General features: G+C 35.3%; 3 protein-coding genes across 4 annotated transcripts; 1 reads left to right on the top strand and 2 right to left on the bottom strand.

Moving 5' to 3' along the window:
- Nucleotides 1-2,093: 2,093 nt before the first annotated feature.
- LOC128218222 (uncharacterized) lies at nucleotides 2,094-8,131 on the top strand. Of its 2 annotated transcripts, none has more exons than XM_052925831.1 (4): nucleotides 2,094-2,455; nucleotides 3,313-3,554; nucleotides 6,082-6,198; nucleotides 6,792-8,131. In XM_052925831.1, the coding sequence occupies exons 2-4, from the start codon at nucleotides 3,354-3,356 to the stop codon at nucleotides 7,158-7,160; spliced, it is 687 nt and encodes a 228-aa protein (XP_052781791.1). In that variant the 5' UTR covers nucleotides 2,094-2,455; nucleotides 3,313-3,353; the 3' UTR covers nucleotides 7,161-8,131. The 2 variants fall into 2 exon arrangements, with proteins under 2 accessions (XP_052781791.1, XP_052781790.1); XM_052925830.1 differs by lacking the exon at nucleotides 2,094-2,455 and adding an exon at nucleotides 2,934-3,063.
- Nucleotides 8,132-28,786: 20,655 nt separating this feature from the next.
- Nucleotides 28,787-37,542, bottom strand: LOC128216430 (uncharacterized). Its single transcript, XM_052922994.1, has 6 exons — nucleotides 37,471-37,542; nucleotides 33,247-33,304; nucleotides 31,246-31,389; nucleotides 30,702-30,843; nucleotides 29,796-29,896; nucleotides 28,787-29,468 (listed from the first exon to the last, which is right to left on the bottom strand). Exons 1-6 carry the CDS (start codon nucleotides 37,471-37,473, stop codon nucleotides 29,419-29,421), a joined length of 498 nt encoding a protein of 165 aa, XP_052778954.1. The 5' UTR covers nucleotides 37,474-37,542; the 3' UTR covers nucleotides 28,787-29,418.
- A 2,446-nt stretch (nucleotides 37,543-39,988) lies between these two features.
- LOC128216687 (coiled-coil domain-containing protein 77-like) lies at nucleotides 39,989-53,022 on the bottom strand. The gene is made up of 11 exons (XM_052923332.1): nucleotides 53,002-53,022; nucleotides 51,159-51,280; nucleotides 50,281-50,402; nucleotides 49,119-49,256; nucleotides 47,619-47,778; nucleotides 46,922-47,073; nucleotides 44,827-44,921; nucleotides 44,339-44,558; nucleotides 43,522-43,647; nucleotides 42,303-42,455; nucleotides 39,989-41,675 (listed from the first exon to the last, which is right to left on the bottom strand). Exons 1-11 carry the CDS (start codon nucleotides 53,013-53,015, stop codon nucleotides 41,505-41,507), a joined length of 1,473 nt encoding a protein of 490 aa, XP_052779292.1. The 5' UTR covers nucleotides 53,016-53,022; the 3' UTR covers nucleotides 39,989-41,504.
- Between the last annotated feature and the right edge of the window lie 19,067 nt (nucleotides 53,023-72,089).

Genomic DNA, 72,089 nt, shown 5'->3' with positions numbered 1-72,089 from the left:
GCCTTTAACATGAGGTTGCCAGGTCATTCACATCACACGTAAAGGTTTTTTATTATTATTGGAAGTCATACACATTATATCAAATGTAGTTTCCACTAAATGGGACGGACAAGAGCCATGCTCCTGAGTAAGACCACGCGTGTATCATGTGTATTATGATGACCTAAAGTACTCCACAAGTACCAGCTATATCAATTATAGGTACTTAGCCTCTTAATGAGACGTATCCTGTTTTTTCTTGTTGCATTCATTCACAAGCCGTAATTTATATCAATGTGAAAGTATTTACTTAATGTTAACTATTGGATCGCGCATATTCAATTAGTTTGCGACATATACAAATTGTATGCTCATTTACATACTTACAATGTACATACATTTTGCATATATAAGATAATTTCATGTATTTAGACGATATTCTTGTTTATAAGTCTTACTAAACGACTTTACTGTTCTGTTGTGTTAATATTTTCTTGTCACAAGAATATTCTTGAACAGCATGTTAATCGTGCTACCTTCAAAATAATATATATCAGATTAAAAATACAAATTGTCATGATCATTGATAGTGAAATGAATAACAAAACAATGGAAACTGCGTGCACAAGCCCTGTAGCCAAAAAATTCAAGAATACCAAATCGTAATTTATACGGGTAAAATATTTCGTCATGGCCCACATTGAAAACGTTGTGTGTGTTTTCAACCGTCATGGGAAAAAATAAATGTTTTAGGGATGAGAGTATCCAGCTGGCCGGGGGCATATCGTCCAGTGTTTGCTGGGCTTTAACCTCGTGCTTCTAAACAGAGTCTATGTCAATCGTAACAAATCTACGACAAGCGTCGGAACAGCTAGGTACTCTCCTCCCTAAAACATATATGGTTTATCATTGCTAGTTAAACTAATCTCAATATACTATACAATAAGTATTGGACGTAATAACAATATTATGAACGAATAATACATTGTTATTATGAATGCACGCCCATTTCAAGTAAGTTATACAGGTCGGGTCGGCTCAGATGTAGAATGACCGACTCCCGATCAAAAGGTATCGGGTACGGTCAAGGGTCGGGGAAAGTTATTGTGGCCTCTCACATGGACACTCAGTACTGGTGAGTTTGACCCTGGGAGCGGACTCGAGAGGATCCAAAAATTAGGTTGTTATTTTTCATCAAAATGGAGCTAAGATAGATTGGTATAAAATAATTATCAGCCTTTGTACGTCTGCATTATTGATAATTAATTGCGCTCGGGTGCATACTCCAATAGAACTACAGAGACAAGCCAAATAGCCAGACATTTAACGGTGACCTTAAAAAGTTCAAGGCCGAACGAACACTGAACGAAGGACACACAATGTCACAATACAAAATAGACATATGGTATAGAAGTTAAACGGTGGGCAAACCAGGGATTAATGCTGGTTTCGTATTCGGAATACCTCGGCCGTGTTCCATCAAAAACAACCTCGGATGTAATTGGACGGGTTACAATGTCAGGAATCTTTATATTTAACTACGCTGCAAATATATCGCGTAGTAATTTCAATCTATGACTTACACTAAATGACTTTACTCTTGGGATTCATAATCATTTATGCACTAATAACCCCCTCTGCAATCAATTTCAATTAAGATATACAAAATGCACGTTCAATTCTACAATTTATTAATACTATTATTCAAAATTTTACGAACTACGTTTACTCATGTACTGGCATACATCTGAGGTTGTTTTCGATAAAAAAATGTCAAATTGCAGGTTATGAAGTTATATGTCGGTCAGTGAAAATAGTTCGGGTTTATAAGTGACCCAATGCAAACGCAAAACATCTATCCCTATCGTATTTACAAAACAAAATCAAAATAGTGTCAATTGAAGTATAAATTTGTCAAACAATTGCGAAACTAGATGCAAATAGTTTATCATAGCTAACATGGTGTATATTATGTCCATGCGTTTCGGATGCTTGAGCATATTAATCTGTATGTTTTAGCGAAAGTACTGCTTCACTATTAAACTTTGTATGCACTTATGGTAAACAATGTGATGTAGTTATAAGGGAAATACAGGCTTAAAACTTAACCACTTGGATATATGTAAGAGCGATTCATTTAGATGACGATGTGAGAGTATAGCTTGACTGCTAAAAGGGTGAGATTAATTTCACGTCGTTGTGAAACGTTGTGACAATGGGATTGATGGATGTCTGGGAAAATTTAGCAATGACTTGTTTTAATATTTCATTCATAAAAGTTTAAACTGAAATGCGTTCATCGGCCGAGTCGAAACCACGCCTGGTGTTCATACGTCAGAAGAGGAACACCTTAGTTTCATGGTTGAGTGACGGATGTGACAAGAAACGGTTTTTATTTGACAATCTGTGCGAAAAAACGGCGGGACTTTATGGGTTAGAGAATTTTAGGAGAGGTCTTGAACTTCATAATTGAAAGGTAGGTAAGCTAACTCATTTTCTATTTATAGATAATGAAAGATTTGAACAAGCTACCTATATATGTATGTAGCTTCATCAAATATATTCATTGTCAATTGATACAGGATATAATAAGAAGTATGCTTAAACATAACAAAATGAAAACGTTTGCTAAAATACTTGTTCAAATATTACCTAAAAGTAAGTTAACGCGGAATATGTAATATTTTTTTTTTTTTTTTATTTATGCGTAACGAAATCTGCAAAAAAATCACCTCTTGTGACTATACTTCTCATACTTTGATTACAAGTTTTAACTTTATTTATAACTGGCGGAAATATATAACCAATATGATGAAAGCCTCATTAGGACGTGTATTTATTTTGAAATATATCATAGCCAGTGAAATTGTTGAAAACCCAACGGGAATCCCAGATGTTCCATACACAATATCATATAAATAATGGGTATTAGACAAATAAATCAGAACAAATCTGTTTCATCGAGTACATATTACTCTGTTCTTCGATTCAGTTAAACATATTGGATGTTGATACAATGCATTATGTTTATTGACGTTGACTGTTTAAAGTTGATATTCACTCTACTTAGCATTTCCTCAAAAGGTATTGACATATTTTACTTAATATATATGCCTCACATTAAAAAAATAAAAACCGAAAAAGAGAAAGGATTATTTACAAATCTAAATGAATTATTACGAAGATACTTATGGAGTATTCTACATAATGAGACTGTTTCATCATTTCATCAAAACTGGATTATCATAACCCTGTATTAATTAATTAATTATTCAGCAGTAGTTCTATCGGATTTTTTTCTGTCTTTTTCTAAATTCCTTTTCTTTGTTGCAGGTTGTCTGACATTTTTCCGGTGGAAAACCTACTTTATTATCATGACAACGCTTGTGGCGTCGACAGTAGCTGCACCAATGCCTCGGAACAGGCCAGCTCGATCTACTGGCAACATTTCAAGGCCCTGCAATCTTTATGACAATGGGGAATCTCTAGTTAATGTACCTATACAAACTGCCATTGGCGACCTTGTCAGAAGAGCAGAGGGTGCCAGGCTTACGTCTGCGGAGATTAAACAATATGTAAGTGTTCCTGGGATAAACTAGCTTACATATTTCTTAGTTAACGTGTAACCAGAGGTGCAATGTAACTGCTAACGGTGTGATTAATGTGTAAGTGAAAGTGAATACTTGTGGGGTTCCACTGTCATTATCTGTGATATTTTGGCTTATTTAGATTTAATATTTTTATTAAGATGGAACTAGAGTGAACCATTTTTGATATAAATATGTGCTTACCATTGCAAGTGTATCAATTGATGCATGTTAAGATTGGCCAGGCTTTTTTATAACGGTATTTTCTCCATCTCCCTATATAAAAATAAAAGTGTCACACTGAATTTGAACTAGTTGTTTGGAAACATAATATTATCTTAAAAAAGTCAATATTTAGGTAACCACAAACGGCATTGTTCTTAGTTTATGTGATTTGACAATCAGTATGACATTCTGAATACCTCAGTCATTTTTCTTCGATTACAACTTCGGATATACACATGTATGCCGGTACATGAATAAAGTAGTTTGTAAAATTTTAAATAATAGTTTTAATTAATTGTAGTGTTTAACGTGTATTTGTATAACAAAGTTTTAATTAATTGCCAGTTAAGTGTATTACTGCATAATTAATTAAGAATCCCAAGAGTAAAGTCATTCAGTTTACTGCTCAATTGACATTACTACGCTATCTCCTTGCAGCATAGTTAAATATAAAGGTTTCTGTCATTTTAAACCGTCCATATACATCCGGGGTTGTTTTCTTGTTTTCGTTGGAAAATGGCCGAGGTGTTCCGAATGTCTTTATGAAAGTAATCTAAAGTACATGGAAAAGCCCGATGACCAGACTCAATATCACGAAAATACACAACTCAGGTCGCAAACTCAGTCTCAACTCATTTAACCACAAACCATCAAAATATATTGAAAATAATATATGTTTTGACGACTATTAAAACAGCATTCTATAAAAAATAGTGTTGATTAAAACCTGTGGTGTAGATTCCAAGGGGAAAATATTGTACATTAAGTAATGGACTTGAGTACAATTCATTGTATTTTTTACAATTTCTTAAGTATATTTTTGCTCAAGAATTCGTTTTCATTCAATTATTGACAATACATTTTTAACAACACATTCTATGGAATATATGGTTTTAAAAAGTATAAAACGTACAAGATTTTTAATCATACTTTGCTTTTAAGCGGTAAAATGAGTTGAAATCTATATTAAGATTTGGCTTGATATTGTGGCCTGAATTAAAAAAACAACACTAAACAAAGTGATGACATGAAAGTTAAATTGAAAATTGCAATAAGGAACTAAACATGAGTAAATATATTGTTCTTTGTCAGAACTTTTGCTATTAAATTAAGTCGAAGGAACCATGTCTCGCATCTCTGATGAGTAATATGTATACTCCTCAGTCACTGCTAATTACATTGGACATATGGAAAAAAAACTAGCAAAGAGAAATTGAACATGATAAATCATCCGTAGATAAATTCATTTCCATTTCAATTGATAATATATTATAAATTTTACTAGTCCATTCAAGTGTTCTTCCTCTATTAAGGCAATTATTATTATTGGTGATTTGTTACTTAATATTCAGAACAATTAATAAGACAGGTATGCATTTTTAAAACTTTATTTCCTCTTCAAATCCATCAATTAAGAAGTGATGATAAAACGATCCTGGGTGCTAGGATTTATTTTGTCTTTTAAGACAATCAGAACAAGCCGAGTTAGTAGACTTTAAACATCAAAGTTCGCGTCTTCTTTTTTCACATGTAATTTGAATGAAAAAATACAACAAAATGTTATGTGAAAAAAATGGACTATTACACATCTGTCTTAATATCAGATGTCATTTCCTGCTTCAATATTCTCAATGCTGGAATGTATGACTCTCAATCATACCGTACATACATCAAAATTAAATATGGCTTTATCTATTGTTTTACAATCTATCTTAGGGACATTAGAATTTACCTTAACTTCCTTTTGACCAAACTATTGAACCTCTACCTTTATCTCAATGACCTCGCCAATCCTAGTGCATTGATTGTCATAGCTGTCGCTGACATCGGAAAAAAAAGAGTCCGAGTGAGCATTCCGATTACACAAGGTCGTTTAATTGGAGGTTTACGTATATTACGTCTGACCTACGTTTTTCAAGCTTGTTAAATTTTTGTGGGAAAGATGGGGAGATCTTCACAAGGTTCAGGAATGTATTAAAGTGAACGATTTAGTTAAGTTAGACGTACCGTACAACCGTATGGATGGGCGTATAAAGTATACGTTGAGCGTTCTTAACACGCCTTTGACGAATATCACGTTTTCATGACTTAATGAAAATAGGAACGCACGCCATATGCTCAAATTGTAATTATTTAAATCCAAGACGTTATGATAGTATGTATTAATATTTTATGTCGAATATATACACACGCTCTGCAGCATTAACACAACATGTCTTTATACCTTACATGCACTATGCAAAACAATATATCCGAAGTATTTTATGACTTTAATTGTTTTTATTTTCAGGTCAGAAACACATACATTAGTTCTGCAGCACTGACCTCACACGTTGAAAATGATACATTTTTACCTTCGGAGGACGTGATTTTAACCGACCAGACAAAAATAGCTGCAGTTCAGAACGTAAGTTTAATCAACACTTTACACACCCTTTTAAATGATTTGTTAAAATAAACCAACGTTTAAAATTCATTCGAAAACCGTTGCAGTCTAAATCAAGTGAAGAAACTATAAATACTCGCTGTTGTTGTAAAATTGCGTATACATCAAAAACGCTCAAAGCTATTAAGTGCATGAGTATCACAAGTTTAGAATGTTGCAACATCTTCGTTTTGGAAACCGTCTTTCGTAATACTGTAATCTGGGTTTCAAGCTGAATTTTTTAGATACCGTCGTAGTAACCATATATTCTTTGACTATTTTCTTCCCTTAGGGTTGGGTTTAAAGTAATTTAAAGCTGCACTCTCACACATTGACAGTTTTGACCTTTCTAGTTGTTTTTTTTTTGTCTCAGAATCAGCTCATTATGAAAACTGCTCTCTGCCCTTTTGTCAGCAGTTTTATATCACTGGTTTCAATACATTTACGCAAAAACTGGCTCTTTTCAAGACAAAAACAATTTGCCAAAACAATCAATCTGTGAGAGTGCAGCTTTAATTTCATTTCTTGTGGTAATATTTTCGCAAGATTTTAATGTCTTTTGTCTTTTTTTTCAGCCTGCAACCGCACTGAAGGAACATTACTCATTGTTATTTAAACTCGTGACACACGTGGAATACATACGAACACATAATGAGATAAGCAAGCAAACACAAGAGGGAAGTTTGAAAATGCGGCTTGAGGAACTAGAAATTGAAATTTATAGAATTCTTTGTGATATAAAAATAGCGCTGTTGGGAATGAGGGAAGATACCTCCAATGTGACCACGGTATTTGAAGTTTCCCAAGCCTTTAAAAGCACTGGAGAAAACATTACGAACGAAACCCTGCGTGCTTATGTTGTTATAAAGGATAGTGAAGCTGTCATGAAATATCTAAAGGGGATTTATGCGGCTATTAATGATGCAATGGTTTCAACCGTTTAAATGTGCTGAAAACTGAAATTGCATGAGAAACAATCAAACAAGTTAAACATTACTGTTTTCCAACTGACATTTGATACGTGATTGAAGGTTTACTTAGTAAATGCCACAAATAATATTGATGATTGTAAAGCTCAAATGACGAATACGATCGATGAAAATTGTGGTGTAAAATTAATCATATAAAACATGCAATTTACAGTGATTTTGAGTGATTTCAATGGCGTACATGTCATATGATTCCAGCTATGTGCGTTACTTGGATGGCACTGATTTTGTGATACATATGTGCAATCTCTTTTTTATTATTTATTTATTTTATTTACTATTTACATTGGTGCATAATATATGTTATGGACAGCTACTCACACGAGGGCTTTTTGTTTTAGAAATGTACCATGGATACTGAAATTTGTTCCGTCCATTTGATGATGATTTCCACCATAATGTACATTGAACATTATTTTGCATTAACCAAAGCCATTTGGAAGCATGCCAAGAAGAATGAACAGCTCTAAATTATTTTTTTCTGCTTTGAATAATAAAAAATCGAAATAAAAATCGTGATCGATAGTATATGAATTAATTAGTTCAAAACTTTTTGTTTTTATTTAATATTGACTTCATTTTTGATAAAAATATAAATTATTTTAGTTTAGTTTGGCAATATTGTCTCATCTTTTCTTTAATTTCGCTGTAACTCGTTCAATCATTTTTTTAATATTTTTTTTAGACCAATGTGTTGTTATGTTTATAAATGTTTTTTGTTATAGTTAATATGAATGCACATCAAGCGATCATTTCATGAGAGCTTAAGCGTCAATTTGCTTAGTTTGTCTAGCAATTATTCCATGTTTGTACAAGTCGGCAAAGAAAAGGCATTTCAGTCACTTGTGTGCCATTAATTTAAAACTGCCTCTACGATTATTTATTTTTCATTCATTGTTGTTGAATATTTCCTTATTGTTTGCATGAAATTGATGTGATATATTTTACAATAAAATAGTTAAAATCTACACATTTTATGAGTTTACATTAATCAGAAAGGTAACATACTGCCAATACCTACAGGTAAAGAGCGAGATATATTTCCCCCTGCAGACGATGACCATGTGTCATAACTCATTGATGGCGAGGTGAACACCAAGGTGTTGCTTTTAACGTATATGAATGCAATATGTGAGTATTTACGTAATGTAAATGCAAGCATATGGCTAGACAGTTCTTTTTTCTGTTTGGCAGTATCTTACCTGTTCGATTGTATGTAACATACATTTGGGTTTGGCGTTACTTTTTATTGTAGTTCCGTTTCTGGTTGCGCTGAAAATCAAATTATCGCTACGAGTCTCATGCTCGGCAAACATGGTCAGGTATTAAAGGTTAAAACATACATTCAAAGAAAAAAGCGCGCCAGGTTAACACATACATTCAAAGAAAAAAGCGCATGAGGTTTAACATACATTCAAAAAAAGAGCATCAGGTTAAACCATACGTTCAAAGAAAAAAGTGCATCAGTTAAAAACATGCATCCAAAAAGAAGTCAAATAAAGCGCATCAGGTTAAAACATGCATTAAAAGACAAGTCAAATAAAGTGCACCAGGTAAGAACATGCATTTAAAGACAAGTCAAATAAAGAGCATCAGCTAAAACATGCGTTAAAAGACGAGTCAAATAAAGTGCACCAGCTAAAACATGTGTTAAAAGACGAGTCAAATAAAGTGCACCAGCTAAAACATGCGTTAAAAGACAAGTCAAATAAAGTGCACCAGCTAAAACATGCGTTAAAAGACAAGTCAAATAAAGTGCACCAGCTAAAACATGCGTTAAAAGACGAGTCAAATAAAGTGCACCAGCTAAAACATGCGTTAAAAGACAAGTCAAATAAAGTGCACCAGCTAAAACATGCGTTAAAAGACGAGTCAAATAAAGAGCATCAGCTAAAACATGTGTTAAAAAACAAGTCAAATAAAGTGCACCAGCTAAAACATGCGTTAAAAGACGAGTCAAATAAAGTGCACCAGCTAAAACATGCGTTAAAAGACGAGTCAAATAAAGTGCACCAGCTAAAACATGCGTTAAAAGACAAGTCAAATAAAGAGCATCAGCTAAAACATGCGTTAAAAGACAAGTCAAATAAAGTGAACCAGCTTAAACATGCGTTAAAAGACAAGTCAAATAAAGAGCATCAGGTTAAAACATGCGTTAAAAGACAAGTCAAATAAAGAGCATCAGGTTAAAACATGCGTTAAAAGACAAGTCAAATAAAGTGCACCAGCTAAAACATGCGTTAAAAGACAAGTCAAATAAAGTGCACCAGCTAAAACATGCGTTAAAAGACAAGTCAAATAAAGTGCACCAGCTAAAACATGCATTAAAAGACAAGTCAAATAAAGTGCACCAGCTAAAACATGCGTTAAAAGACAAGTCAAATAAAGCGCACCAGCTAAAACATGCGTTAAAAGACAAGTCAAATAAAGTGCACCAGCTAAAACATGCGTTAAAAGACGAGTCAAATAAAGTGCACCAGCTAAAACATGCGTTAAAAGACGAGTCAAATAAAGCGCATCAGGTTAAAACATGCATTAAAAGACAAGTCAAGTAAAGTGCACCAGGTAAGAACATGCATTTAAAGACAAGTCAAATAAAGAGCATCAGCTAAAACATGCGTTAAAAGACAAGTCAAATAAAGTGCACCAGCTAAAACATGCGTTAAAAGACGAGTCAAATAAAGCGCACCAGCTAAAACATGCGTTAAAAGACGAGTCAAATAAAGTGCACCAGCTAAAACATGCGTTAAAAGACGAGTCAAATAAAGTGCACCAGCTAAAACATGCGTTAAAAGACGAGTCAAATAAAGTGCACCAGCTAAAACATGCGTTAAAAGACGAGTCAAATAAAGTGCATCAGCTAAAACATGCGTTAAAACATGCGTTAAAAGACAAGTCAAATAAAGTGCACCGGCTAAAACATGCGTTAAAAGACAAGTCAAATAAAGAGCATCAGCTAAAACATGCGTTAAAAGACAAGTCAAATAAAGCGCATCAGGTTAAAACATGCGTTAAAAGACGAGTCAAATAAAGTGCACCAGCTAAAACATGCGTTAAAAGACGAGTCAAATAAAGCGCATCAGGTTAAAACATGTGTTAAAAGACGAGTCAAATAAAGTGCACCAGCTAAAACATGCGTTAAAAGACAAGTCAAATAAAGAGCATCAGCTAAAACATGTGTTAAAAGACGAGTCAAATAAAGCGCATCAGGTTAAAACATGCGTTAAAAGACAAGTCAAATAAAGAGCATCAGCTAAAACATGCGTTAAAAGACAAGTCAAATAAAGAGCATCAGCTAAAACATGCGTTAAAAGACAAGTCAAATAAAGTGCACCAGCTAAAACATGCGTTAAAAGACAAGTCAAATAAAGAGCATCAGGTTAAAACATGCGTTAAAAGACAAGTCAAATAAAGAGCATCAGCTAAAACATGTGTTAAAAGACGGGTCAAATAAAGCGCATCAGGTTAAAACATGCATTCAGAGACAAGTCAAATAAAGTGCACCAGCTAAAACATGCGTTAAAAGACAAGTCAAATAAAGAGCATCAGCTAAAACATGCGTTAAAAGACAAGTCAAATAAAGTGCACCAGCTAAAACATGCGTTAAAAGACAAGTCAAATAAAGTGCATCAGGTAAAACATGCGTTAAAAGACGAGTCAAATAAAGAGCATCAGCTAAAACATGCGTTAAAAGACAAGTCAAATAAAGCGCATCAGGTTAAAACATGCGTTAAAAGACAAGTCAAATAAAGTGCATCAGGTAAAACATGCGTTAAAAGACGAGTCAAATAAAGAGCATCAGCTAAAACATGCGTTAAAAGACAAGTCAAATAAAGCGCATCAGGCTAAAACATGCGTTAAAAGACGAGTCAAATAAAGTGCACCAGCTAAAACATGCGTTAAAAGACAAGTCAAATAAAGCGCATCAGGTTAAAACATGCGTTAAAAGACAAGTCAAATAAAGTGCACCAGCTAAAACATGCGTTAAAAGACAAGTCAAATAAGGCGCATCAGGTTAAAACATGCGTTAAAAGACGAGTCAAATAAAGTGCACCAGCTAAAACATGCGTTAAAAGACAAGTCAAATAAAGCGCATCAGGTTAAAACATGCGTTGAAAGACAAGTCAAATAAAGAGCATCAGCTAAAACATGCGTTAAAAGACAAGTCAAATAAAGAGCTCAGGTTAAAACATGCGTTAAAAGACAAGTCAAATAAAGTGCATCAGCTAAAACATGCGTTAAAAGACGAGTCAAATAAAGAGCATCAGCAGCTAAAACATGCGTTAAAAGACAAGTCAAATAAAGAGCTCAGGTTAAAACATGCGTTAAAAGACAAGTCAAATAAAGTGCATCAGCTAAAACATGCGTTAAAAGACGAGTCAAATAAAGCGCATCAGGTTAAAACATGCATTCAGAGACAAGTCAAATAAAGTGCACCAACTAAAACATGCGTTAAAAGACAAGTCAAATAAAGAGCATCAGGTTTAAACATGCATTTAAACAAGTCAAATAAGCGCATCAGGTTAAAACATGCATTAAAAGACAAGTCAAATAAAGCGCATCAGGTTTAAACATGCATTCAGAGACAAGTCAAATAAAGTACATCAGGTTAAAACATGCATTAAAAGACAAGTCAAATAAAGCGCATCAGGTTTAAACATGCATTCAGAGACAAGTCAAATAAAGTACATCAGGTTAAAACATGCATTAAAAGACAAGTCAAATAAAGTGCATCAGGTTAAAACATGCATTTAAAGACAAGTCAAATAAGCGCATCAGGTTAAAACATGCATTAAAAGACAAGTCAAATAAAGCGCATCAGGTTACAACATGCGTTAAAAGACAAGTCAAATGAAGTGCATCAGGTTAAAACTTGCATTTAAAGACAAGTCAAATAAGCGCATCAGGTTAAAACATGCATTAAAAGACAAGTCAAATAAAGTGCACCGGCTAAAACATGCGTTAAAAGACAAGTCAAATAAAGAGCATCAGCTAAAACATGCATTCAGAGACAAGTCAAATAAAGTACATCAGTTTAAAACATACATTTAAAGACAAGTCAAATAAAGTGCATCAGGTTAAAACATGCATTCAGAGACAAGTAAAAAAAGCGCCTCATGTTTAAACATGCATTCAGAGACAAGTCAAATAAAGCGCATCAGGTTAAAACATGCATTCCAAGACAAGTCAAAAACAGTGCATCAGGTTAAAACATGTATTCAAAGAAAAGTCAAATACAGTGCACCAGGTAAGAACATGCATTTAAAAAAAAATCAAATAAAGCGCATCAGGTTAAAACATGCATTCCAAGACAAGTCAAATACAGCGCATCAGGTTAAAACATGCATTCCAAGACAAGTCAAATACAGCGCATCAGGTAAAAACATGCATTCAGAGACAAGTCAAATAAGCGCATCAGGTAAAAACATGCATTCAGAGACAAGTCAAATAAGCGCATCAGGTAAAAACATGCATTCAGAGACAAGTCAAATAAGCGCATCAGGTTAAAACATGCATTCAGAGAAAGTCAAATAAGCGCATCAGGTTAAAACATGCGTTAAAAGACGAGTCAAATAAGCGCATCAGGTAAAAACATGCATTAAAAGACAAGTCAAATAAAGCGCATCATGTTAAAACATGCATTCAGAGACAAGTAAAAAAAAAGCGCCTCATGTTTAAACATGCATTCAGAGACAAGTCAAATAAAGTGCATCAGGTTAAAACATGCATTCCAAGACAAGTCAAATAAGCGCATCAGGTAAAAACATGCATTCAGAGACAAGTCAAATAAGCGCATCAGGTAAAAACATGCATTCAGAGACAAGTCAAATAAGCGCATCAGGTTAAAACATGCATTCAGAGACAAGTCAAATAAGCGCATCAGGTAAAAACATGCATTCAGAGACAAGTCAAATAAGCGCATCAGGTAAAAACATGCATTCAGAGACAAGTCAAATAAGCGCATCAGGTTAAAACATGCATTCAGAGACAAGTCAAATAAGCGCATCAGGTTAAAACATGCGTTAAAAGACGAGTCAAATAAGCGCATCAGGTAAAAACATGCATTAAAAGACAAGTCAAATAAAGCGCATCATGTTAAAACATGCATTCAGAGACAAGTAAAAAAAAGCGCCTCATGTTTAAACATGCATTCAGAGACAAGTCAAATAAAGTGCATCAGGTTAAAACATGCATTCCAAGACAAGTCAAATAAAGTGCATCAGGTTAAAACATGCATTCAGAGACAAGTCAAATAAAGTACATCAAGTTAAAACATGCATTCAGAGACAAGTCAAATAAAGTACATCAGTTTAAAACATACATTTAAAGACAAGTCAAATAAAGTACATTAGGTAAAAACATGCATTAAAAGACAAGTCAAATAAAGCGCATCAGGTTAAAACATGCATTTAGAGACAAGTAAAAAAAACCGCCTCATGTTTAAACATGCATTCAGAGACAAGTCAAATAAAGCGCATCATGTTAAAACATGCATTCAGAGACAAGTAAAAAAAAAAGCGCCTCATGTTTAAACATGCATTCAGAGACAAGTCAAATAAAGCGCATCAGGTTAAAACATGCATTCAGAGACAAGTCAAATAAAGCGCATCAGGTTAAAACATGCATTTTAAGAGAAGTCAAATACAGTGCATCAGGTTAAAACATGCATTCCAAGACAAGTCAAATACAGCGCATCAGGTTAAAACATGCATTCCAAGACAAGTCAAATACAGCGCATCAGGTTAAAACATGCATTCCAAGACAAGTCAAATACAGCGCATCAGGTTAAAACATGCATTCAGAGACAAGTCAAATAAGCGCATCAGGTTAAAACATGCATTTAAAGACAAGTCAAAAAAAGCGCATCAGGTTAAAACATGCATTCCAAGACAAGTCAAATACAGCGCATCAGGTTAAAACATGCATTCAAAGACAAGTCAAATAAAGCGCATCAAGTTAAAACATGCATTCAAATCACTCATCAGGTAAAAACATACATTCAAAGAGAAGCCAAAAGCGCACCAGGTTTAGCGAAGGAATTTAGAACGCATCATGTTAAATAATGCATTCAAATAAAGGTTAATTAAAGCGCTTCTAGTTAAGAGAAGTTTAAAAAACCGTGTCGCAGGTAATTTTGGCATGCAATGTTTTGTCTCAGGTTAATTTTCCATGACTAAATTTAAGATTTACTGGAGCAAATACACGGCCACTACATAAGAAATTTTATGAGAATGTGAGTGCGCTAGTGTCTTCAACCAACTCATAGGAAAGTTTTCGTTGATTCTATTGTTTGTTCCTCCCACTCATCTTATAACATAAAGTTCTATTGTTTATTCAAGGGACTCGCTCACTCGCTCAGCGACCTTGGTTTCATAATTAAATGTATGATAACAACGCTAAATGAAAGTCATGCTAGATTTTAAATTTAGGTTTAATCTTTGTTAGTGGGGTGTAAGTGCCGCTAGTGCCTTTAATCTAGAAAAATGTAGAGTTGCTTCCTCACGATATTATTATTTATAGTTCTGGGAATGTATATAAAAACACTTATATTATAATTATTGTACTCTTTGATACCAGAAATACAGAACAAAAAACCAATGAAGATTAAAAAAACTGTTTTAGTGTTGAACGAACACACGCCGGTACAGTCAAGGAAAACTGACAACAAAACCGGTCGCCCACAAGGGCTATTGCGTAATCTAGGGGATATTTTAACCTTATAGCACTTTGTTGAACAATAGAAAAATGTGACTATCATACGGATACTCTGTTTTTAAACAATCATGCGATATATAATATATATATACACCACTCATTCGCATGCACTTCTAGTAAGTGAACCTTTTGTTCTAAATGACCTAAAACTGAAATGAGCCGCACTTGAGTTAACTAGGGAACCTCTGATTAAAATAAGTAAACCACAAACTACTATATACACTTGACTCACAGTGTTTCACCGGGAAATAATCCATTATGTTCGTCGCGAAATCATTAATTCTATAAATATAGACATAAGAAACCCTTTAATCATAATGATTGTTATCATAAGTAAACCTCCGAGAATTTAAATGAGCCATAATACAAAGAAAATCCCTGTTTATAGGCATAAGGTTTGGGCACAAATTAAAATGAAAGGTTGACGCAACACCAGCCAAAAATGAATTTAAAGACTACAGTCGCACCCCGTTGGCTCCAACCGGCTTGGTTCGATTTCCGTGCTGGCTCGAACTGGATATAAAGGACTGATTTTATTATTAAATCTTAGCATTACCAAAAACAGAAATCCCTGATTAGAGACACAAGGCTTGGGCACAACTAAATTGAACGAGAGACACAACACTAGCCCAAAATAACTTTCTTGACTACTTTCGAACCCCGTTAGCTAGACCTAGCTTGGTTGGATTTCCATGCCGGCTCGAACTGGACATACATTGCCAACTTTGGAAAAATCTAATGTAGCGAAAGTGCCCATAGAGTTATACAGGGGAAATATCGTTAAGCAGTTCCCACGAATTAGTTTTTCAACAGATCAACTTACTTCCTACATATATGTTAAGATTATTCTTGCCCTTTAAAATGATGTTTTTGTTTTAATTCTATGATTTTTACATTTTGGTCCTTTTTTAGGGTTTTGTTGGTCACCCAAAGTTACATTGAATTAAAAAGGAGCTAAAATTGTTTTGCTTTTTGAAAGACTGATTTCATTCTATTAATTGTTAGCATTACCTTATGGCTCTAATTTCCTGAGGCTCGAGGTATTTTACCGGTCCCTGTCTGATCGGGCCCACGGGGTTCGACTGTATATTCCAGTTGTTTCACCGGAAAAGCAAAATGTCAGACTAGTTACAAAATCATACCATCGATAAATATGGACATTAGAATCCCATTTAATCCTAATGATCGGTATCCCGACGTCAAAGTTTAATAGGGATCCCTCCGAGTATTTAAAATAAGTAAATAAAATAGGACTATATATTGACTTATGTCCATTAATTACAAATAAAAATATTTTATTTGTTGCGGGAACGGCTCGGATATCATATAAAAACCTCTTTTTAAGGGCATGTTTGAAAAGACCCCTACATCCCCTGATTATTATAATGAACCTTCCAATGATAACTTTCATGTACTTAAGACGTAATACAATTTCAAAACTATAGCCTGATAATTCACGACCTCTTGACGCTAGCTCCACCACTTAACGGAGATGCAAAGAAAATGAGCTGTCGTCACTTCCGTGGTGCAGTTATCAGTGTGTGTATAGCACGTGATAAATTAAGTCATATATTCTACGTCAGAAGGCAACATTTTGCTTTAAATGTAGACTTAAATCGAAGATAACTTTTCTTTTACTACACCACAATAAAACAAAGGGCAGTCTACGCCGCTTAAAGATCCACGCATTCGTCTTATTACCGGAGTTTGATAAAGTGATAAGTTTTATCAAACACTTCGTCGAACCTGTTTCCAAAATAATGTTTAGACAAGGCTCAGTCAGACGGCTGTATTGTGAAAAGGTTTGTAGAAGTGTTTTAGAAACTAAGCTTTCAATCAAACTCTGGTAAAAGACAGAAGGTGGGGCTCCATAAGCGGCGTAGACTGCGCTATGTTTCATTTAAAATGGTGAATAAATAGGAAAGTTATCTTTGTTTAAAGTTTTCATTCGAAGCAAAAGATTGCCTTCCGACGTAGCATTTATGACGCAATTTATCACGTGGTATACACACATTGAGTTATGCCCTGTGTTTACTTCTACACACGTGAATGAGTTTATATTTATTTGATTTTATATTAAACGGACATATTTCGAAAATCGGAGAAATTTTTACAACAATTTTTATAACATTTTTCTGCAAGTTAGTTGCGATTTAGTTTCAATATTGTGCGAACTGTGGTGAGCTTTTCTCCTAAATCGGACTTGTGATTATTTTGAGATCTGCTAGCATTTCACATACACTTCGTTGCTAACACACCGTAAGAACGTTCTGACGTATGCAAATATAACTGTTATAATGCGTACTTACGCCGGAACATAACAAAACTAATAAGCTCTTCCTAAAAAGGAGATATGCACGTAATAACTAGAGCAACAGCGCCGCCACTTTTATAATAACGTGCATATTTTCTTTTTAAGAAGTGCTTACTAGTTTTGTTGTGTTCCGGCGTAAGTACTGAACATAATAGTTATATTTGCATGCGCCAGAATGATCTTACGGTGTGTGTTAGCACTGTCATGATTGATAAGACGTTGGCGTTTAGTAGCCGACTAATTGTACAACGCAAACAAAAGAAGTGAAACAAGATTTCTTTTACATATGACAAAAGCATTCGAGTTCCAATTAATTTCGTTGAAATACACACACATAAATGTACTCTAGCGGAGACAAGGAGTAAACCTGACGAGCCTCCTGGACATTTTACTAGATCGTTTTTGAAGATGAAGTATGCATTAATGACGCTAAAATGCAAAGTTTTAGAATAACTTTATCGATATTTTCCTCCCCCCCCCCCCCCTTAGACCACTCCGGAACCAATATGTTTAGGTGCCTGTTTGACGGGGTGCGCAACCTAAGTTACACCCTAAGTGCGCTCCATCTAATTATGTTCATGCCCCTGGTGTATATTTGCGAACATGTGAGCATGCGATACAAGGGACCATCCTGCTTTGATATCAGTCTGAAGTTGTTATTCAATGGACCTGTTATGATATTAAGCAGTAAAAGAAGCATATGTCCTCCTTTCGAACGAGTTGAAATGTTATATACCATAATCTGTGTGTATTGAATACAATAAAGGCTTTCAGTCGAATAAATGTTATACTGATCGATAAGACGAATAAAATCGTTAGCTCTCAGTGGCCGACTTGTTTTGTGTGCGTGTTTTTTTATCTATTGATTTGCCTGCTGAGTCTGTACCTATAATTATTGTCCTACATGATACGGAATAGGTTTTGACTGACCCTTGTAATATATTTGCAGTGTTTCATAACGAGCTGCAGATTTTTTTTTCAGCACTGTTTTCATGTTTTATGAGTCTCAGTACAATTAATACCGCCTTGAATTCTGCTATTTCCTTTAGTGTCATATGACCTGTAAATTTTACTGGCATGTGACTTTAAAGTATGCACTATTTCTATAAGGCATTACGAGATTTTCTGATATTATTTAAATGCTTTAATTCATAAAAATATCGGAGATCGTTGTTAGGAATAACATCTTAAGTAAAACTGCAGAAACAATCACGCTAGTAGATCAAATATCATTAAATGTTACAGGTCATATGGCCGTGTTTTATGCACCTTTCTTTCGAATTAAACACGGTATCCTTCAGAAGAAACATTGTGTTCGACATTTATTCATCTTTTAATGTCGGAAAATTTATAAAATTGCCTTTCTCCTGTACTGCTTATCTGGGAGTAAAGGTGCATCTTGAGTACTATCGAATGCCAAATGTCATCAGAAACGAAGATAGCTACTGAGAATACCATGATTTTCAATAAGCAAAATAATTTACGTGCGCCTTGCATTTTGTCATTTAAAAAGCGATATTTGACGTCACATTTATCGGCTATTGTTTTATACAAACGTCGTCGTTAACCTAATTCTCAGCGAGCTTACTAGAACTTGTTCGCATGATTTCCTACGTTCATAAAGTATTAACACACGAAAAAAATCGAGAAATCAATTTACCAACAAAAAATATCAGGGTGAGACTAAGGTCACAATGAGTTTCAACAAAAGACGAACCCCCGGCCCGAACCCACCACCACTTGGATGAGAGCTAGACGAACCCCCAGCTCGAACCCACGACCACTTGGATGAGAGCTGGACACATTTTGTTTACAATATTAAATAAAGGTCAATGATATGCACCACCGCTTATTCATTGCCGAAACAGTAATGAAAAGTACTTGAACCATTGGATTAAATTAGTATCTATTTTAAAGATAAATACACAAAAAATCATTCAAGCATTAAGCATAATAAGATATATATTTACACGAACCATTCAGCAAATGTTAAAGATGCACTCTTACTCCGAGATAAGATTTACCACAATTAATAATATTGTGTTCCTATTCCAAAAAGAATGAATAAACGCCGAAAACAATGGTTCTTATGTACCAGTCAATTGTAACCACGGCTCCCAAGGTCCGGGGTATAGCGGGGAATTTGACTTTCGGTCCAGCCAACCCCGGCTAAAATCCCCGCCCTTGTGGGGACGAACAGATGGTAAAAATCCCCGCCAAATGCCCCCGCCCCCAAGGACTCTAGGTAAGGCCCATTCCCCGCTATATTTAAAGCGAAGACAAAACCACCGCATTCACCCGGCACTGCGGGGCCACCAGAAAGGTAAAAACACGGCCCATTTCCCCGGCTATCCCCGGTATAACCCCGGAACTGGGGGGGGGGGGAGGGGTGGGCGTGGTTACAATTGACTGGTGCATAATATGAAGGATACCGAGTTTAATTTGAAAGAAATGACTATAGTAGACCACAGTAAATCGTTTAGCATTCACCAATCATTTAATATGTTTGCGCTTTCTGCTATAAAATACACGGTTACAATCTTGTTATCAGTAATTAATATTTTCAATAAATGCATTATTTAGTAAGTAGTCAAAGGTTTATGAGTCAAAATTTATGTTTGTTATACATGTGTATGCATTGATTTTGAATAAGAGTGTCTCTTAAACAACGAATAGTTAGTTAAAAGACCTTCAAATGATCCCATGCAGGTCTGTCCCGCAAAACGTTTACGTTACGCTTATATTCTTCAGTAAACGTTCAGGTATAACGACGTCTAGTGACAGAAATATGATAAATGGTCTATATCTTCCCTTTTTAAAACCTGTATGCTATTTTTACTTAATTTATATTCAAATTATTTATCAATAGTTCCGCTTTGCGCTTTATTCAAACACAGTAATTGATATAGTCGTTCCATCATTCACAGCAAAGAAGACAAACCAGAAAGATACAGCAGTATAATGTATGTAAATTGAATGTTTCACAAACGAAACGACGAGCGTTCACTGAATTCTTATTACATAAATATCTCTATTAAAACAAGGAAGGGGAATTTGAAGAATACCTCATGGCAATAGATTAGAATGTGTCAATCGTAAATTCTTATCACCGACAGACAAGCACCATCTCACGAACCTTACAGTGTAAATGAAAATGGAGATTATAGAACAACATTCTTTTCAATTTAGACTAATAGGTATGAGCTGATATATTTGATCAGCTTTGATCAAATGAAATATACGTGTGTCGTTACACACTGTAAGTATTTCTTGTTACATGTATTCTTAAATATTTAGAATTCTAGAGTCATGATATTGCGAACCGTAACTGTGATCAGAATGCAGATACGTTTAATCGTATGTAAGCATGTTCCCATATTATAACATGTTGTATACAATCACTTTGGAGCAGAAATTAGCTTTAAATGGTCAGTACATTAAAAAAACAGCTACATGTTCTATGATACGAATGGTACGACATGTCGTCTAAAGATGCCCGCGCGCAAACTCTTCTTCAATTGTCAGAAATAAAAAATTGTGATACAATTCTTGTTTTGTATAGTTCATAACATCATATCAGTGCTTAAGTTAAAGGGTTTTTCAATATAAAGCAACAAATACAAGACATTTTGAAAAGTTTAATTCAGTTCTATTTTCAGAATTGGACCAGTACAACATAAAACCACATGCCCAAGAAACAAATATATATACAAAAAAAATGTTGTATGAGATTTCGGATAAGATTCTTGTAATAAGTCAATCATTTCCGTAGGTAAGATATAGTTCTGATTAACACATGTTGATATGGATATGGTTGCCTCTAAGTCAATGGTCGGGAAAGAGTGTAACGATATATTCACGCTATTTTTGCTTCGAGCGCTCAATTCAGACATTCTGGTGTGAAAATGATTCGCCCTAACAAGAATTGACGGCTAAACGCAAGTTTTTCGGTAGCTTCTGTCAAACCGGCGGCTGAACATTTGTCGTTTATTAGATTCGTTTTCAGTTAACAGACACTCGTAGTTATTTCGATCTCCTGTCAAGGCCTTTGAATGACATGCGAAAATGCAAAAGCTATCGTAACCTAATTAAACATAGAAAATACTTCATTTGTTTAATTCTTTAAAGCTTAAACACATCAATAACCAACATTTTAAAGCCGCTTACCGATCCGAACATAGTCTATTTTCTTTGATGATTGTAAATTGTTTGATTGCATTGCTATTTTCTGTCGTATCAAGTAGGTGAAAAAAAACGGAAAAAATAATATGGCTTTCTCACGGCTAAATATGTATCGTTGTAAGAAGTCGTATCGTTAATGTAAATGCATTGGTACGGTTGAAAATGTAATGACGGTAAAGTTGGAAGGTAGTTGGTAGTTGGTAGTTGGGGATTCGAATAATCAACTACTTACCAGTTGCTAGTTGGGGATTCGAATATTCAACTACCTGCTAGTTGCCAGTTGGGGATTCGACAAACACTGTTTTAATTCACTTTTATTGGTATATTCGCCAGTCGGATATTCGACCATTTCGCTATTGAAATTTACAAATGTCTGTACGGTATCTCATTAGAATATGTTCAAAACCTTGTAGAATTTAAGACATGAAATTTTAATATCAGATATGCAATGAAACCTGTGTAGATGTACCACCAATAAGAACAACTATATATAGGAAAAACTCTTTGAGGTCAGTCTGGTATGGAACAGCCTCCCAAAGGAAATAAGGTGCTCTCAAAACTACCAAGAATTTAGAAGGCCAGTCCGCACTTGGACAATGCTTAATGTGTAAATAATCTATCCTAAAGATTTTTTTTCTAGCAAGCCAAAGTAGATTATTTTTTATATAATGTATAACATTTGTTAACCATCTACACTTCTAAACCATGCTATAATCGCCATGTATTTAATGATACTCAATATCTATGCTGTGTAAAATGTAAACAATTAAAATCATTAATTTACACTCTTGAAAGAATTAACCAATTTTCAGTGAAATGTCAACTAGCGTAATCGTGCGCCTGTGGACTGGCCATACAACATGGAAATCATGTTGATGCTATCATTGCATACACTTTCTTTTGTAATAATGTTTGCGCGAATATAGTAATAAACGGCTTTTTAAACACTTTTACAATATGTAACGTATTTAAAGCTGCACTCTCACAGATTGAACGTTTTGACAACTTATTTATATTTTGTCTTGGAACGAGCCAATTTTCACGAAAATCCATGGAAACCAGTTATATAAGACTGCTGACAAAAAATCAGATCGCAGATCTTTATATTTAAGTTCAAAAATATATGTTTTATGCATTTTTCTTAAACCGTTAGTAACGGTTTAAGCAATAAAACATCAATTTTTGAACGGAAATATGAAAATCTACGATCTGATTTTTTATCAGCAACCTTATATCATTGGTTTGCAGATATATACGCAAACAATTGCACTTTCCAAGACAAAAAATAAAAAAGTTGTAAAAATGGTAAATCTGTGCAAGTGCAGCTTTAAAACTTTATGCTTTTTATTTCTAGGTCACAAGTTCATTGTTATGTTTTGTTATGTTATGTCTGTGTGTAAAATAGCTGATTGAGCTAATGTTTCTTGTTATCGAACACCCGACTTTAAATAAAGATTCTCGTATCTTGTATCTTGATTTGATCAAGGTCTGATTGATTTGATGAGAAGAGATTGGGATTCAGAAATGATAAATTGAGTATATTTGTGTTATTGGAGTCAGGAAGATCGAGTTGTTTAGAGTGTGTTTGGAAAACTACGCTCACCTGTCAACGTGCTGTGAAATGGTCGATCCAATCATTTCTAAAGTTTTGATGTCAATACGGTTTTCGATTTCATGTTCCCCTGTTGTCTAGTTTCGGAGACACAATTTGGCTTCTTTTCCCACATTCGATGAGACATTCAGCAAAATGTTGTGGAGAATGGTGTTTCTCATTTGGTTGACTTTGGTAAAAGTGACCTGTTATATTATTCATTTAGAGGTACCGAATCAGTGTAAGTAATTCCGTTGTTTAATTGCAATTAAATTGTTGATTGTATTATTATTTTAGAGAGCGAAAAGCGTATGATATTCAAGTGCTATTATCAATATATAATATATATATATATATATAATAAAGTGTAATCTTATTTATATTTTGCATTTAACTTAAAGCTTCAGAAACAGTAGAAGAAACAACAGAATTTGAGTTTAAGACAACAGCTGAAATAAGATACGGTTATGAAGACGACAATAAAGAAATTTATGACTTTCCCTCCATGCTACATTTGAGATTTGCATCGGATAAAAAGGGCAAAGACTTAATTTCAATAAATTTCCATATGCACGACCTTCATTCAGGGAGAAAAACAAATGGTGGAAGGGCAAAGTTGTTCCATGGAAAAGAAGACGACAGCGAGTATTTTGAATTCAGCAAAACTAAATTTCCAAACAAAGTATTTCGATCAGACGACAGAAAACACCACCTTAATGTTTTAAAAGTAAACAAGAGGAACTTTAATGTCTATGGCAACCTATGCCTTGGGAGAAGAAACTATATAATTACACCAGCGAAGCCACCTCGCACAGACGTTAATATCATGGCTTTGTCGTCTCAGTCTCACTGTGGTCAACTTGAGGAATCTGAACGTGAACAGAGCTCTGATAGCGAAACTGACGAGTATTATGTGCGATTGAAACGTTCAAATGACAGAAACAAACGCGAAACGTCAGTTCTTACAGTGGAACTTCTGATCGTCGTAGACTACTCTGCATATAAATGGTGGGACAATTTGGCAAACAATATGGGAGGGGGTTATGCAAAAACAGATGCACTTATCAAAGAACATTATGATTTCATCTTCAAAGGAATGAATGACAGACTTCAGAACATTGACAATACCTTGACAATTAGCGTTGTATTATCTGGAATACACATTGCAAAGACAGAGAATGAATCGTTTTGGACTTTAAGTAGCATTTTAGAGGTTGATAGTAGAAGTCCGAGAGTTATGGTAAATGCGTCTGAAGCATTGGAAAAATTCCAGATCTGGCTAGACACGACTACTGAGAATATTCCACATTATGATCATGCAATTTTATTTACTGGGACAAATCTCTCTTACGCTGGAAGTGCTGGAAACACGGGGCTTGCTTTTGGATCTTCAATGTGCTTGAACATTTCAAATTCGAGTATTGTTGAAGATTTGTTTGACTATAGAACAGTAACCTTTGCCACCCAACAAATTGCGCGGAGCCTTGGGTCTAGAGATGATATGGATAATAATGACTGTTTGGAGTTCTTTAATTATATCATGGCACCAAAATTCAAATTACCACTACGGTCATTCGCGTCAAACAGGTGGAAATTTTCAACATGCTCCCAACAATACATAAACGAATATGTTAATGAACTTAATACGAATGGCTTAAATTGTTTGAATGATACTCTACTGCAGGGAAATAACCATGTTCAAAGGCAGCTTCAAGGATTCGTTTATAGCGCCAAAAGGCAATGCCAGCAAAGACTCGGACCACTGTCGGATGTTTGTAGAGTTCGAATAGGAACTGGATATTCAACGATCTGCTCTGGTTTGCTATGCTCACTTCCTGAATCGGACGCATGCGAATTCATATTACCTGCGGATGGAACCACCTGTGGAAATAAGAAATATTGCTTTCAAGGTAACTGCGACGAGTTTGAAGATGCTAAGGAAACATCTGATACATGCGCTTTCGGGAACGATCCGTTGGTTGAATGCAATCAACTTGTCCGTGAAGATGTCTCTGTTTGTTACAACGAAACGGTTCGGTATACGTGTTGCAAAGCTTGTGAGACAATTGCGATGAATTTAACAGGTTGTGAGTTCGGCGATAGATCACCGGCCTGCCGAATCGATGAATGTATAACTGGAGGTAATACCTATGTTAGCAGCAAGTGTTGTTTGACTTGTTTGAACGGCCCGACCCCATATGTTCCTCCTATAGAAAGTCTTTTGGATGAAGTAACAACAACACCTTACAATCAACGAGAGTCAAGCTCAGTATCAACTCCAGTTCAAATCTTACTTTCAACACAACTATTGCTTACCAACCCAAATGCGAGTGAACCAACGCTTTCTGATTTTCAAGGTACGCCAACTACTTCCTCTTTCAGTCCACACAATGATGCAACCAATGCAACAACATATTTCACAGCCTTTAGTGATGAGACATCTTCTGATCTAAGAACATCCACTCCACAAAGCACGGAAAGTTTGAATCCAGGAACAAGGAATTCCACCTCTACATTCGACGAGACAAACAAAGTTAATCCAGAAACGGATATCCCCCCTCTGCCAAATACAACTACTGAGTTATTAAATCCTGAGGCTAAATACGATGAAACAACAGATAGGATGGTAACAACAGTGAGGCATCCAGAAAACGAAGTTACTATTCGGGAAAAGGAACCTTGCGTCTGCCCAACCAAGCAAGCTGGATGTTCCACGTTTGCGGCACAGAACTCATTAAGACCTAATCCTGTAACACCTTCTACAAACAAAAGTATCAGCTCTACGGACGGAGTAGGAAAAGGTAGGTACTCAATATTCATAAATATATTCACATATAAAGTTTCAAAGAGGGTATGCAAACATTTCTGATAATTTAATTTTGTAATTTTCCAAGAGCTTAGGCAAAATATAAATAAACTTTGGACAAATTATGTCTGTATGTTACCATTGATCTGAACGAAGTGGTCTGTTTGGATACATAAAGCAAACGTGTCGACTTCACATAATTAACCATACACCATTAGCCTTGACATTCCAGACTCAATTCAAAGACTGTTCAATGACATTGCAAATGCAATGCGAAAGAGCCAACGAAATATTCGGTACGAAGTTCACAAAGATGTTAACGCCTTATACGGATCTATATCGAACCAACTGCTAAAAAATAGAGGCGAATATGAAAATGAATCAGAGGTTAGTAGCTAATGATGTAAAGCAAATTTGAAACTCATAAACGTCACTTCATTGTCAGTTAAACTAGTTTCTGTATGATAATTGACAGAATAGACGTTATTGCAACTTAATTACTTTTCAATTTCATTCCATGCGTATTTAAGATTTTTTGTTTCGTTTAAAACGGTTATTTTTTTAAGGATAATTGTCGGGTTAATGAAACACATTTTGATTAAAAAATTTTTGTAAAAACTAGCCACATTTGAACACCATTCATTTTAATAATTGCTTGAATAATACGATGCAACGAACGCTTGCTGGTGTAAAAGGATGTGGAAAGATATCCACGCTTCTGTGTTTCGTTTAATTTGTTTTGCTGCATTTTGTGATCGGCTAGTTGTGTGTGCTTTTGACCAAACAGTCAGATTTAATTTTTACATCTTTTCACAGGGCTATGCAGAAGGTAGCAACTTCGGATCAAGTGATGATGAAAATATTAACAGGAAACTATGGCATATTTGGATAAAGAATTACGCCTCTATACTTCAGCATCTAGACAGAAATGTTCGCGATATGCGTTACAAGGTGTTAGCAACTTTTAACAGGGAATTCAAGAGAGGGTAAAATATGCTGTTGCGTTCACCGCGTTTCATACCATACGTGAATGTCTTGCCAACAATCAGGAAGCATTAATGTAACATTGCGACCAGAAATCGAAAATACAATATGTACACCTTACCACATTGAATTTTGATTCAATTGTCAAAAGTGATAATCATACTTTATATTGCACGAAATACATTTTTTGTCAGGTTTTATGCATGTCCTATAATTTTCACTATTAATACTTTTATATAAAACCACTGGAACATGCAATATATTGCATAAACCCTCCATCATAATTGATATACAAAACGATTGACATTTTAAGATTTATTAAGTTAAATAGCAATTGAATAAGTATGCAGTTAAGTTAAAGAATGATCCGAGATAAACATGTGACTAATTTGGGAGGCTCCTCACTTAGGGTATTTTCTATTAACAATATATCACTTTTTGTCAAAAGAATGATTGTTTTATCGGCATATCGTTACGTGTGGGCGAGTGTAAAATCGGTACTTTGATTCTTTGTCTGATTAGCAGCAATCACATTTGTCATGAAGTAGTTATATATTAATTTTGTTTAACAATATTATATTTGGAACATAGTAATCTACAATATATAAACATATACTGTATAATAAAATATAATATATTCTGGTTTGTATTTTCCTAGACCCAATGCATACAAGTCAATGTTTTACATGTAGCTTAAGCCCCAATTAGCTGAAACTATATTATCTTAAAATCGAAGTACCAGCGTACAATAATGGGAATTTCGGATATATGTTGACCACACATTATATTGGTATCACATCATAGGATCAGTTGACATTAATATACAAGAGGTCATCACCTTATTTGTAATATATTTTCGGTCATTTTTTATCATATTAGTAATAAGCAGGCAAACATTTTCAAAAGATACCAACATAGGGTCACCAGGTTATACTCAATCAAATGATACCAACATAGGGCCAACAGGCAATTCACTTTCAAATTATACGAACATTGGTCAGCAGGTAATTACACTTTCAAATGATACCAAAAGAGGGCCAGCAGGTAATACAATTTCAAAGGATACCAACATAGGGCCAGCATGCAATACACCATATGGTCAGCAAGGTAATTACACTTTCAAATGATACCAAAAGAGGGCCAGCAGGTAATACAATTTCAAAGGATACCGACATAGGGTCACCAGGTAATACACATTCAAATGATACCAACCTAGAGTCAGCAGGTAATAACACTTTCAAATGATACCAAAAGAGGGCCAGCAGGTAATACACTGTCAAATGATACCAGCATAGGGCCAGCGACAATACCCTTTCAATCAATACCAAAATTATACGGGGTCACCTAGCATCGAAATTGAACATTAGCACGTATTGTTCAATTAAATGACGAACTCAGAATGTTTTCGGATGCTGTCACACTGCAAGACTCGTTTTAAAAGACAAATATGAAAAACTGTCGCAACCACATTCATACTTGTCGCAAGTTAATTTGTGGTTGTCTGGCTACGGGGTAATCAAAAAAATAACAACCCATCTTTCAAACATTCAATTATATTCACGCGGGGAGTGCGAGATCCTTAGTATAGCAATTTGACAGTATATCGCAAATTTGAACTAGTGCAAGAGGTTGTCTGGTGTAACCGAAATTTTAGGTGTGGATTTCAGCTCAACAGTATGGTAGAGGACATAACTGTTGTCTTCAATCGAAACACCTCGGCAATTTTCCATCAAAAACCTCGGATGTATATGGACGGTTAACAATGTAATAAGTCTTTACATTTTACTTCGTTGCAAGTAGATCTTGTAGGGATTTCAATATAACAGTTAAACCTACTTTACTCTTGGGAATCTTAATTATTTATTCAACAAAACACATCAACACTAGTAATCAATTTGAACTAAGTAATACAGAATATATGTTAAACACCACAATTAATTAATAATGATATTAAATTTCAAGTTTTACAACTTATCATAAATGACGTCATGATTTGGTTACCTGCCTGCTTATAACACTTTATACGTAATAGTAAGATGACATGAATTAAAATTTTAATGATCAAGAATGGGCGGCGTGAGCGTAGCCACACTTACATTAAGTTTGAACTTTTTTATCGAAATATCCCGGTTTGTCGTTTTTATTTATCATTCAAACGATGTGCATGCTTTTATGAGCCATGTATCTAAACAAGTCGTCAATACATAATGACATATTGAATTTTATTGCACAAATTGCTCTACGCCCAAATTATTTCAACACGCCCAGACATTCACATCTATTTATTGTGGGAACGACTGGAACACAAGTATACCAAAATTAAAAAAGGAACTAAATTCCAGGGCGTTTCTAATGCCAAAGGGGTTTTGGTGTCAACTCTAGTGTGCGAATATGAGTTCGTCTTTTATTTAGACATGAAAAACAAGATCAATACAACATTAACAAGTGCAATGATCAAACAGTGTATTTTAGAGGAAACAATAAAATACTCCCACATTCAACAAATATTGCATGACGAAACAAAAAAAGCAGATTTTGTGTAGATAGCAAAATGTCATTACTGATGAGTCAAGTGTGAATAGGGCTTTCAGCTGCGATATCGAACAATATGTCGTTAAGTTCACGTCCGGATTCTGGGTCTGTTGTCCGACATCACCAGCTCACAGAAATCTTGAAAAACAAGTAACTTAAAATTAAAATCAATCATCAATCAATCAATCGATATATCTATCAATCAATCAATCAACCAATCAACCAATCAATCAATTAATCGATAGATCGATCAATCAATCAATCAATCAATCAATCAATCAATGAATCAATCAATTAATCAGTCAAGCAATCAGTCAGTCAGTTTATCAATCAATCAAGCGTGAGTAGGTCAATTTGCAAATGTTGTACAAACTCAACTTCTGTACAATGCAACCGACCTGGGGTTTTTCTTAACTGTTGATACAACAATTCTGCCACCCCTTACTTATATACACCTTTATATACCTTTATAATTAATGCTTCCGTTTCTATCAAAGATTGCCAGCTGAAGCATCTTATCTACTTCCGTATTTGAGAGCGGCTCACCCAAGCGTGTCAAAATATCTCTGGTTTAAAAAAGAAAGAAAAAGTAATGAAAACGCTAATGTGACCTATCAAAAACATACAACAAGATATATTTTACTCAAACATTTTAGAAACATTGTGCTGATAGGGTTAATGGATAACATATCCATTTAAATAAGCATGCTATTCATTAATGTAGCAGAATGATCACACATACTTCTGCCATTTTCATAATGCTAAGTAAAGGACATTCAATGACTTCAGTACAGTCGTTGGAATCGACCAAATATGACTGATGACGACGAGGCATTCGGAGCTTCTCGGCCATTTTTTCAAAAACAACCTCGGATGTATATGGACGGTTTCATACTTAAAAAGTGGTACGTTTAAGTCCGCTGCAAATAGATCGCGTAGTAATCTTATTTAGTAGTTAAAATTTATGACTTAACTCTTGGGAATCGTAATTATGTTTGCAATAATACACTTCACTGGCAATCAATTTAAACTGAGAGCAATGAATACAACTCTTAAACACTACATTTAATTAATGCTTTTATTCAAAAAAATACGGACTACTTCAACAAATGTACCGGCATACATCCGAGGTTGTTTTTGAAAAAATGGCCGAGGAGTTCCGAATGGACGACGAGGCAGCGAATGTGTCCGGCCTTTAGCATAAGCGGACCGGAATCGATTTCTACCAGGAACACTTCCTCGTGATCTCTCACATGTTTTAACAAGGATACAGAATCGAGTGTATTCATATAAACTTTTAGCGGTTTTCACATTACTGTAAAAAACAGCCATTTACCGTATGATTGGCAAATAACTGTAAGTCTTTGTTACCTGAGGTCATCGGGTTTCATCTTTCCTTTGTTTTCCTTGTCAAAAACTTTAAAAGCATCCATCAACCTCTCTTTTGAATCAACTCCCGTTGCGCAGGCGCGATGCAAGGTGACAAACTCGTTGTACAAAAGATTCTGATCGTCTGAAACGGAAAAGTTTAAAGAAACAAAATTACTTCATGTAAAAAAGAATGTCGAAACCTAAATGCAAATGCTACGACTCGTCCATCAAATAAAAATGTTCCTTGTTATGACGCTTCTGGGCTATTTGAAGTATCACTTTGGAAAATATAAATAAATGTCGAGTCTTTCCTGTAGTGGTCTCTGATATGCTCTGCATGATCTGATAAGCTCCGCCTACCAGCTAGTAGTCAGCAAATAACATTCACTGCATTATATTCATGTATTTCAAGAATCATAGTTGTTGAACAGAATAAACCTTTAATACAAATCCCGTTTCGGACCTGACTTACCCTTTTACATACACAAGGGTCTGTTACTGAATGTTCTTATTATACATAACACAGAACATCAAAATTTCCTACCGTCGATCTTCTGTTCGTATTTCAGGTATTGTATGTCTTGTTCTGAAGGGTTTTTCCCGAAGGCTCTCATCACCCGTCCAATCTGTCGGGACGGCAAACTTCCAAACTCATCGCCTTCGAGGAGGTGCCAGACGTATGGTAGATCTGAGATGTTCAAGGCTCAAATCAAAACATAGGTTAAAGACCATTATGATTTATTAAATAACCTAATTATCTTTATTTTAGTTGGTGTTAATAATAATAATAATAATAATAATAATAATAATAATAATAATAATAATAATAATATTGATAAAAATAACAACAACAACAAAAACAACAACAACAACAATGATAATGATAATAATAATGATAATATATATGATACAGTGAATACTAAACGGATAAGCCCAGCACCAAAGATAAACAGTGATTATGTATTCCAGCACAAGGAATGAAGACTAAAAACAATCATTAAATTACTCAAAAGTAAAACACATTACTGCATCAATATCGGGGGTACCGTCAATACATGTAACCTACTAGTATTTGAGAGTATAAAGTGATTACCCATCATCGGATACTCACGGGTATTATATATTTCCGGTACGACGGTTTGCACGTGGGTATCGGACGATGGTGATTGTTAAATGACTGTATTAAGACTTAGTAGTACCTCTTAAACGAACACTAATACTTATGCCAGTGCTAGGAAGCTTTGAATGAATAATTAAAGAACAAAACTGCCATAAAGTTATGAAGAATCTATATATGAGATCAGTTGGACATTTGTTCTTGATTTTATCATCATCATAAGCCGAATCCCTTGAAAATCATATCAATATTATCGGGCATCAACAGTTAATATCATGAAAAGTATGGCTAAATGATGGATTGGATATCTGAATTCAGGAAGAAAACGTGATAAGATGGCTTTCAAGATCATTAGAAAATACTGCAGTGTCGTTTGAGCGTAATGACGTCAGTGTCCGCAACCACAGCCTCAGGAATGTTCAGGGGTAATGGTATACCATGTCGAATTGTTTAAGTGTAAAAAATATATCATTAAAGTGTTAAGCAGACCATGAAATATTTCAAAAGAAAGTGTGTTTCTGGGTTAGCTGCACACTGTGTCAAATTTTAAATATAAAAAATATGACAAATATCATTGCAAAATTAAAGGTCATAATATAATATCTCACAGATGATGCATCAATAATTCATGAGCATAAAACACAAATGATAACTAACCAGGAAATAGTTTTTCAATTTGTAATAAAAATATCAAATAATCACAACCCTTTGCGACTTCTTTGTGGCGCTTTATGTTAGGTTTTGCTCATGTATTGAGAAGAAATAAAACTTTATCCTGTCAAAGTCAAAGTCACTATTTTCGATATTCGATTTGAAAATTTTGTAAAACGATTTAGCCAAATCAGATATGCCTCATATCTGTTGCTGGTTTAAATACGTATAATATCATTATAATCGAATTAATCCAACCAGTAAAAAATGTATTGCGGGTAAGTTATAGTTTATTTGACGTAATATTAACATAATTTAAATTACTAACATAATTATCTGGGAGTGTTATAAAGAAGGGCAGTGCGCAGGGGCGGATCCAGGGTTCGATGTTAGAGGGGGCGTAACTTAGGGATGTACCCTTTTACTTGCGCCCCTCCCTCAGATACGAAATTTATTTTGTTTAATTAAAGTGTATGCATTGGGGTATGGGTTCCTCCACAAGAGCATTTTAACAGTTTCTGGTCCTTAATGGTGCATTTGGGGCGTATTTTATTACTTTCCTTATCCTATATTGAAATAAAAAGTAAACTTGGACGATTAATTGCGCCGGTAGCGCGCCCCAGAACCGCTAGAGGTACTTGATATTTAGCTCATTTAAGAACTTTACTTTACTCAGTGTTAAGGATGGTGTTCGATGTTATTTTGAATATAAAAGCACATGCGCACATACATGCACACATACAAATTCAAGATCTTGGACGGAGGTGCAACACCTACATTTCTTTTCTTCATCTATGGCATCAGCACTTGGAGTTTCGGCGTTTGGTTCCTCGATCTGCATAAACACAATACTAACTATATTTGTTATCTACAAAGACTAACCAAGAAGGCAATTAAAACAATAATTTGTTATAAAGGTACATGCCAGAAAGATATTCAACGAGACACAATGTTAAAAGACATCAACATTACATCATCTTTATCAATAAAGGAGTTCCTCATTGTTAGACACCAACCTATTCTGTCGCATCTTCTGTGCTAGACTTATGTTTTCTGGAAGTAAATTGTGTGTTGGAAATCGCATTTTAGCAATTTTTTATATATTAATATTAAATGTTTGAATGAGTGTTGTTACAAAAGTCTGTACATGCGACCTTAATGTGTGTTTGTTTTCTACGTGTCTGTCCTGACCACAGTGGCTTGATGACAGGGGCTCATATGAGTCATTATAAATCAGTTCACCTAGTAAAATTATATACTATTATAATCTGAACCATCACATAACCATTAGAATACTTTTGATTTTTGTTTCATTTTATATTAAAGACAATGCAGTATATTGATGATGTTTATGTTACTAAGTTGTGGCCAGAACTTACTAAGTTGTGGCATCAAGTTACTAAGTTGTGGCAATAATTTACAAAGTTGTGGCTGTAACATTATACGGCAATGAATTAATTCCTCCCGCTATTTATAGTTCACCTTGTATGATAAGGCCAGCCAGCCATATGTTCTTCATAACATAACAGTGGCCAAAAGTAACTAAATTGAGGCCACAATTTACTAAGTTGTGGCCACATGTAACTAAGTTGAAGCCACTATTTACTAAGTTGTGGCCACATGTAACTAAGTTGTTGCCACATGTAACTAAGTTGAAGCCACTATTTACTAAGTTATGACCACATGTAACTAAGTTGAGGCCACAATTTACTAAGTTGTGGCCACATGTAACTAAGTTGAAGCAACTATTTACTAAGTTGTGGCCACATGTAACTAAGTTGTGGCAATAATTTACAAAGTTGTGGCCACAAGTAACTAAGTTGAGGCCACAATTTACTAAGTTGTGGCCACATGTAACTAAGTTGAAGCAACTATTTACTAAGTTGTGGCCACATGTAACTAAGTTGTGGCAATAATTTACAAAGTTGTGGCCACAAGTAACTAAGTTGAGGCCACAATTTACTAAGTTGTGGCATCAAGTTACTAAGTTGTGGCAATAATTTACAAAGTTGTGGCTGTAACATTATACGGCAATGAATTAATTCCTCCCGCTATTTATAGTTCACCTTGTATGATAAGGCCAGCCAGCCATATGTTCTTCATAACATAACAGTGGCCACAAGTAACTAAGTTGAGGCCACAATTTACTAAGTTGTGGCCACATGTAACTAAGTTGAAGCCACTATTTACTAAGTTGTGGCCACATGTAACTAAGTTGTTGCCACATGTAACTAAGTTGAAGCCACTATTTACTAAGTTGTGACCACATGTAACTAAGTTGAGGCCACAATTTACTAAGTTGTGGCCACATGTAACTAAGTTGAAGCAACTATTTACTAAGTTGTGGCCACATGTAACTAAGTTGTGGCAATAATTTACAAAGTTGTGGCCACAAGTAACTAAGTTGAGGCCACAATTTACTAAGTTGTGGCCACAAGTAACTAAGTTGAGGCCACAATTTACAAAGTTGTGGCCTCAAGTAACTAAGTTGTGGCAATAATTTACAAAGTTGTGGCCACATGTAACTAAGTTGAAGCAACTATTTACTAAGTTGTGGCCACATGTAACTAAGTTGTGGCAATAATTTACACAGTTGTGGCCACAAGTAACTAAGTTGAGGCCACAATTTACAAAGTTGTGGCCACAAGTAACTAAGTTGTGGCAATAATTTACAAAGTTGTGGCCACATGTAATTAAGTTGTGGCAATAATTTACAAAGTTGTGGCCACATGTAACTAAGTTGAGGCCACAATTTACAAAGTTGTGGCCACAAGTAACTAAGTTGAGGCCACATGTAACTAAGTTGAGGCCACAATTTACTAAGTTGTGGCCACATGTAACTAAGTTGAGGCCACAATTTACTAAGTTGTGGCCACATGTAACTAAGTTGAGGCCACAATTTACTAAGGTGTGGCCACATGTAACTAAGTTGAAGCAACTATTTACTAAGTTTTACTATTTAATACTATGTTGTAGCCACAATATAAATAAAGTGTTGCGGATGTCACCTCATTGCAACCGTAGATTTTATAGCCATTCGTTTATACCTAAAAAAAAATTCCATTCAAGCTGGTCATTAATTTATTTTTAAAGTTATATTATTTGAAGCGGCCTAAGTAAGTTATGATAAAATATTGATAATTATTACAACAGGTGGTTTTGTCTTTTTACGATACAAAATCAAACACAGGTTCCATTTCATTTAAATATTGAAGGTCTGAGTTTTATGCTTTATTAGGCGTAAAAAATGTTTCGTAACATTAACCCGATCGGCCATATTTTTTCTCCAGACCCTACACTTTTTGCCATTAAAGTATTTTTTTCGTAATTTTCTAAAGAAGTTTTAATTGATCATTTTACACATAAGCTTTTATTACAATAGTGATTTACGCTGATATAGATCGGCTTGGTACAGAAACCCCGGTTTTCAATTTAAAAAAAATGAAATATATTTTTTTTTATGCCTGCCTACCTTTCCTTTTTTTGAGATGTAAAGTGGACTCAAAGAACTATTTTTGTTTGTCTAATTACCATCATTTATAATAAATAAATATGTTTGCAATATAACATTAAATTAGTGCGTGTTTTTGAATATTAAACCCCCCAAAAATGTCCAGTTATATTAAATAAATGGAGTTGAACGTTGCACTTATCATCGCTGTCCGGTTATTAAACGTGAATGCAGTATTTTTTCTTACAGTGCACCTAGTACACTTTTAAACTACTATTGTTATTACCTTTACGCTTTGTTGCTAAATTGAATGAACTTTTCATAAAGTTCATAAGTTGATTAAGACATTACGTGTGTCGAAGATATGTGAATGACAAGATCTATAGTTCAAATGGTTCTAGCCTTAAATTGATGTAAATAATTTCTGTAACAACGTTCCTATTGACCACTGTTGAGTGCAACGCTGTGAACCTATGTACACAAAATGATACAGAGTGAGAAAAACACTGCAGTGTGGTCGACGTACGGTGTACGGCCGCCACACAACACGTAACGCCAGCTTTAGTAAGGAAGATAGACATGTTCTCGAAAGAAATTAGAAGCATAAAATGCACACACCTGGTGTCATTACAATTAATAACTCACTCCAAGTTCGTCACAAATCGAGGAGGGTATTGTAAACGTCGAGGTAAAACGATAATTACAGGCGTACTGGTATGAACTTTGGATTTAAATCGTTAACATTATTCACTATCACTAGCTGTACTGCATGGTTATATTTTAATCTGTTGACGTAAATACACAACAGACTTGTTGACATCGCACACATTGTTGATGTCAGGGACGGCGACAGGATTTGGCGTCAGAGGTGGGGCTAAACCAATCTCCTCTGGTAAGAAAGCATGCTCCTACCCCTCATTTACAATGAGAACACTACTTGGTTTTAATTAGTTGATTAGGTCTTTAAATCGTTTCAAAGGACATATTTAGCCATTTTAGTCAGAAATATGGCATTGAATTGCATTCCCTTAACATTGTGTCTCTGATACTGAAATAAAAAGTAAACTTGAACAAGTTTAGAGGGGAACGCGCCGGGTCCGTCTTAGACCGCCCTGGATACAGCAAATCTCAGCGGCGCCAATAGAGGTCAATATAAGTTGTATTAAGTGCAATACGAAGCATCATCTTATTTAAGGAACAATTATATGTACTTCTATCAATGTATGTTACATCGCAAATAATAATAATAGGTCCTTATGCACGACTAAAATTATATTTACCTGGACTGAATCAACTAGAGTACGGACGAGACGTACCAAGAAGCAAACATGCTACCAGTTAACAACTTGTAAGAACACTCACTTGACCATAAAAAGAGGCGGTACCCCAATGCTTATTAATACATTTTGAACTCTCATAAAAGATTTGAATGTTTTTTTATATATAATAAATTATATTATAACTTAACAATTATTTATTATTCAAAGCATAAAATATTAACTTTAAAGGATCTTCATTAAGAAGAATAAATTAATAGCAAACGAACTTACCATTGTTTTATTATTTCATGTTCCTTTTGTTTTAAAATCGAAAACGCATTGCGCTTATAATCAATGGGATTGTTTTACACAAGAAGGTAAATATTAATTGGCACACCCGTCCGTTTATAGAAAATAAGTAGGTCAAAGATCAAAACTAGGTTTTACTGGGCCTTTGTTTTAGAGAAGATATTGAATATCATTGAAATGAATTGGTATACGCGTGTCAATTACATTGGAACCTGTTCAACTTTGTTCGTGCACTAATAAGCACTTAGTTGTTTGCTTAGTATGTAGTTTCATAAAATAAAGTATTTCAGATAATACCGGTACTTTTAAAGTTACTATACCATATGATAATAGAGGGGTAAATGACTTAAGTTAGGAAATGACTTAAAATGTGTTATAAATACCGGCGCCATTCTGATTGTTGCAGTAAATATCTACACACCTAAGCTGTTTTAGACTTAATATTAAGGGCGCTTTTGTTGGTTATAAAATGGTTTCGGTTTTATTTCGGGTTCACGAACTGTGCATTTGTTGTTACAGTTTCAAATAAAAACCAAAACCAGTTTTATCGTGTTTTTTTAACGAAAACCGAAATCGGTTTTCGAAACTATTGAAACCCCTACCGGAGGCGGTTTCATCGGTTCGTTCCATCCGAAAACTAGTTTACTTTGAAACCAACATGGCGGAAAGTGAACAACCACGTTTGTTGAAACTCAATCCCTTTGATAACAATGCCTTACAATGGGCAAATGAGCTAAATGATAAAGGTTATATTTATAATTGAACATAATGGCTACATGCAGTAGCTCCGCCATGTTGTTTAAACTGTACACAAAACCATGCATTTGTTACTTCAAGCCAAACTATCAAAACCGAGTTCGAAACTGCTGAAACCATTGACACCAAAACTGAAACTGGTTTGGTATCAACAAAAACGCCTTTAAAACAGCGAATGCTTGTACAGTTGGCCTTATGAAGGCGCACACTAGGTTAATTAGAAAATAAATGTTTTTTAATTTTGATGTGTTACGTTTTGTGTTCATATTAAAAGAACATTGTGATGTTTGGTGTTTAAACAGAATTTTGTGGCCACGTCGTTAAGTCATATGAGCTAAAAATAATAAAGCATTAAAAAAAAAAAAAAATTGGCATCGACCAATATTGTGCGCATTTAAACCTTTTGCAAACGCCCTTGATTAACCATTTCTTTTCATCTAATGCATTGCATATTAGGCACACATTATTTTTGATGAATGATATAAAATAAATGTTCATTTGAATTGACGCGAAACCATACGAGTGTGAATTTATTTTTACCCTCTATATAAACCGAGATCATTTAAGGTGGGATTTACTTTCATAGACAATTCTCGTTTCATTAAGATGAAGAAGTTGATTATTTTAGTATTTTCAACTAACGTAATAATAATCATTTATTTCATGTGATTTAGATCACCACCCTTTCTTGGATAAGGCGTTTTTGCATCCTGTTTAGGGGTTTACACGCCCTAAGTCAAATGTTTCTACATTTTGTAATAGTTGAAGGTTATTTGTGTAGTTACAAATATAAATGGTTTGGTGCAACGCAGTCGCAAAACCAATTATTTTGTGCAATATTGACAGGCCCGGGTTCGATTCTCAGCTTGGACGCATGCGAGTTTGGTTGGTGGTCACAAAGCCCAACAAGTTTATTTTCACCAGTTTTCCCCACAACACAAGACTACACTCTTGCACAACATCGGGTCAACGAGAGTGACTTAGCACGAGTTGATTTAACTTTCTTCACAGAAGTTATTAAAGAATTATTGTTTAAACTAACAAGATACAACTTTTTAGTGGACTGCATTTTATTGTTATAAACGGTCTACTTGATGAGCCAGCAACTTTTTAAACTAACACTGCGCCAAAAGCTGACTGCTGACTTACTTAATGAATGTATTTGAAATCTTGAGAAATACTGCTTTCTCATAAGACAAAATACAATGATGTCCACTAAACAATGTTTCATGTGAACAAGAACTGAACATTATTTTAGTTAAAAGTAGAGATTTTTAGAGCCAAAAGTGCATATTCACTAACCGTTTGAAGCAAATAAATGACAATTGAACAGGGTCCGCAGTTTTGATGCACATTCAGTACAGGGTTCCGAAGAAGTTTTAATTGTTGAACTGGCCCAATTACACCCCCCCCCCCGCCTGCCCTTCCCCCTCAACACACACACCAAACTTTTTTTCATCAATTGCCCATTTTCTGCATTCTTGGCCATTCTGAGGGCATTTTAGAACGCAATCCTCAAAAAGGTAGGGAAAGTAGGTATTTTACAAAGAGTAGAAAAATATTACCGGTACAATAGCGCAATAGCGTCTGCTTGAAAACCTGTGTTTAACCAGGGATGACATAATACTATAATTATGCATTTTGTTTGTGTTGACTTTTTTATACTAACAAATGCCATTTATCTTGAATTTAAAGAGATTTTGAACTTGATACATGTCGTTGTATTTCAAAAAGGCAACAAACATAGTTTTTCAGGATTTATTTCTAGTACAAAATACATACACCTCTATCTACAAAATCTATCACAGAATTGTCATAAATAATGGACTAAATACAGATACGAGAAACATAAAAACGTGTGTGACTACTTCAAACTGTTGTCATTGTTGTGGTTAAAGCTACCTGGCAATAAATCATTATACACAAAATCTGTTTGTACTAAATCTAAAATTAATAGTAAGATTAATAAACCTGTCAGTTGCTTTTTTCTCTCTCAAAAGTTTTTTCAGTAAGATTCATTCCTCTCTTTTTTGATAACTTAAATCATGTTTGTAAAATGTTTCAAATTCAGACAAGTTTTCATGTACTGGAAAAAAGCACACCTGAACGCTTTCTTCATTTATTGGAGAATAACAAAAGCAGTCACAATTTTTTCGAAATGATCACCTGATGTGATGAATTATATAAACACTTCTAACATTGAACAAAATTTCTTAATTTAAAATTGATTTAATTCAATTAAATTCACGTTAAGAGTAATTAGACTTTTTGTTGGGTGTAATTAACAGGTGTGACTGAAAGAAAAGGTTTAAGGCCACAATATATTAAGAGTTTGATTGTTGCCGTCCTAATTTGATATCAAGGTGTTGGTGGGTAGGCAAGTTTTTGTTGTTGTTTTTTGTTTTAATCTTAAGCTCTATTTTTGGACTTCAGTCATGAAACGCTTAATAAACTATCAATTTATTCTTGCCTAGAGATGAATTGCAGGGGGAATGCTGGTTGTACATAACAATCAAATAAACTATTTATTTACTGCAGCCTAGTGATGGATTTCAGAGCAAATGCTTGATTTAGATTACAATCAAACACAACTAGACAACAAAATATAGCAAAATAAAGGATACTCAAAACGAGTCGTATTGAGAATATCTTCATTACCAAATTTAACTGTAGATAATACGCTTGGGTAATTAATATGCATGGGGGATCGGGGTCGAGCATGTTGGCTGGGGGTGACAATGATTAGGTAAAATTGCTTAATCAGTGTTGAGTACACTGGACAAACAACTAATTTAAATCATATGCTGGGGAGTATAGCTGCATATTATCCATCATAAAATTGGTAACTGGTTGATAAACAACGTTTGATATATTTTATATATAACACTACAGAATACATTCAAAAGTACAGTTATTTTGTTTCTGCGATAAACATGTACCTAACAAAATGGTGTTAAATTTGTAAGAAAAGTTATGTTATCAATATTTCATAGAAAATAATCTTCACTTTTTATTCATGTACCTAATGCTGATAAGAAAGGACTCCCATTTTCAAGATTAAATATTTCATATAATGGTAAAACTACCGGTTATGATACAACATTTACCATTTCAAACTGGTACAGTTAGCATTAAAATGATTTAAGTTACTACTGAAATATGACTGAATCACTGTGCATTTTCTGTGGATGAGAGGAAAAATATCTTTCAAAATGGAATGAATATTTCAACAGATATATCAATATACAAGTTTACAATCCTCATAAATGCTTCATATCATTTTCTATGCTGTACATCTTAGCCTTGAGGTTTTTCAGCTCGCCGACCATTTTCTTTGACCGCCCAGATGTTGCCCGGATATTGCGCAATATCTGCATGTCAAGGTCATCAGGGCGCTTGGCGTCCATGTCTTCAGAGAATCCAATTGTAACCTGGAATATCATATAAATAGGGATTAGAATATAATCTCTTCGATGGTGTAATTTCAACATATGGCACAAAACTGGTCTGCATGTGCGTTTGGTTAGTGGTCACCAAGCAGGACAAGTGGGTTTTCTCCAGGTACTCCGGTTTCCCCCACAACACAGGACCACACTCTTGCATAACATCGTGAGTGATTAATATAAGTTGTAACAGCTTTTTTCACAATCGATGAAAAATTAAATTAGTTTTAACTAAAACTGGTCTGCAGATTAGTCCAACATACAGATAGTCTATTTAAGGCCTTAACAAATGCAATCACTGCAGACTTAATGCACCTGTTCTTGATTTTGTATTTTCAGTTCAAAACTATATAGACCCAAGATTCCCAAGGGCACATGAATTTACCAAATGGTCTTTGATTCAAAAATAAATTCACGCAGACTTTAAAATAGTAATAAGGCTCAAGATGGAAATGAAATGCAAATTTAGTAAATTGGTGGTTTTATAAACTGTACAAACCATGAACAACAGAGAGCATGCCACCATTATATCAATTTTGAGCATGTAGTGTGTGCTCAGGTGAGCTTAAAAAAAGGAATAAAAAGTTTTTATTCAACCAGAATACAAAGTATGACCTTATACAGCTGTCTTTCCACATCCTTGAGTCTGGTGCGGAGATTTTTGATGTCTGTTTTAAATCCCTCCACCTCTAGGTTCCGTCTCCTTTCCAAATCTTGGTATCGCTGGTTCATCAGCTTCAGTCGCTTGCCCATCTTATCACCACGATCCTGGAAAGTGTCGATATAAATACTTATGTAACTATTCATTTATCAAATTTTAGGATCCTATTTTTTATTAAGTGGGCAGCAAGTTTTGTATGGGCAGAGTAACCACACGTAAACCACAATAGGCTTGGCAAAGCTTTAATAGTCTGATCTTAATTAATTATCAGATATGGTGGGCCAGCTCGCCATTTTAATCTTGATTTATAAGCTGACAATTTATAGATGAGGCACGAAAGCCATTAACTTAGCATGAATATTTGTTTATAAATAATAATAATGCAGCTTCAAAGGCCTATCACCTCAATATTCCAGATTATCAAAATTACAAGTAGGTTTAATTGAAATCTAGGTGGGTTTGCATTAAAAAATATCTGTACTCCCATGCAATTGAGAAAATTCATTTTTGGAAAGCTTTACATTTTAATAATAATCAGCATCCAATTGTATGAAACTGGTTAAAATCTTTGGTCAAAGCAAGCCAAAATGTTTATTGATTGGTCAATATCCAAGCATTACTATTACGGTAACCAAACAAATCATTAAACATGCAAACTTACGGACAAATCACCTGTGGACAACTTATCCAAGTTCTATACAAATGGCTGCTAATGGATTAACAAATTAACATTGTTAACCAACCCTTGTGAAGTGGTTTTGTACAATAATCATTTCATCCGCTACCGATCTGTAATGAAACTTGCAAACCTTAAATATTTCCCTGGTGACATCTCAATCTTCCCGTATCCATGACAACTAATCTTCTAACTGTATCACTTGTGGTACATATCCAACAGTTTCTGAGACCAACTGTTCAAACAAACCTAAAATATTTCCCTAGTGACTTTCCTTCTTCCCGTATCCATGACAACTAATCTTCTAACTGTATCACTTGTTGTACATATCCAACAGTTTCTGAGACCAACTGTTCAAACATACCTTAAATATCTCCCTTGTGATGTCTTCCCTCTTCCCATATCTGTGACAATTTATCCTCCAACAGCATCACTTGTTCTTGTTTCATATCTGACAGCTTCTAAGACCAACTCTAAACCTTACATTACAAACAAACCTTAAATATCTCCCTGGTGACATCTCCCTCTTCTCGTATCCGTGACAACTCATCTTCCAACTGTATGACTTGTTCTCGATACATCTCAGACAATTTCTGTGACTGCTGAAGCTGGTACTCCAATGACTGAAATGTTTAAAAGTTTTATAATTCAACTTTCATGTTTATATAATATAATGAATTATATATCATACACTGACCCTCCATCGGCGTCATTTGTATCTTCAAACAAAAGTGAAATCAGGATAGGTTTCTATGTTTGTTTGAAAGTATGTATAAAAATAAATAAAGTTCTGGTGTTGTTTTTTAAACAGGCCCTATCACAAGTATGAAAAATAAAAGGAGGGAAATTACTTGTATTATTGTAAATGCAGGTTTAATGCAAATGGAAGGAATAAATGTTTACAAAATCAATGCTGTTTAAAATATCTAAAATATTTCAGAGTACAATTTTTTATTCTAAAGCTGCTAAGTCAAAAACTGTTATACAAAGACTTGAAATTTCAACAACCCTGCTATATATTCTATTAACGGTTACTGCCTGTTGCCCCATTTTACTATGTATACCTGGATAATTTAGTTGCTGGTTCAATACAATGAAATCGAGATTCAAACTACATGGAAATGGATAGTCCTTGAGGCAATAATTGTGCAATAACTGACTAGTAACGTTATCCATGGAAACATCAAGGCAATAATTGTGCAATAACTGACTAGTAACGTTATCCATGGAAACATCAAGGCAATAATTGTGCAATAACTGACTAGTAACGTTATCCATGGAAACATCAATATTTATCATTTATAAAATACCTACCTTGAGCTCTTCAATGTAATGTGATTTGGTGTCGTATGATGATGGAGTAGTGAGGATATCGTCTTTCGGTGAGATGTTAAGCTTCTGTTTACACTGATCAAGCTCTCGTAGAAGCTTGTCTTTTTCTGCCATCCAAAGACGCTCGCTAGCACGGCCCTGATATCGCAACTCCAGGAAATCTTTTGTGCTTTCGTAAAGCAGATCTTGTGTTTTGTGTAATCTGAAAGCAAAACATTAATAACTGAATAATAGTAACAAGAGTACGGCTGTTGGATGTCAACGCTTGTCTGTTTACTTGATTTATCAAAAAGCATTTTTTTTTGATAAATGAAAAATAGTTTACTGTGTTTATCATACAAATAATTCCTGAACAACATCTAAAAAAAGTACATTTAAAGCAAATTATAGAAAATCAAAAATAGTGAGCTAAGCCTTATCCTGTTATTAGGGACTTAAAATGTTTGAGAAATTGGGGCAAGAGTCTATACTTTTCAGTGAGGGTGTGAATCTTGGCCTCATCTCGCTGTCTTCTTGTCTCCAGTTCTTCGTCTTTCACTCGTCGATCCTCTATCAATGCTTGGACCTGAAAAATACAACTATGTATACACATGCCAATACTACAATCGCAGGCTAAACTAGAATTCCACATATTAGATGAGTCACCTTTCTTCAGCGCCCTTTCAAAGAAGATCACCATGACCATTAATCCAGGGCTTTAATAAAGAATCTGTTTTAACTTCCACGCCATCAGTTTTTGAAGTTTTTCTTTGAAGTGTGGGAGTTTAAGCCTCAAGAACACTAAGATTTTAACATTTATAAAACTATTCTGAAAAAAATATGAAAGGATTTGCATTTAAACCATGCCAACTTCTCAAGAGTATTAAAATAAAATGTTATGTCCCCTTGTGTTACAGGTTCCTATTGCCCAAAACATCATGTGTGCCAAATTATGATGCCAAATTCTAGTTCAATGTCATAAGGTTTAAGCTAATGCCACTGTTAATCAATAATGTTTTTTGCACACTGACGACGACGACAACGAAATGAAGGATATCACAAATAATACCTCAACACTTTTTCATTAAAAAGGACGAGCTTATCATGATGATTTAAGGGGGCCACCAAATGGTGCCCATGTTTGAACTACAGATTTTAAAATAAAATAACAAAAAATTGATCAGATTTTATACTAACAACGCCTAGTATTTACATGGTCATAAGTTGACCTGGTTTTCTTTAAAAAAAAAAGCACATCTTGGCACATGGTATTGATTGTGAGTTGTCAATTTAGCAATCCTTCTTTATCAGCACCAACTGGGCTAATGAATTGGCCTCAAATATAGGAACAATCCATTGACCAGTTACAACAGAAATTATTTACATAGTTTCAGGGGTTCTAACAGCTGATAATTGTCAATCATGAAAAATCGGAGGGGATCTGTTTAATTCAGCATGAGGGGTTCATGTCCAAAGCAGGGTTAAGGGTCATTACACCCCTTATGAAATTGTTTCCTAAGTCATTGATATTCATTTTTTTTAGATTTCCTACAGTTTTGGTGAAAACGCACATATAAAAAACAATCTTGACAATTGTACAATAGTACTGTAGTCTAATATTAAAATCTGTGAGTGTTAACCCTGATTTCAGGATTATTCCTAACTTTGAGAATCCCTGTCATTTAGCAAGTGTCCATTCAAAGGGGCTAGACACCGTATGGTCCAAAAATCAGAAAATACATGATCTCCATTAAACAAGCCTAGAATTGTCAATATGAGCTAGTATGAGGTCGATAATACATCATTTTAAATGATTTAAAGAATATTTTGCCGTTGTCTCAGCTGGGTTAATCCATTTCAAATAAGCGCATAAAGGTTTCCCAGTTTAAAGTTTGTATATTTAGCATGTGAAAGTCATGATATTACTGGTAGTACAGAATAATATACCGACCCTATTTTTAAATTTACTGGGATTTACATGGTAGACAACCCCAGTAGATTTAGATTTGGAAAAATACGCAAAAACTGCAAAAGATACATGTGTCGTATGATTCAGTAAGATTCAATGTGATGTACGCAACGATATCAATTTTATGTAAGTTTTTGACAATTTTCTTGTTTTCATGCAATTGTTTCATCTGGCTTCTAGTCCGTTTAAAGGTGAAACAATGTGCATTTATATAGAAACAAAAAATAACCATGTATTTTATCACCTGGTTGTTGATAATTAACTTACGCCTAGTCAAGAGTCGAAGACCCATGCTCTAGCTTTCTTTTGAGGATATGCAAACTTAATTCTTCATTTATCACAAAAGAGAAACATGAAAGACCCACTCTTTCTTATTTTCAAATTACCCCCATTTGCTATTGGGTCTTTGTTGTCTTACTGTGATATAGGAGCATTCAACCCTTGCTAAGCCCTAGATGCCCATTACTTACCTGGCTAAAAAGGCTTGTTCCTTATACTGATATTTCTGCAGGGCCTTAACTTGCAGGTACAGGGCTAACATCGACTCACAATGCAATAATTATTTCTACCTATTCAACTCTTAAACCCTAGCCCAGCCCACGCTGGCCACTACTCACCTGCTCTCTGGACAGTTTAGCCTGCTCTTGGATTTGAGACTGCAGAGCTTCGACTTGCAGGGACAGGGCTTGGTTATCATGCTGGTATTTATCTTCAGTTGACAATGCAATGCTGCCTTTCTTCTGAGGTGAGGACGGTTTCTTTGTATCTTCTGAAAGTGAAGTGTCACTTTAAAACAAAGGCTCTGAAACTATATGCTATCTTAAAACAGGTACAATTGGATTTATGTTTATTTACGGTTAAGACATACTCAATATACACATGGTAATACCTAGACCATTATGTTAAATATTAAAATTAGAATAAAGATTTACCAATCACTTGAATGTACAATTTTCATTTTCAACTCTTCAAAGCGTTTCATTTGTCATTCTTGTGAGCATTATTTAACGCTAGGATTTGATTTGCTGCTAGAGGTTAAGCTTATGCAATTACATATATTTGCTTTGCATGGTAATGACCCCGCCTATTCAGTAGTAAGCTCCACGTGATATGTAAAAAAAAGATGCACAATCGCTGAGGGCAGCAGGTGCTTTTCTTTGATGTTTGAAGTCGATTAAAAGGTCATACATGTTAAACTTATTTAAAAATCACTTGAAAGTTTTGAGTTCTAAGTGACATTGAATAAAGAAGAAGATAGAACCTTTTCGCTTTCACCCCTCAATGTGGAGTGGACTGTAGCTAACATGTGCTTACTTTTGTTCTGCAGTGTGGCACTCTGCGGTCGTCTGGGAGCCTTCTGTTCTACGACGGCCTTGGCGGGTGGCTCCTTATGGAAGTATGTGATTTCGCTGTCAGGAGTTCCGCTCAATGCTAGCAACTGCTGAATCTTCTTCTTATCTTCAAGCTCTCGTATCTAGGGAGGAAGCTAGTGATTTATTATTAGTATAACTATTATGATTCATATATTTCTGTTCCGTTTCAAAGTATGTGATCTTGCTATCTGGGGTACTGCTCAGTGATAGTAAAGGCTGGATCTTCTTGTCATCTAGTTTGCAGATCTAAGAGGAAGTATTAGTTTATTGAAAATTGAAATCATCTAAATAATTTCATATCTTATGCCCAGTTTCACAGTCACACTTGGCATATCTCTCCAAATCAAGCATTGCACTGGGTAACAATTATTTCAGTAGTAACTGTATATTGTATGCAACTGTCGAAGCCTGGTAACATAATAGAAAGGAATTTGATATACATTTTAGTATATTATACACTGTGTGCATGTTATGTTGATGTATTTGATATGTATTTTCTATTGCATTTCGAAAGAAAGACTTATTATTGAAGTTAAGGGATGTTTTATCCTTTTCTTTTTCCCATTTTAAATGTATTTCTGGCAAATGGAGTTACATCACTGAAAACACAAAACCCAAGGATACATATTTTGTATAACCCAAAGCTTGAATATTTTTCAAAGGAAAACAAAAACCTACTTTAAATCCCATAATTGCAATGAATATTCCAGCGGTAAGGTATATAAATCAAAATGTATGAATGTATGGACCAATCCTAAAATGTCCTTAATAAAGGGATTCTACTTCTATGAAGATGGGTATTGAAACTTCACACATCTTAAGAAATGTTAAAAGGGAAAGTCCGAAGACATATAGAAATCGCCCTGCTTAATGTATAGAGTGCAATAAAATCCTGAAAGTGTTTAATATAAACCCACTTCAAACTGCCTTTTTAGTACAGTATTACTCTCTACCTGTCCTCTGCCTACCTTGAAGGGAAATATTCCCTCCATGAGGTTATAAAAAGGACAGGGTGCTGCAAGTGAGGAAACTTCCCGACAAGATGCAAAGGGAGACAAGGACACATTGTTTAGGGCTGTGAAGATTTTGAGCAACATGAATCAGAATGTGACAGAAATTGGTAGGAATTGTGTTTAATTGAAGTAATATTAGGATTCAACTGGCAATTATGTCAAGCCTGTATGTACATTTTAATAAAATTATAAGTGTTAATCAAACATAAAGAGATGACTGTCTAAAGCTTTTAATTCCACAAAGACAAAAATGTACAAGTCTCAATGTGGCAGAAGGTGTGCCACCAAAAAAGACAATTTATAGCACCCATTTACTCTTTAGCAAAATCCCTACATAAACCTATTGTACAAATCATTGGTGAAGTTCTTGTACACTAAGCCTTAAGCCCCACAACCACCATACATTTACTCCTTCCGCAAGTGGTTACCTTAAGTCTGTCATTCTCGGCATACAATCTGAGAACATGTTCCCTCTCCTGGAACAGGTAGATCTGCATGTCACTCAAGGCCTTCTGTAGTTCCACTATCTCCTCCTCACGTTGTCGCATCTCCCATTGTAATTTATGCTGCAAGAGCATAATCATTCATTTAATTTATGTATGTATTTCTTTAGACCTTGCGATCAAGGATAACCCGTGAAAGTGCAAGCACTTATTTCCAACGGGGTCCTTTGTTTTTTGCTGAAGGGACAGCACGCTGAAGAGACAGTGGTGGGATACAAGGAAGTCCGGGTGCGAGACCCTAGCTCTTTTTCGAAGAGACCCCTTGGTTCTTTTACGTGCTCGGTGTAAAGCACCGATACACGGGGTACAACTTTCCTGGGTTAAACCAGTACTGAATACACCACTTTTCCAAGCACTACCCTTTAAATGCCAAGCGCCAGGCAAGGGAGCTACTTGTACCAACTTTTAACGTCTTTTGGTATGACGCGGCCAGGGATCGAACCCACGACCTCCCGCTCCGTAGGCGGACGCTTATCCACTAGGCCACGGAGACGGTCTATTTGCATACATATATAATTTGCAAAAAGCTTTAAAAGGAAAAGAAACTTTACTATGTATTTAATATGATTATTTGCATATTCCAAGATATTCTACAGATAGAATATGTGAATATGAGAAATAAGATAACTTAAACATCTCTTTTGGTTTAAGTATGAATATATCTGATATGACTAACATTAAATTACGTTTCGTAAAAAATATGCAAAATTCCTAACCATTTTTATAACTTTTTTATTTTTTGTCATGGAAAGAGCAAATTTTTGTGTAAATATCTGCAAACCAATAATATAAGATTGCTGACAAAAAATCAGATCGTAGATTATCATATTTCCATTCAAAAATTAATGTTTTATGGCCTAAACCAACGGTTTTAGGAAAAATGCATAAAAGATCAATTTTTGAATGGAAATATAAAAATCTGCGATCTAATTTTTTGTCAGCAGTCTTATATAACTGGTTTCCATGGATTTTCGCAAAAACTGGCTCGTTCCAATACAAAAATAAAAAAAGTTGTAAAACGTTCAATCTGTGAGAGTGCAGCTTTAAAACCTATGAATTTCTAAATGAGAATGTTTGCATATTCAACCTGTTCTTCATAGGTGACTTTATACTCCTCCATCTTTGCAACAAGCCCTTCATGCTCTTCGTCATATTCTGCAATCTTTTTCCGATAATATTCCAACAACTCTCTGGATGGACGAAGATGACCTGAAAGAGCATGGACACAATTTTGTTTTGTGTTCAACTTAGTGTGATGTACAAGAACCGCTAACTGTATGTGTCTTTTATGAGCATATTATATTGATTAAATATATATGTTTATCAGTGAGTAATAATCTCTGAACATGTAGATCATATTTATACACATACATGTATACAGCTTTAGACATATACCAGAACAAAAGTCAATTTGCAAAATCATTGTTATCCACACCTTAATTTTTCATAGTCTAAATGAACAATTCAAAGATTGTCAACAAAATAAGAATAATGCATAAAAAGTATTCCCTGAAATCTTTAATAAAGAAAAACAGTTCTGTTTACATGTGACAATATCATTTAAAATCATAGTTGTCTTACTTTCTGACGCCAAAAACAATGAAAACTTATTATTTCCAATTTCACCACTCCTGAAGAGTTTTTTTTTTCATTTTATTTTTAAGTTAAGTTGTATTGGAATAACATTGTCACACTTTAAACCAGCGCCATTGGTCTAGCTTGACATTATTTAGAGAACTCAATAAAAACAATACATTTTTACAAAAAAATAAATACTAAAATACTAAATTTTGAACTGTACAACTAGGCACAAACCTAAGCCTTCTTCAGTGTTTTGCAGTTGTTTCTTTGCAATGATAGAGGCTATACAAACAGAGACTAAACAAACTTAAGAGTTAATTTATATTTGGCAGTGATTCCTTCTTGATGTCAGATATTTGCTATTTGAGCAGATACAATACAAACCTAAGCGTTCATTTATGTTAGGCAGTGGTTCCTTCTCAATAATACCAGCTATACGAGAAGAGACGTTCATCTTCCCCCTTCGAGGTGAGTTGCTTGGAGAAGAATTTCTACTTCCACCAGGGCTGTAAATTAAAACAGAAATGTATAATTTCATCCAACTTTCTAACAGTATTTATATCATTCGCAACTACCATCATGTTTTTAAATAAAACAGTAATTAAACAATGTCAATTGAATGGAGTCAGTGACAGTCAATGTCAATGATGAGATGAGTAGTTCAATTTTTGTTTTGCCTTCCATGAATAAAATACTAAATGAATTCTTGATCAACTGATCAACAATTGAATCAGCATTGCCTGAGTACTCACACAAAATTGTATCAACTTTGCTTAATACTTTTAAAGTTATTGGGGAAAATAATTATGTCAAGTTTGTCTTGAGTCAAAGAAATGTCTATCTTTGGTAAAATGTATTTCATGATGTTTAGGCTTATCACACTGATGTTTTGATAAACTTTAAGCTGCATTTCAGTACAATAAGTTTGTACGGTATTGCTGTACATGTATGTGTACTCTATTTCAGTTCTTAAGTTTAATCTTAAGATAAAGGAAATCTTAAAACAGGGTCATGACACATGTGCAAAATAATGTCCTGTTAGTGAGACTGAGTATGGACTTTGGTAAATAAAGTCCCAAGACTGAGCGAGTTACGTTTATTCAGAAAGTAGTTTCTTGACGACACGGACATATAAACTATGGACTGGCAACTGCCCCATATCGGAGAAACGATAAGAAATAATAATTTACCCACAATTCTTAGCGTGCGCTCTGCAAATATTGGAAAATTCAGCCGAATCTCTGATCGGTGATTAACGGCGATCTTCAGTTATTTCCGCCAACTCTGCTAATAATGCCTTGTTCATTATAGATTTAATTATAATTATTAACTGTGATTTTAATCAGATTCAATTGGACTATTATCAACTCAAATGAAAGTACCGCGCATTTGAGTAAATTTTAATTAATGTTTTCCTACATGTATATATTCAGCCAATGTAGGAAGTCTCGAAAAAGACCACATGGTAAGATCTCAGAATGAAATCCCGCTGCACGCGTGAGTTTGAGATTATCGCATTAACACAGATGAGAGTTGCCAATCCATGGTTTATAGGTCCATGCTGACGAGCGATAAGTAGAAAAAAAAGTTCTTTGTTTTAGAAATGAAGCAACTAACTTAACTTAATGCAAGTTTTGGCACATCCAGATTTTTATGAAACATCAAAAATAAACATCATTTTGTATTTTGATGAAACATTTTTATAGCAAATGTTCAAAAAACAAGCATACACAAAACTGTATCAAAATTGAGACTATCACTTTGAGTATTACCTAACCTGATGTTGTTCAAGATGATTGCATTGTTAGGCATATATATGTTAAGCAGATCTATCCGCAGATCTTCAAAATATTAAAGCTGCTGTTTAATAATATATTATAATATAATTATGATTAAAATGTTCAATAGTATGACTATAATGTTCTACATTATCAAATATATGCTAATTCAAACTCAGCATCATGTACAAAATATCAATAATCTATCATTTATAAAATATCCGAAATACATTGTCCGAAATATTTTTCTTTACATCGATTCGACAGGTCTGGACAGAGTCCGGTCGCTTTTGCAATCTGTTATCTAATAAAATCAACGTTTTCATTCCTAAAGCTAGGTGATGTTCTGGATAATAAAACATTCATTGCAATTATTTGAAATCACTAAGTACTAATAATTATGGGTCAAGAAACACTCTAAATTATATTCTGTTTTGACATGTAAATACCTTGCAGACGCCATTTTGAATATTGCGCTTTGTCTATAACTACGAAAAGGTTACGCACAACCAATACATATCAATACAATACAATACAATAAGTTTTATTTCAAGTCGGCAAGACACAAACATATGCAACATAAGCTCTGATGAGCCTTTTAACCGACCGTTAACAAATGTATATGAGATCAACAAGAGTAAAAATAGCTATAAAAGGAAAAGTATTAGATATTTCTATATTATATATCATCTAAAAGCACACATATTAAGCATATCTAAAGCTGTGATAACACACGTTAACAATCTTCTTGGTCACTTGACCAATAATTTCCACGTCACAATATGTTCGAAATATTATCAAAAGTGGCATAACATGAAATAAAACTTATGTCAAAATGTTAAATGGATGAAACCAGGATTTTTAAAGGTTTAAAACGACGTCGTTATTCACGCCGTGAACCTTAACTTTTAGTTCTGATCAATCATGCCGTTAATGATTTCCAAACACGGATGCGCCTATTTCATTTGTTTGCAATTCCTAGAAGTACACTTGCCATTAAAATATCGTCTTATTGTATAATATCTGGAGACCAATAATTCTACCAGATAATATGGGGATATCCAAGCTTATCCGTGCTCTACAATACCTGATTGCAGGACTCTATCACATGTCGACAAATACACTTCTTGTTCGCGATATTTAGTGCCCATGAAACTAACAATTTTGAAGTGAATTTGTATTCAGTACGCAGACTCTCAAATTAGTTAACTATTATTTGCTACGCAGGATTCAGATGGAAAAGGTTGGCGTATTTGAAATGCAAGGGATAGGGCTGGTATGGAGGCTTAGCTGGAATAAACTAGGAATTCTACGTGAATGTTAACACTACAAATGTTTCTATCTCTCAGCGATACTCTTTCGAATACCAAGGGTGTCGTTTGGCTCAAAACGATGTATATGCCGATTTCTATGTGTGTTCGGAGCATTGCGCCCTGAAAACCCCAGCTAAAATATTGGATAAACATATGTACAAATATGTCTTTTTCTTTACATTTTACTTTAGAAATTTAAATTTATATGTCATGCATCTTTATTTCATAATTTTTTCAGACAGAAAGTAAAGGCCACGGTCTACATAGTATATAAGAAACAACGTCACTGATTACCTTCTAGGGGAGATCACTGCGTATCTAATTGTAAAAATAATCGTTTCAACAATCAGTATCATTTGACCTTCTTTGACCTTGACTTTCTTTAAAAACACACACAATATTTATTTCCCCTGGTTTTGATGCCTCGTGCGGTGATACCATTGTGGCCATTTCCTGCCAATCCCTCGATATTCTAAGCAATCGTGGCTACGAAAGAGTAGGTTTTATTCTGTTTTTACGCGACCACAACGGAACCAAATTTTATCATTACTAAATAACTTTAGGAATGGCTTAAAAAAATATTTGGGAGTCGCAAAGGGTCGAATTATGTTGAATTGTTGCCGCCCCCCCTACCCATTCAGTTGTAGTCCCAAAAAGATGCCGTGGTTTTATAAAAAATAAATTACAAATTAAAAACATATCAAATCAAACTTATTTAATTTATGAAGAAAAAGATTGAGATGTGTACAGGTACCAGTCAATTGTAACCCCCCCCCCCCCAAGTCTGGGGAATAGCGGGAACTTTGACTTTCACTCTAGCTAACCCCAGGTAAAAACTGCGTCCTGCGGGGATGAACTGCTGATAAAATCCCCGCCAAATGCCCCTGCACCCCAGGGACCCTAGGTAAGGCCCATTTCCCGTTATTTCTGGCTTGAGGACATGAACACCACAATCACCAAGCAACACGGCCCATAGCCCGCTTTCCCCGGTATAGCCCCGGACCTGGGGGGACCGTGGTTACAATTGACTGGTGCTTAAAAGGTTATAATTTTCTTTGAGATTAATAAAGTAAACCTGGGAAAAGTGTGCCCAGTGTGGGGCTTAAACCCATGACTGCCTGAACACTAGCAACTCGCTCTAACAATCATCCAGTCAGTTGGTTAGAGCGCCATGCTAATGTTCTGGTTGTCATGGGCTTGAGCCCCACTGAAGTTTTACTTTTGATATTATCATAACCTTAGTGTTGTCCATATCATTGTTATGTATACAGGTTAATTTAACACTTAAACATGTTTAACAGTGTTTAACATTGGCCATAACTCATAAACCCTTCAAAATAATGCAATAAAACTTGTTACACATGTTGACAGGGACAAAACATCCATGTACATCAAGGCCCATGACTCTGGTTTTTATAATGTTGAGTTATGCCCTTTTTAGCTCGTCTGATTTAAAAAAATAAATATACGGTATTGTTGTCATTTGATTGTCGTCATCGGAGGCATTGGTAAAGTTACATATATGGCAACTATCAAAGCTATCACTTTGAAACTTGGGGAACTTGTTCATCTAATACCGTTCTTCCCATTGTACCCTAAAGATGCTGAGTCTCACCTGTTGTTTGGGGTAAAAAACATGAATTTTGATGGATATTGGTTGATTTTGAGAATTGGTCATACACGTAGCTTCTTCAATTTTTGTTGGATTGATTTCATTTTGTTTACAGACAATAAATGGATAATGCCTTAAAAATATCAAATGGGTTTTTGAGTCGCGCATTTGGAAGGGGAGGGGAAGGGTTGGGGATATTTTAGTATATTTGGACTTTGTAATTTTTAGGTAGTTTGATTTTTTAAGTTTTGTGCTTGGGTCAATTACATGCAAACTATCCAAGCTATCACTTTTAAACTTTGGAATACCTGTTCACTATCACATACATGCCATATTCTGAGAGACTTCCCAGGGGATTTTGGTCTGAATTCCAGGGGATTTTGATTTTACACCAGGGGATTTTTACACATCTAAATTTAGCACCAATTATCTATGTTTATGATATAAGAATAAATACAGATACACACTCTAATTATAATGGGGGATATTGCATGTATGCTATCAGATGTTCAATATGAAATAAATAGACTGTAAAAGGATAAAATCATTCAGCACCTACAGGCGGTGCATGCTCTTGTTCTTTTAGCATTCACTTTCAATTTGTACATGTGCAAAAACTCTGTGGGAAGGGATTTGATGAGTTGGATAGAATGGATATTTTTCTTTACAAACAAGCAAATTGTTGAATATTCTAGCCATAAACTCTGAGCATCATTAGTGTGCTTTCCTGTCTTTGACAAACTTGACTTTCATCCACCCAGTGATATTTAGCTGAGGTGAGCATTTATCAAAAAAGTGACTGTGAACACAAATTTATCTGTTTAAGCATGTACAAGTACTTATATGTAACATTCTTGTACATCAGAGTGATGATGCTATGTGTTAGATTTGTCATTATCAAACCTCTGATGAATGAGAATGATTTGTAATGACAAGGGCACCACATTTGTAGCAAAGCCAGTATATCTGGCATAAATAAAGGCATACTTTTTTTAGTTATGCCTAGAGAATAAGTCCAGTTCATGTTAACTTTTATTTATAACAGTAAAGATATACCTAGCAGCTATAGGATTTTATGGGGATTTCAATCAGCACTTGGTTTGATTAACATTACAGATTGGTAATTGCCATTTAATGCTCAACATGTAACATTATTGATCACCCTCAGTAACTGTATTTTTTCAATAGTGTACAATGAAAAAGATGTACTGATGTTGTATACCTGTACCTAGTTTGTTATTAAAATATCCAACAACTATTTTGACCTTGACCTCATAAAAATGCTTATGGAAATTCTAAAGTAAAATTTTAGGTCTAAACAAACATTTTGCTCATACTGTTTTCATAAAATGATAAATAATTGCATAATCTGTAATAAAGAACTGCATTATCCGAAATAAATAATTGCCTAATCTGTAATTAATAATTCCAAAATCTGTTATGAATGTGGTAAATAATTGCATAAAAATTATTCTGTACAATTGGTATTATTTCTGTATAAACAGGTGGGACTGATGGCTTCTCTCGATGTGTATCCTGAATGTGGCATCCAGCAACCAGGGAGCGTCATTGTAGGACTCACGAGTGTGGCATCATCTTGGCAGTTCCATCAACTTTGGAATTGGGGGAGTATCATTTTAACTTCATATTTTAATAAGTATGTTTGTAATGCTCCCTGAAAAAATCTGGTAGCATATAGTCACTGCTTTGTCCGTCTATATAATCACCGCTTTGTCGTTTGCCTGTCTGTCTTTGTCCACATTATTCAACTTGATGAGCAGAGCCCGGGTCAAGGTCAAGGTCACATTGGTTCAACCAGTGGCCTTGTTTAATTCCCCCGCCACAATCTGGGAGGGCAATATAGGAATGCCTCTTCATTTACTGTCCGCCAATCATTTACCCATTTAAAAGTCTGTTAAGCCATCCTTAATATGTTATCCTCAATAACATTCAACACCATTAAGTAGGAAATGACATCTGTAATAAGGAAGCAGATGTAGCAAAATCAGTACCGGGGAATGTACAAATTGTAAGGGAGACCATGCCATGGATGACAACAATAGGAGCGTCCACAGACCTGAGGTAATGATTTGATATACGCCATTAGGCCACACCAAATTGATATTTCGTTCCTCGGATTTACCACTCCTATTTTTTTGAAAATGTAAAAAAAATATTTTTGTTTTTTTTGCGCGCCCGCACCTCCATTTTGATCGCCAAGCAGATTTTTTCTGGTAATGATTTATTAAAAGGTTAAAAATAATCTAGTATGATTTTTCTACGCTAGTTTTCGTGTTTTTGTAAAGGGAAGTTACCGATGCGTAGTGTTTTTATACTGTATATCGATCGGTTTAGCATGGGTTTCAATTAATTCAATCAAAATGGCGTCTTCCGGTATAAACAATGTGGCTCGAAATATGGAAATTAAATCTTATTTTTGACAATAAATATGTTTTGAGCATGCTTGACGTCATTGTTGATCGTCTCATGCACTAAAGGATCATTATTTAAAGCAATCATTATGCAATAAAGCATGTGTATCTAAGACTGGTAGCGATTATATTGCGTAATTAGTGACTCGTTTTGAATGGAAATCGGAATGATCTATTTTATTCAAGTCATAATAGAAGGGACCAAAATTTTACCTCGTTACGACGATGCTGAAAATGACAGGTCAACTTAACTGGAATATGAGTCATTGTTTGGTCCAAATTGATGTATCAAGCTCATTTTGATCAAATTCTGACAAAACAACAGTTTTGAATACATATCTTTTCACAAATAGCGATATAAACACTGGTCTGTATATACCTCAACATAAGTAAGCTTAAGTTTATCACCTTATATTTTGTTTTTATTTGCAGCATAATCCGGGATTGTAATGCACTTGTCAATTGTAAAGACTGCCCCGCCCACCCCTCGCCCTTTTCCAGGGGTATACCGGGGACAGCAGAGGCAATGGGCTGTGTTTTTACCTTTCAGGTGGCACCGCAGTGCCTATTGAATGTGGTTTTGTCTTCATATTGAAAATAGTCGAGAATGGGCCTAACATAGGTATTTGGGGGATGTGGGGCCATTTGGCAGGGTGTCCCTGCAGGTCGGATATTTTACCCGGGTTTTGAGAGACCAGAAGTCAAAGTCCCCGCTATTCTGGACCTGTGGGGGGTCGGGGGGCATATACAATTGGCTGGTGCATAAAAACGTCTAATAACCAAAAAATGTACTCTGAAAAATGTGTAAGTGATAATTTTTTACAAATCCAAAATCAATCCTAAGTTATGTCTAAATACAGTTGCATATTATGTTAAACTGATTCAGGTAGATTTATATAAGTCGTTTCAAACTTTTTACTAAAAGCAGGGTTATTTATTATTATGAATGATCGTCATATTAAAGTACGTTTTAATTATAAAAGAAATTAGATTTATCCATATAATGTTTGTACTTAACACGGATGAATAAATAGTATGTATTCAGACATTTTCCCAATGACCATTAGAGGTTCAGTTCAAGATGGCATTAAAATGGGTTTAAGGGCAATTATTTTGAACAATCTTATTTATATTGAATATAAGGAAAAATATATTTTTCGCTCTTCGCTCGCTTCGGTTTTTATGAAAACTGACAAACTTTTATTTTTAATTTTTTTTCGCTCGCTCGCTCGCTCCAATTTTTTTGGGCAAAAATCCGAGGAACTAAACATTAATTTGGTGTGGCCTTAGGAGTAGACAAGGAAATGCGCTGACAGGAGTATCAATGGACACGGCTGTTCTATGAAATACACCGACAGGAATATCAAATGACATGGCAGTACTAAAAAATATGCCGACAGGAATATCAATGGACACGGCAGTACTATGAAATACCCGACAGAAGTACCAACTGAGTCAACTTAGTCTAGGAACTAATCTAACATGAATATCAACAGAATATGCCAAAAGAAGTAACAAAGGACACAGCAGTTCTATAAAATACGCTGACTGTAGCATCAACAGACAGCGGCTGCTGATTTGCACAACTCTCTGGAAAAGCAATGAAGTTGATAAGATGAATGCTGTTCTCTGGTTCATTATTATCATTACTATATCTAAGCAATATCCAAGCACCAACCAACTGCAAACAGTCTGGATCGATTCACTGCAAAAACCACACATTTTTGTAATGATTTAAGGATGGCCTTAGCTGCAGTTTTGAAATAATGAAACATAATAACATTAAAAAATATTTTTCTATAAATATGAAAATAAAGAACTATTTTTCCTGTCTTTACCACATTTGGTGGTGCTTTGAACAAATACATCATTTATTTAGTTCAACACAGAAAGTCTTCATACTACAGACATACTTCTGATGTCCGCTACCAGCAGAGGGGCACTTTCAGCAGCAGCATTGAAAACAGCTCAGCCCTGCAATTCCCGTCTTAAGAGATCTGCATCCAGTAGCAGCATTGAGAACAGCTCAGACCTGCGATTCCCAAGTAGAGATCGGCGTCCAACAGCAGCCTTAGAACACCTCAGCCCTACAATTCCAGAGTAGAGATTTGCGTCCAACAGCAGCATTGACAACAGCTCAGCCCTGCAATTCCAGAGTTGAGATTTGTGTCCAACAGCAGCATTGAGAACAGCTCAGCCCTGCAATTCCAGAGTAGAGATTTGCATCCAACAGCAGCATTGAGAACAGCTCAGCCCTGCAATACCAGAGTAGTGATCCCTTTCCAACAGCAGCCTAAGAACAGCTCAGTCCTGCGATTCCAGAGTAGAGATTTGCATCCAACAGCAGCATTGAGAACACCTCAGCCCTGCAATACCAGAGTTGAGATTTGCGCCCAACAGCAGCATTGAGAACACCTCAGCCCTGCAATACCAGAGTTGAGATTTGCGTCCAACAGCAGCATTGAGAACACCTCAGCCCTGCAATACCAGAGTTGAGATTTGCGTCCAACAGCAGCATTGAGAACACCTCAGCCCTGCAATACCAGAGTTGAGGTTTGCATCCAACAGCAGCATTGAGAACACCTCAGCCCTGCAATACCAGGGTAGAGATTTGCGTCCAACAGCAGCCTTAGAACACCTCAGCCCTGCAATTCCATAGTAGAGATTTGCGTCCAACAGCAGCATTGAGAAGAGCTCAGACCTGCAATTTCCGAGTAGAGATATGCATCAAGTTAAGCAGCATTGAGAACAACTCAGCCCTGCAATTCCTGAGTAGAAATCTGCTCAAAGAGCAGCCTAAGAACAGCTCAGCCCTACAATTCGGAGTAGAGATCTGCATCAAGTTAAGCAGCATTGAGGACAGCTCAGCCCTGAAATTCCCAAGTAGAGATCTGCTTCCAACAGCAGTTTGAGAACAGCTCAGCCCTACAATTTTCGAGTAGAGATCTGCATCCAGTTAACAGCATTGAGGACAGTTCCACCCTGTAGGAAGCAACTCGTTAGCCTTATAAAGACCCTGAAGAAGATACTTTGGCATTCATATATTGACACCAGTGTTCTTCAAATGATTGTCATTAAATATTGTTGTGGAAAAGTCATCGATCAACAGGTCTCAACGACCAGTTCATACAGACCAGTGATGAAGCACACATCAACAATGGAATACACTATCTTGTTGGAAGATGGTGTCACCAATAAACTTGTACTCAGAAGAGACAGCCTCATGAGAAGGACCATAAGTTGGACCAGTCAAGATCACCAACCTATCCAATCATGAAACTGGACATGTTGGGAGAGTGAATTACACAACTATCTGTGCCGTGTGTGTACACTTTGATAGAGTCCATGTAGAAGTCAACATCATTTTCTTTCACATTTATAATCAATTTGAATAAAAGATCCAAACCATTAACTACATTTGTGATGGCACTTCCAAAGATATGCATTGGATGATATGTTTCACATGTTTTTTACCCATGAAGACAACGTGTACGTCCTATTTCCTTCTCCTGATATATATGTGGCGGGGGAATAACGCTATTGTTCTGATTACCTTGTTAAAATTATGTTTATTCTATGTTAAGCAATCCTTGAAAAATAGTTTGTTTACAGTGGCCCTTAAACCCGACTCTTAGTGGTAAGAAATAAGTTGTGTTAAGGGTGTTTAAATATGATTTCACAATAAACAAGAAAAAGGGCTTCAAATATTTGAAATTATTTTAGCTTCACTGTTTTTCTAAGAAAAAAGTTGAGTTATTGTCTCTAAGCTTTAGTGTTGTTAGCATTGGTGTCATAGCTTTAGTGTTGTTAGCATTGGCGTCATAGCTTTAGTGTTGTTAGCATTGGCGTCATAGCTTTAGTGTTGTTAGCATTGGTGTCATAGCTTTAGTGTTGTTAGCATTGGTGTCATAGCTTTAGTGTTGTTAGCATTGGTGTCATAGCCTTAGTGTTGTTAGCATTGGTGTCATAGCTTTAGTGTTGTTAGCATTGGTGTCATAGCTTTAGTGTTGTTAGCATTGGTGTCATAGCTTTAGTGTTGTTAGCATTGGTGTCATAGCTTTAGTGTTGTTAGCATTGGCGTCATAGCTTTAGTGTTGTTAGCATTGGTGTCATAGCTTTAGTGTTGTTAGCATTGGCGTCATAGCTTTAGTATTGTTAGCATTGGCATCAAAGCCTTAGTGTGGTAAGCATTGGCGTCATAGCCCTAGTGTGGTTAGCATTGGTGTCATAGCCTTAGTGTTGTTAGCATTGGCATCGTAGCCTTAGTGTGGTAAGCATTGGCGTCATAGCCTTAGTATTGTTAGCATTGGCATCATAGCCTTGGTGCCGTAAGCATTGGTGTCATAGCCTTGGTGCCGTAAGCATTGGTGTCATAGCCTTAGTGTTGTTAGCATTGCCGTCATAGCTTTAGTGTTGTTAGCATTGGCGTCATAGCCTCAGTGTGCTTAGCATTGGCGTCATAGCTTTAGTATTGTTACCATTGCCGCCATAGCTTTAGTGTTGTTAGCATTGGCGTCATAGCCTCAGTGTGCTAAGCATTGGCGTCATAGCTTAAGTGTTGTTAGCATTGGCATCATAGCTTTAGTGTTGTTAGCATTGGCATCATAGCTTTAGTGTTGTTAGCATTGGTGTGGTAAGCATTGGTGTCATAGCTTTAGTATTGTTAGCATTGGCATCATAGCCCTAGTGTGCTTAGCATTGGCGTCATAGTCTTAGTGTTGTTAGCATTGGCGTCATAGCTTTAGTGTTGTTAGCATTGGCATCAAAGCCTTAGTGTGGTAAGCATTGGCGTCATAGCCCTAGTGTGGTTAGCATTGGTGTCATAGCCTTAGTGTTGTTAGCATTGGCATCGTAGCCTTAGTGTGGTAAGCATTGGCGTCATAGCCTTAGTATTGTTAGCATTGGCATCATAGCCTTGGTGCCGTAAACATTGGTGTCATAGCCTTGGTGCCGTAAGCATTGGTGTCATAGCCTTATTGTTGTTAGCATTGCCGTCATAGCTTTAGTGTTGTTAGCATTGGCGTCATAGCCTCAGTGTGCTTAGCATTGGCGTCATAGCTTTAGTATTGTTACCATTGCCGCCATAGCTTTAGTGTTGTTAGCATTGGCGTCATAGCCTCAGTGTGCTTAGCATTGGCGTCATAGCTTAAGTGTTGTTAGCATTGGCATCATAGCTTTAGTGTTGTTAGCATTGGCCTCATAGCTTTAGTGTTGTTAGCATTAGTGTGGTAAGCATTGGTGTCATAGCTTTAGTATTGTTAGCATTGGCATCATAGCCTTAGTGTGCTTAGCATTGGCGTCATAGTCTTAGTGTTGTTAGCATTGGCGTCATAGCTTAAGTGTTGTTAGCATTTGCATCATAGCTTTAGGGTTGTTAGCATTGGCGTCATAGTCTTGGTGTTGTTAGCATTGGCGTCATAGCCTTAGTGTTGTTAGCATGGGCGTCATAGACTTAGTGTGCTTAGCATTCATGTCATAGCCTTTGTATGCTTAGCATTCATGTCATAGCCTTAGTATGCTTAGCATTCATGTCATAGCCTTAGTATGCTTAGCATTCATGTCAGAGCCTTAGTATGCTTAGCATTCATGTCATAGCCTTAGTATGCTTAGCATTCATGTCATAGCCTTAGCATGCTTAGCATTCATGTCATAGCCTTAGTATGCTTAGCATTCATGTCATAGCCTTAGTATGCTTAGCATTCATGTCATAGCCTTAGTATGCTTAGCATTCATGTCATAGCCTTAGTATGCTTAGCATTGATGTTATAGGCTGAGTGATATTATGTTACCAGAGACAGTATACACATGTAGTAGTTCCATGACTCTAGATTTAACAATTGTTGAGGAAGTCTGGGTCTGCTGAAAAACATACTAGCGTTTGCATCAGCTAATAGTACTCTTGTTTTGAATTCTCTGAGGGGTGGGGGGACAACTGTAAACAAACATTTTTTAAGGATGGCCTTATTATTACTCATATTTCTATATATATTTTGTGTTTTGAAATGTAGATCTTATTAATTTCATTTTGCTATGTTTATGTTTCCCCATTATAGTTAGCTTAGACAATTTGAGATACAATTTTTCATATGTTGTATGGGTAGTCCTCAGTTGAGGATTATCGGTCTGAGCTCTGGTTTAAACCAGTGCTCATTTCTGTAGGATCTGGTGAGGTGAGCGGTGCTCATCTCCGTAGGATCGGGTTGTGTATCCTTAGAGCCAAGTGGACTGTCATCGCAAGGTAGGTGTTTGTGACTCACTTTCTGGGACACTCTTATGGTGGGCACAAAGTGTTTGTTCAACAGGTTGCTTAACAACTTCTGTGCCGATGCCCACTTTCCACTGTGGTAGCTCCACTTCAGTTAAGGTTTACATTGATAATGACCCCTTGCAAACATGCCCACAACTTTGCCATGATTTATTTATCCCCTGCCGAATGCTTAAGTGGATATAGTTATGGTAGGTGTGTGTTCTTGTGTGCGTCTGAGCAATCTTATCTGTAGCGAATTTTGAAAGTCTTTGAGGTATTGACTTCAATCTTCACATACAGATAGATCTTATTGATGAGAAGTGCAGTGCATAAAAACCATAACTCTGGGTGCAGTATTTTTTCAGTTATTGCCCTTTGTTAATTTTCACACTTACTGTTTTGTCTGGAGCATAACTTTGTTTTATAACTAAATTTTTGAGGTATTGACTTCAAACTTCATATTTATACTGAGAGATCTCATTGATGAGAAGTGCACTGAACAAGAATCATAACTCTGGGTGCAGTATCTCTTTAAATACTATCCATTGTTTTATTGTAATTTTCTGTCATAAGGCGAAGTTGATACTACTTTTAATTCGGCGGGGAATATGACAGTCTGTAACTGTTCTTGTATTTCTTTTGATAAGTCAAGTTAACAGATCGCTGTCGACTGCTGACCTCCTATTAAAACCTTTTTTAAAGCCATGAACTTTTTGGGGGAAGGTGCGGCATCAAACTCACCTAAGAAAATGAATTACCTTCGTAAGGGTTGAAATATTGTGACCAAATTTGGAAAGGAAAAGTTTATTTTAGACCTTTAATTGGATAGCGTTTGGGGTCCTTAGGGTTAAGGTCAATGTCACTGCTACTAACTTAAGAAAAATGGTTGAAACTGAAATCTTTAGTTTGGGTCGAGAGATGTGACCAATCTTTGTGTATGGGAAGAGATTATGGATGCCTTTCATTGGATTGCGTTTAGGGTCCCTAGGGTCAAGGTCAAGGTCACTGTTACTTAATATAGAAAAGTCTTTGATAAACTTGGTCTTTAGTAAGAGTTTATGGAGACCTTTCATGAGATTGTGTCCCTTGGGTCAAGGTCGAGGACACTGTTACTAAAATGAAAACAAATGGTTGAAACTGAATATTTTTAGTTTGGGTTGACTTATTGTGAACCCAACTTGGAATATGGGAAGAGTGTATGGGAGATCTTTCATGGGATTGCATTTGGGCCCCATTAAGTCAAGGTCAAAGTTAATGTTACCAGACTGAATATCTCTGCTTACAGTTCATTTATTATAACCTAACCTTGTGACTGTTTGTAAAATAGAAACATGTTTTCTTCCGTAACATATATTACTGACAATTATTGTTAACCTGTTTTTCCCCCATTGCGTTGTTTATTTTTTGTATGTTGGACAATGGAATTCATCTTCTATTATCTGTTACAACTGGATGTACTCTTTCATGATTTGGTTAACTTTGTCATTTATGATTAAACAAAGTTGATTTCATTAAATTGTGGTTTTATATTATCAGCAAAATCAAAAAAAAAATTGTTAAGTGTGATCACGTAATGAGTCAATTTTAATATTGTGATTGAGTGAAATAATTGTCTAATATATTAAGAAAATGACATTTCTTAATTAAATATTGTTGAATATTTTAAATTTTAAACCTAATTTATAGGCAAATAATGTTAAGAAAACTGCTGCACTAAGTAGTGTTGTGCCGATGATCAATTATAATCGACAGTTGATGGGAAAGGCCTACGTCAGTGTCAATCGAGAGTGAAATTTGAACAATCAATTATAAAAACAAGGGACATAACTGCTACCGACTACCAGTAAAAATGCATATTTTTTAGTTATCTTCTTTAATTGATATTTTTAAAAAATATGGGTACTTGTCTGGGCCGTATTTTTGAAACTACTAAATAGATTGAAATGGAACTTAAAATGCAGATAGATGATAATAAGAAGAAGTGCATAACCCAAGAACCCTAATCCTGCCCTGCATTTCTTTTAGTCATATCCCCTGAAACTCGGGTTATCTGATGGTCCATATCTTGGATATTGGTGAATTTCAATTGCTGCTTTTTTTCATTTCTTGAAATTTACTTTAAAATTTAATTCTCAAACCTGCCCATATCTTTCCATGGTATGAAATTTTCGAACTTGGGTAAAATAATTTACCTTCTACCAGTACTATAATTTCTGCCTTGTCATAGAAAATGGACGTAATTGGGGAATATCCATTGCTTATCAATGATATTCATGTTGTCATGGGAACATGCAAGTAAAAATATTTTCAGGTAAGGATTCAGAAATATCTGGGGAAAAAAATAGACATGTCTTTCAATGATCTTTGAGATGAAAGGAAGGGGTGTTATTATCTGGGTTAATTCTTTATATCTATCTGAGACTTTATGGATTGGAAATACATTAGGACAGACTGATTTTACTACGGTAGAAGAAAAGATAATACACAGTAGGAAATGGTGAAAGAAATCTGTTAAAATATCACTAAACTATTTTTAATACATAGGAAAAAAACGAGAATGAAAAAGCTAGTTTGAAGTATAAATAAGAGTAATGTGCATTATTTAATTTAATTGTTTTTAAATAATTTTCAAATAATGTCATTGTAAAAGGTAATTAAAATAACACAATATATATAAACAAAAACACTTTAACAGCCAATGAGATAAAACGAAACAAATGTAAGCTGTGAAAATGCAACTCAATCAACAAAACATTCCTTTGTCAATGACGTTTACTACAAATCAGGCATGATAAATTATTGGTTTATAAGTCTTGACCAATCTTATGTCACTCTCCTACAATCGTTCAAATTCCTTTTGGTTGTCGTCCGGTTCAAAGATTTTTTGTCATCTCTGGTGCAGTTTCACATGTCTTCTTACCCATCATCCTCAAATGGATCTTTTTTTTTTTGTACCAATTTGTTTCATTAATTGGATATGGAGCATTTCTTGAAGGCATAGATTATGAAATAATTTGTAATACCTCTACTGTGCACAGAGACTACTACTATGATCACAGTGAATAAACTGCCGAAGATGTGACAATCTTTTATATGGGATTTCATGCTCCATTATTCGGCATGAAGACTTAATGAACTTGATGTTAGGGTCTAGATAATTCTAGGCATTCATTCTCCAGGTGCAGATGTCCTCTCCTTCATGGCATCCTTTATCTCCCCCAGTTGGTGTAGATATGGCTGCCGCTAGCCATCCATTTGTTGTAAGGGAACTTTAATTGGCTTATTTACCGACATCTCCTATTGTAGAAGGACGTCACCCTTTAAGATTTAGGGCTTTTGTGGTTCTACCTTGCTTCAACATGTGCTTCATTCTGCTGACAAGTTGGTGATGAAGTCATCCAGGACTTGCAAGGGCTTGTGAATGGCAGCTTCTGGATGGTTGTCCCACATTGTCTCCAGCCACTGGAAGACCAGCAACTGGTCCATCCACCCATTTTTCTTTATCACCGCAGGCCATTTCACCCCCTAGTCTGCTTAAATTTTACCAGCATTTCAGTGAAGCATATGTTCTCATTCCCAATCCTGGAACTCATCTCATGTATAGTTGTAGCAACTGGCAGGAAACATTAGAACATTTGAGTAGCAGAACCCCCCCCCCCCCCCACACACACACACACACACTCCCCCCTAGCCCACCACCATTGTTTTGCCACAAATACAATCTACTCTAAAATAGAAGATATTGATTATGGTTACACTACACTAAACCTCATGTGAGACACTGTTCAGTTGTTGATTGAAAATTAAAATAATGTATTTTGATGTGTTTTATCTTATGAAAATATTTATTTATAAGATAAATCATGTTCACCCTTTAGTGTTTTCCCATAATGTATGTGCTTCATTGCACCATTTTCTTACTTGAGCCATTAAAAGTCATCTTAACCAGATATTCTGGAGTGAGATGTGTTGCCTTATTTTGACTGTTAGTATCAGTAATATATACAGCATAATTATGAAATTAATTGAAGCCAAATGAATATAAGGCCTCAGCATTATTATAAATAATTACGAAATTAAGTGAGGCAAAATGAATATATTTAGACCTGTGAAAAATACAACACCATCAAGGAAACTTTAATACGTCAATAATCATATACAACAAATCAACCATGTTTATGTTTTTGTTTACTTGTTGTCCACGAATCACTTAAATAACTCGTTGTTAACATCCAATTCAAAGAATTTGTTTACCTATACTGATGTAGGTCTGTTTGTGTAGTAGGTGCATTCTTCTTTTTCTTCTTCTCTTGTATCCTTCTGGAATGGGCTTATGAATTATTTTTTTCAAGATGGTTCATCACTGATATAACTTACTGGCCCCTTTCTGTAATTTTGGTAATTAGTTTATGAGGCAAGAGTTAGTCTAAAATAGACCCCACAGCCTATCATGAGACAATTCTGTTCCCGAAGGAGAAGCTGCACTGCGTAGGGCTCTTTCTAGTGCCCATCCCCCCCCAGGAGAATTGCTGACCAGGATCTGTATGACTCATCCCTCCATGACATCCTCAGCATTGTAAGCAACTCAAATTTCTCATCTGCAGTTTGAGAATTAAGATCACCGGCTAGGCTGAAATCATATGGTCTCTGTAACTGAAAGGCAAAGGGCATTGAGAGCGTCTGGATATACAATCCCGTTTACTTGTCCTTCATTTAACATTTAATGTCATTTGCTCGTTTTTTGTATGTTTGTATGTTTCCTGTGATTCACCTAATTATCCTCATTGCCATAGACCATCCTTGACAAGCTACTGTCTACTTAGTATTTGCTTGATAATGTCCTTACAATATTTTCAATTGACTCAGTTATTACCAGTATAGTCATTGAATTTAACTCTCAACATTATCCAATGTTCAATTATTTTAAGGTTATCTATTGTGATTGGTATTTGTCTGTTGTGTGTCATCTGATGTGCATCATGAACAAAATGCTTCATCTAATATTTACAATCTAGTAGCAACATTTTTAACCCAATCTTTATAAACTTGGTTAGAATGTGTGCCTCTATGAAATCTAGATCAAGTTTTGTACTGATGGTCTTGGGTAAAAAAATTGGTCACAAGGTCAAATATTACCAAGAAGAAAATATGAAGACCACATTTTCTTTAAAATCAACAACGGGTAAGAATACAAATAAAAAACCCAATATGTATGTTAATTAATAGTCACATCTTAATTTAAATGTATACTCTCACATTTTAAGGTATCAATGAAATATTAAAAATAAACAACCATTCTACCTCATTCTAAAAGCATGGAATGGAGAGTGGTTTGATGCACTTTTAAGACCATGATGACAGCATGATTTTAAAAGGAAGATTCCTAATACAGGTATTCCAGATAGTCAGTGGTAACCTCATGAAAAGGTTCATGGATGATTTACATCGAGTTTATAGACAGGTCATACCTCTAAATTATTTATCTATTGAGTATCATTTTCATAATTACATATTTTATTGATGATATAAAGGTATCATATATATATTCAGTAATAAGAATCAAGTAAGAGAGAGAAATATCACAATCAAGTTCAGTGTTTTTGTTTGCTGAACATTGATTTTTAACATAATTTCAAGCTAATAATGATTAAAAGTATTAGTGAAATTATTTGGAAATATTTTTTAAACAACATTCTGGCATAACTGACTTATGGGTTGATATAGTAACCTGGAGCAGCCCCTGGGGCTGGGTCTCAGGGGGGAGGAGCAGTCAGGACCTTTCTGAACCTGTGTTGCCCATTGGCTCCGTGTGGTACGAGATGGGTTTTAGAATTCTCCACTAAAAAGTAAACTGGAAATGGCCTGTAACCAGTCCCCCTGCCCCCCTACTTCAGGGAAAGCACTTGGTTTCTGGAGAGAGAGACTCCCTCTTTACTTCTGTTCATGATATATATACATTATTGATTGCAAACATGTATTTTTTATTTCTTTGATATTGTAACTTAAGGTGACCCGGAGCTGCCCCTGGGGCTGGGTCTTGGGGGACGAGCAGTCAGGACCTTTCAGAACCTTTGAGCGTGTGTCGCCCATTGGCTCTGTGTGGTACCGGATGGGTTTTCAGAATTGATCACTTATAAGTGAACTGGAAATGACCCTACCTGTCCCCCTACCCCCTAGTCCAGGAAAAGCACCTGGTTTTGGGAGTCGCTGGTAAAAAAAAAAAAAAAAAAAAAAAAAAAAATACAACCAGAGACTCCTTCTTTACTTCTGTTCATGATATATATACATTATTGATTGAAAACATGTATTTTTTATTTCTTTGATATTGTAACTTAAGGTGACCCGGAGCTGCCCCTGGGGCTGGGTCTTGGGGGACGAGCAGTCAGGACCTTTCAGAACCTTTGAGCGTGTGTCGCCCATTGGCTCTGTGTGGTACCGGATGGGTTTTCAGAATTGATCACTTATAAGTAAACTGAAAATGACCCTACCTGTCCCCCTGCCCCCTAGTCCAGGGAAAGCACCTGGTTTTTGGAGTCACTGGTAAAAAAAAAAAAAAAAAAAAAAAAAAAAAATACAACCAGAGACTCCTTCTTGACTTCTGTTTATTATGATATTAATACATAAGTGATTGAAAACATGTATTTTTTATTTCCTTGGGCGTCATATTCTTGTACCATGTTATGTTTAAAAGGGCAGAGTTTAAGCTGGAATTAAAGGTCATATACTCCGCCTTAGTTTGCCTGTTCACTTTGTGACATTCCTTTTCTATGTTTATTCTAATTTGTTTTATTTTCATAATTGCACTTTAAATTGTTTTAAGGTGTGGAGACCCTGGGAAAAAAAGAAGAAAAAAATGAAAAAAAAGAAGCAAAAAAAAATGAAAAAAAGAAGCAAAAAAAATAAAAAAAAAATGGAAAAAAACAACAACCAGGGTCATCCATGTATATATAATTCTTCGTATTATATTGATACTTCTTCGTATTATATTGATACTTGTGCATGTTGCTTTAAAATCAATCACTTCAGAAATTGCAATGTATAATTATGTTTTACTGGAAATATATATATATATTTATATGTCACTAAGCCTATGTATAAATGAATTCATTTAACTAATTAACTATTACAACACTTTATATTAAGGTGTCCAGGCAAACACATGGGGCTGTGCTCAAACTCTTGGGGTATAATGATGGTCTTTAACTGTACAAATTACTCTATCCAATTAGGGAGGGCATGAGCAATACAGTCCCATAACATACTTCCAGCATTATAAAATCCACCCAACAATGGGAGGTTTAGGATGCAGGCTGATTGGCAATCCATTTTAATTGTCAATTAGTCAGTATATAAGAAGGGCATATGAAATGTGTTTTTGTAAAAAATTAAACTTCAGTCTTAATTACTTTTACTTCCAATTGGAGAAAAATGCATGTAATTGATCAGAGCATGTTTGGAAATATGGAGCCTGTTTGGCTAATGGATAATGGATCAGAGCATGTGTGGAAATGTGGACCCTGTTTGGCTAATGGATAATGGATCAGAGTATTTGTGGAAATGAGGACCCTGTTTGCTTAATGGATCAGAGCATGTTAAGAAATGTGGAACCTGCTTGGCTATGGATCAGAGCCAGCATGGAAATGTAAACCCTGATTGGCTAATGGATCGGAGCATGTATGAAAATGTGGACCCTGTTTGGCTATGGATCAGAGCATGTATGGAAATGTGGAACCTATTTGGCTATGGATCAGAGCATGTTTAGAAATGTGGACCCTGCTTGGCTATGGATCAGAGCATGTTTAGAAATGTGGACCCTGCTTGGCTATGGATCAGAGCGTGTTTAGAAATGTGGACCCTGCTTGGCTATGGATCAGAGCCAGCATGGAAATGTGGACCCTGTTTGGCTAATGGATCAGAGCATGTATGGAAATGT

The sequence above is a fragment of the Mya arenaria genome, chromosome 14, assembly GCF_026914265.1.
Source record: "Mya arenaria isolate MELC-2E11 chromosome 14, ASM2691426v1".
NCBI lineage: Eukaryota > Metazoa > Mollusca > Bivalvia > Myida > Myidae > Mya > Mya arenaria.
Note: the sequence above shows the minus strand (reverse complement) of the source record. Positions and strands in the feature narration are given on the sequence as shown.

Excerpts from the sequence above, each read along its gene's own strand:
- LOC128218222 (XM_052925830.1), top strand. The coding sequence starts at position 2,985 with ATGTTGATACAATGCATTATGTTTATTGACGTTGACTGTTTAAAGTTG. Across the intron at positions 3,064-3,312 it reads ACTTAGCATTTCCTCAAAAG|GTTGTCTGACATTTTTCCGG; the intron begins GTATTGACATAT and ends TCTTTGTTGCAG. Across the intron at positions 6,199-6,791 it reads AAATAGCTGCAGTTCAGAAC|CCTGCAACCGCACTGAAGGA; the intron begins GTAAGTTTAATC and ends CTTTTTTTTCAG.
- LOC128216430 (XM_052922994.1), bottom strand. Across the intron at positions 30,844-31,245 it reads ATACGAACAGAAGATCGACG|ACGATCAGAATCTTTTGTAC; the intron begins GTAGGAAATTTT and ends TTTCCGTTTCAG. Across the intron at positions 29,897-30,701 it reads ATGAAACCCGATGACCTCAG|AGATATTTTGACACGCTTGG; the intron begins GTAACAAAGACT and ends TTTTTAAACCAG.
- LOC128216687 (XM_052923332.1), bottom strand. Across the intron at positions 44,559-44,826 it reads ATTCACACCCTCACTGAAAA|ATTACACAAAACACAAGATC; the intron begins GTATAGACTCTT and ends TTTTGCTTTCAG. Across the intron at positions 43,648-44,338 it reads ATTACATTGAAGAGCTCAAG|TCATTGGAGTACCAGCTTCA; the intron begins GTAGGTATTTTA and ends TAAACATTTCAG.